The sequence below is a fragment of the Tasmannia lanceolata genome, unplaced genomic scaffold, assembly GCF_043159265.1.
Source record: "Tasmannia lanceolata isolate RefF3 unplaced genomic scaffold, GAP_Taslan_0.1 ptg000023l, whole genome shotgun sequence".
NCBI lineage: Eukaryota > Viridiplantae > Streptophyta > Magnoliopsida > Canellales > Winteraceae > Tasmannia > Tasmannia lanceolata.
The window spans coordinates 32,058,984-32,131,072 of NW_027518700.1; the positions used below are offsets into that span (position 1 = coordinate 32,058,984).

At 41.4% G+C, this 72,089-nt stretch overlaps 1 protein-coding gene across 1 annotated transcript; it reads left to right on the forward strand.

The window, feature by feature from the left end:
• The first annotated feature begins 27,125 nt into the window (after positions 1 to 27,125).
• Positions 27,126 to 55,626, forward strand: LOC143856356 (Nop53 protein). Its single transcript, XM_077366552.1, has 12 exons — positions 27,126 to 27,407; positions 27,514 to 27,686; positions 27,786 to 27,837; positions 27,927 to 27,952; positions 28,315 to 28,395; positions 28,480 to 28,590; positions 40,211 to 40,281; positions 53,770 to 53,889; positions 53,967 to 54,089; positions 54,183 to 54,249; positions 54,731 to 54,810; positions 55,393 to 55,626. Exons 1-12 carry the CDS (start codon positions 27,236 to 27,238, stop codon positions 55,397 to 55,399), a joined length of 1,083 nt encoding a protein of 360 aa, XP_077222667.1. The 5' UTR covers positions 27,126 to 27,235; the 3' UTR covers positions 55,400 to 55,626.
• The last annotated feature ends 16,463 nt before the right edge of the window (positions 55,627 to 72,089 follow it).

Genomic DNA, 72,089 nt, shown 5'->3' on the forward strand with positions numbered 1-72,089 from the left:
GCTGAGAAGGTGGAGGTGATAATGGAAATGGGTTCACGAGGCTAAGAATAATGGAAGCGAGGGGTTTGGGGTGAGGGAGAAGAAGAGAATGGAGGTGTAGATGGATAAATGGTGGTGGGGATGGGGAAGATGGGTTTGGATCTTAGGGATTTTTCCTTTTCTTCTTCTCTCTTTGTCTGCTTTCTCCCAACAACAAAAATGGAACCTCCTCCTCCGAACCCTAATTCGGTGGGTTTTATCCAAAGGGAAACGATAAATTTGACCTTGTTTCCAACGGGACAGCTCCCCTCCACGCATATTTATGACTACTCTTTACTCAGCAGGGGGGGGCCTCGGGCAATGGCGGAGGGGGAAAATTTCATGGAAAATATCTCCCTCCTCTTGATCCTAGCCCTTCAAATCAGCTTTTGTTTAAGGGCTGGGATCAAAGGAAGCCTAATCTACCTAGGATTCCCCTCGGGCTAATTCTAGTCCTAAGTCTCTCACTAACCTAGCTTAGGCCTTAATGGTGACTTGGAGGGGAAGAAAAGCATCTTCGCAAATTACGAAATTGCCCTGGTTCAGGATAATACACCCCCTAATTACGTTACACATTAATCCGTATACCCCTATATCTTCCTGGACAGCCCACCACAGCAAATTTGAACTGGCTTTTGAGGTTCTAACGCACCCCTATTTCTGGCTAAATCGCCACCCTTATTCCTACACTACACTACTCTACAAACGTTGTCCGTTTGCTAGGCAAACCGCGACGGATTCTGACGAAATTTTACGGGAACTTTAGTGGGATCCTAACCTAGCTTGGGAACAAATTTGGGACACTAAAACACTAGTTTGATAGGGTTTCATCCTACCGACGTTTGTTAGGGTTCGGTCAAAATGGGTTGTCTACAGTTAGGGCTGATTTACAAGTTGATTTAATAACATAGAAAAGGTTGTACTGTGGCCGGTGAAGCTAAAAATTCAAAGGACATTTATGACGGGGTTTTATTATTAGTGAAAAGATTGTGCACTAGCTTTGCAGCTAGTTTCAAATGCTTGTTTTCCACGAGAACACTGCTCTCTCATTGACTGCAGAAACTACATGTAAACTCAACTTCAAAACTATGGATGTACTTCTTGTCTCATTCTAAAGCCAATAAAAATAAAAAATCATGTCACTCTTGCATTAATTCGACTTCTTTGAAGAAATTTTACAAACAAAAATATAGGTGCAGTCTTTTGCCAACTAACACTCCAGCCAAATGAAGGTTCTGATTACTAAATCTTTAAAATGAAAGGAGGCTAATGAAGTCCAATTGGATAGAGATAGGTAGCACAAAACCAGTTATCATAGAAGCTACAAATTAAGAAGATCAATTTAGCTCAAAAATTTACAAGGACACTCAAACATTTATTTCAGTTAGAGAATCTTTCAGTTCATCTACAAGCTTAGAACATGGAGAATATCAAATCCTTCTTGTATACCGGAATTAAACTATGTTTGGTATACCAACTGCATCAAGAGCTGAATATCTATCCTCAACATATCACTACTTCGAGATCACCTCAATGAAAATTAAAGCTATCTACTTCTATATGAATTTTTGCATAATTTTTCTAAATTGACCTGATCTAGAGCACTATCAATTAGCGATTGCATATATCTTTGCCCAGAAGTAAATACCATTTAATCACAGTAGTCAAATTATAAAATCACTCATAGTGCTATCCTCAAAAGATAAATATCTCATTTACACATGGAAATTAAGCAAACCGATCAGATAAATAAACAAAATAAAACTAATTAATCACAAGAACAGAGTGCATTAGTAAGAATATCGAATAGTAAAAGAGAAGCTCACCTTATATGAGATGATAACGTTATTTTCTACCTCCGATCCTCTGCTCTATGCTCTATGCTCTATGCTCTTCTTCTTCTTCTTTTCTTGATTTGTATCAAATTCCTCACTTGTCTTTCAATTTCAAATAGCATATTTCTGACTGTAACGGCTTGATTGGAACAAAATGATGAAATCTAAAATTCTAAGGGTTTGTAAGGAGAAAATCAACAGATCTATGATTTTCGCAGAGGCTATGGTTAGATCGGAGGTCTTTAAAAGCTACCTTGAGGTTTGAAAACTAGAATCAAGGATTTGAAGCTTCTAATTTATAGATCGATGATTTAGGGCTTGGATCTAGGGTTTCAAAAAAAAATGATGAAACTAGAGGTTCTAGAAGAGGCTGTTCGAGCTCAAGGTGAAGAAATTGCCGGATCTCCAACTACAATGATCGAAGAAGATGATTTGGCCGGAGCCGATGAACGAGCTTGGTTAGGGTTCGAGAAGAAGAAGAAGTTGAAAGAAGATCTAAGCTATTGATGAACTTTAGGTTAGGGAAAACAAGATTTGAGGATACATGATGACCGAAGTTACAAGAATCTCCAGCGAAACCTCAGGAGAAGACGACCGGAGTCGGGGTTTCAAGGTAGATCTACCATAAAGGAAGGTTTTGACAAGGTAGACGAAGATAATGGCGATGATTGAAGTGTTTCTAGCATGGAGAGGCAAAGGCCGGCCGGAGTAGGACTGGATTCCGATCAAACGCCGGAGAAGAAGATCTCTCTCTCTCTCTCTCTCTCTCTGCTTTTACAGAAAATCCTCCCCTTTTCTTTCATTTTCATTTTTTTTATATACCAAAAAGGCAACTGATATTGGCACCCTTCTTTTTTGATAGGCGCACGGAAAATGATGGGCGCGCCAATCGGGCTCAAGCTCGAACGGGATTATGCAACCCTCTTTTTACCTTATATATATATATATATATATATATATATATATATATATATATATATATACAATGACATATTTTCCCCCCTTTTTTTCATGGACAACCTCCCTGATAACATATGTGGCCTCCTCTTTCCTTCCCTGGACAGCTACCCTTAAAGTGATCCACTCCCTTGCATTGCTTAGACAACCCCCCGCTTTGTAATTCTTAATAATGATTCTTGTATTTTTAGGGCACCCCCCCTGATTGGATCGATTCACTCTCCTTGTACCACACACTATATACACTCTGACACTCGTTTGCTTACACGGATTTAGACGAAATTTCATGGTGGCCTAGCTGAAACCCCGACCTACCGTAAGAACAAATTTGGGATCCTAGAACGCTAATTTAATAGGATTTTCTTTTACCAAATAACACTGTTAGGGGTACGGTCAAAATGGGATGTCTACAGGGTGTCTAAGGGTAACTGAAGGGGATAATGTTATGTTAATTTTTCACTTAAATTTTTTCCTCTAGACCACCCTTTTGCAACCAAAATCAAAGCAAAATGTTTGAAAGGGGTTGTCCTATAAACTAATGGGGGACAAAAATTAAGGAAAAATTCTATAAATAGAGCATTTGAGCTCTCATTTGGAAAAAAATTAGGGTTCTTAATCTAATTTTAGAGAGAGGGAGAGAAAGAAGATTCTAGAGAGAGAGAACTTTGTAGAGAGAGCTTTCTAGAGAGAGAGAATTCTAGAGTGAGAAAGAGTTTAAGAGATAGAAAGAAGGAGATCTAGAGAGAGAAAGAAGGATGAGGAGAAGCTTTCAAGGAGAGATCCAAGAGAAGAGTCCAAGAATTGCTAGAATTTGAACTTTCTCACACAAGGTTGGTGGATTTTGAGTTTATTTTAAGTTTTTTTTGAAAATCTAGCCTAACCTAAAATGGGAAATCTAAATGAAAATGCCTAAAAATGGTTAGATCTAGCAACCTAGGCCTAACATTTATCAAAATATGTTTAAAAACATGTCTTGTAGGAAGATCTAAAGCAATTCACCTAAGATTTTGAGTTCTAGTTGAATTTCGATGTAAAAATAGCAAAACTAGGTGTTGTCCAGCCTCGTTTTTACCATTTTTTATCTATTTTCGATTGAATTTATAATAATTTCTCACGAAAAGGTGTAGAGCTCGATGAGATCTTCAATTTGGCGTATAATTGCCTAAAATTAGCCTAGAAATGAAGAAGTTATGCCAATTTTAAGATTTCGGCTGAAAATTTAGGTTAAAATGGTGAATTCTTGGATGATTTTTGTGAAAAATCTTTAGATCTGATGTGTTAAGCTTTGAAATTCAAAAATATATGTGTTAATATGTGTGTGATGTGAATATCTAGTGAAATCTACGATAGATCTAGGATTTTGATGTGAAATGCTTTTATAAGATGTTGAAAACTTCAAAAATACATGCTGTCCATATTTGTATTTGTACTTTTTTGCTAAATTCTAGTTAGAATTCGCAAAATGTAATATACATAAAAGTTGTATACCTTTTCAATATCTTCAATTTGACATATCATGGCCCTAATTTGGCAAAGGAATGAAAAAGTTATGATAGTTTTAAGATTTCAGCCAAAAATACCCTATTTCCAGCTTGCGGCTTGACCGGAGATGGCTGTTTTTCGGCTACTTCCGGCCAGAGCCAGCCAAAGGTGTGAACTCGGAAAGTTTTCATCAATGAATTTTATAAAACGTTGGTGTTGAACACTTTTCCTAAAAAAGTGTTTTGGTTTCTTTGTTTTGCAGAACAAAATTGAAACGTTTCAAAATAAAACTGCATAAATGAAATCTAAAATCAGCTTAAAGATGACCGTTTTCCGGCCACTTCGTGAGAGAACCGACCAAAGTGTATAACTAATAAAATGTTTCCTTTTGTGTACCCTACAATGTTTAAGTGTATCACTTTTGCTAGTTTTGCCATTTAGATAGGGTTATTTTCAATACAAAGTTTCAGCTTCCATGTAGAATGCAAATGCATGCTTTTGATGCTTGATTCATGCTTAGCCTAGTTCGTCATGGATGAGATGAAATGCTTTGAATGTTTTGAGTTTAGCATCTGATTTTATACATGTTATAGGCTTTCACTCATGCTTAAGTTAATTATTTTGAGTCTAGCTATGTTTGGATGTCTTGAATTTCATACTTTGTGTAATGCTTTATGATGCAAAATGTTAAATGCATGCAAGTGGAAATTAAAACTGAAATGAAAGATGTGAAAATGATTAACTATCAGAAGTTAGGAGGCAAGCTTGGTTACATTAGAAAGTTACTCATAGGAGGCATGATTTGCCTCATTTATAAAACCCTCTCTAAGTTTTACCCCAACTTGTACCCCCTACTAGTTAAGGACCAACTTGGTCTGTTAGTTGCCCTACCCCCTATTTATCATTGCAAGGGCAATGAAGGAATCATCCCAAGCCCATCTTTTAGGGGACTTGCTCGGTCCAAGTAGTAATTTTTCCTTTTTCCCATCTTTTAGGGGACTTATATAGTCCCAGTAGCATTTTCCCTTATCTTTTCTTTAGAAGATTTTCTCAGTCTTTTCTATGTACAACATTAAACAATAGAATCCTTCCTCTCTCGTTGCAAGGGCGATGAAGGCGTTAGCCCAATCCCATCTCTTAGGAGACTTGCTCAGTCAAAGTAGCTTTCCCCTCTTTTCTTCTCTTTGCAGGGGGACTTGTGTAGTCCCTTAAAAAAATTTAGTTCTCTATCCTTATCATTACTAGAGCGATGAAGGCATTAGCCCAAGCCCATCTTTAGAGAGATTTACCTTGTCATGGTAGTACCCTCTATCTTCTTTTTTATGTCTTCCTCTTTAGGTAAAGACTTATTAGCCTATTAGATACCCTTAGACAGTAGTAGCCATTTCATTGCAAGGGCGATGAAGGCGTTAGCCCAAGCCCATCCTTAGATGGACATACCGGATCCTGGTAGTACCCCCTTCTTTCTTCTACTCTCTATAGGGACTAACCCAGTCTTTTAGACACCCTTAGATGGTAGTTTCCCCCATCGTTGCAAGGGCAATGAAAGAGCCATTTAGAGCCCGTACCTTTAGTAGACCACCTTGGTCTTTATAGGAAGTTCCCCTTTTAGAAGACAAGCCTTGTCTCAGTCGCAAAGCCCATCTTTAGGAGACAAGCCTTGTCTCACTAGAAAAGTCCCCTCTTTTAGAAGACTATCCAAGTCTCACAACAAGTTGTTCACCCTCTAAGTTAAAGACTAACTTAGTCTCTATAATTGCCTCAACCCTATTTATCATTGCAAGGACAATGATAAGGATACTTGGAGCCCACCTCTGTGTCTAGGAGACTTGCCAAGTCTCGTTAGCACCCATTTTTGTCTCCCTTTCTTCTAGGGGACTTGCTTTAGTGTAGTTAGTCCTCCTTAGGGTCATAGCTTTAGGAGTCAGTCCATTAGCATAGGAGCATGTCCTTAGTTAGAGAGTCGGTCTTTAGATAAGGAGTCTACCTTCTAGTTTAGGAGTCCGTCCTCTAGTTAGGAGTCAGTCTTTCAGGTGTCTGTCCTACCGTCATAAGGAGTTAGGATTCTGTCCAACCTTTGCAAATCTTAGGAGTCTGTCATGCCCTTATAGATGTTTAGGAGTATGTCCATTCCCTTTTAGGAGTCTGTCCTTTACATAGGAGTTCCCCTTTAGGCTTTAGGGATTCTGTCCTAAGTGTTGACACTCCGCTATGCTGTGGATCACGGGGTGCAGTTATATAAGTTCCCTTTAGCTGAAAGGGTGAAAACACTTTAAAAATTCAAAAAATATCAGAAATTCAAAACTCAAAAATATTGAAACATTTCAAAATTCAAAAACCTCAGAAGAACCTGAAAAACTTCAAAACATCTAAAAAGTCATGACTCATTAGGAAAGTAGTTAGGAGAGTACTTTGGCTTGATCCCCTCCCACGGGGTACGTAGGCAGCTTGTGATCCTTATCCCAAGTCCAGTCAAACCTTTCAAAATAAACATGCTTAAATCATTCAAAAATACAAAAAGCTTTTAAAGCTTCTCAATAAACCTGTTTTTGAAAAGCTCTTCCTCTAAAGTTAGGAGTCTGTCCTAGATGTGTTGTGTGTTTAGATGTGTTTATTTTAGAGTTAGGAGTATGTCCTAGCTAGGAGTCTGTTAAGCCTCTGTCCGGTCAGTTGGCGATTCACATCGCCGACTGATGACTAGATTATGATGCGTTAGATAACCCATTATTTTTCTTAGGACACAGCCTAGTGCACATAGGATATAGGAACCATTTACATTAGCTTAGGGCTAACTTCCATCTAGTTAGGACATATAGGGTGTCTTAAAACCTACAATCCATTTGAACCTAAATAATCGCACAAGAAGCTTTAAAAACTAGTCGAGTCCAGTTGATTGAGTCTAAGATAGCAATCCTAGATGTGTTAGGCATTGTAGTTTAGAATAGGTGCGAGAACTACGTGGCCTTGATTCTCGTAGAGGCAGGGATACGTAGGCGGCTTTGGATGAACATCAGACCATTTAGAGATTCGGGTCCGAAAAGCAATTAGAGTCTTAGGATTTGTTGTTAGTGTTTTAGGATTTGTGTTTGTGGTTATCATTGTTTCTTGTATAGGACCATAACTGTGTGTTTTCTTTCAGACAGATATTATTTCATTATTTGATTACTCACATGCTTAGCTGTAGCTATCACATATTTAGCTGTAGCATTTGCATGCTCATCTTATCTAGTTACAGTTCATTCACATGCTTAGCTGTAGCTCTTTACTTATTTCAGTTTATTATCTCCTGATCACATGTCTAGCTGTAGCTCTTTACCATTGCTGATTATTATTTTTACTATCATTTACTAATATTTGCTCATTGTGCAGGTTTGTCTCTTTAGCTATAGTCATGCATGTGTTTGTTTACCGTTTTTTTAGATGTGATGAGTTAGGATTAGATGGATGTATAGAGACCGGTAACAGGGTTATCTGTTATCAGATCGACACTAGTCTTCTACGCCTCCTTAGGAGACGGCGAATTCTAGTTGTTCATTCTAATGACAGATGATACTGGTACTAACTCTCTTTCGGTATGGATGTTAGATATGATATATGGAGATGGTAGCAGGATTATCTGATATTGGATTAGCTCTAGTTTTCTATGCCTCCCTGAGAGACGATGGATTCTAGTATTTATTTCAATGTCAGATAATTCTGATATCACTCCTCATTAGGACTAGGATGTTTTATTCTTTCTTTCGCCCATCCCCGTGTCATGATGTTTAGGTAGATGTATTCTTGGGGATATCTGTTCCCATTTCATATGATTTTCGCCCAAAACTCTTCAATGTTAATGAAAATGGCATAAGAGACCGAATGCTTGCACTCAGGCAAATGGGGGTGCTCTTCGGACCTTCCTCATTCGTCACCAGGCACGGACCCTATATATATCTCTGAATTTTATCCATTGCATAGAGCATTTGTTTTTTGTTCCATGGCCTATCCATGGATGAAAACTCTGAGTTATTTTAGTTACGTCTTGGTTTCGAGGCTTTTGTCTCCGGATCAAGAGGTATCTCATCATATATAGCCACTCGTGCTATGCTATGAGGGTGGCACTGTTTAGAGAGTTCCTTGGTAGAGCTCTCCTTCACATGTGGAGATCTGAGAGGCCGATGGGGGCTCGTCCCTCACCTTCCTCGGGATCGGGGTCCACAGCTACTCAAGATGTTATCAACATCCAATCACAAAAATATTTGTGGAACAACAAATGATATATTGATTTTATATGGTTCAATTCTGTTTCAATTGGTTGTACTTGTTTATAGTATCTACTGTTTTTTTTAATTTAGGCACGGAGATTGCAAGAAAACACAGCTCTTTCATGTCCATGACAATGATATTGAGAATCAACCACTTGGTTCTCCCTTAGAATGACTTAGTCTTAGTTGTCTTGAATATTTTTTAGATTTGTAATTTTAACTAGTGATTCAAATATTGTTGTCGGAATTAAGTTAGAACGGCACAAAAACACAACTCTTTCATGTCCATGACAGTGATATTGAGAATCAACCACTTGGTTCTCCCTTAGAATGACTTAGTCTTAGTTGTCTTGAATATTTTTTAGATTTGTAATTTTAACTAGTGATTCAAATATTGTTGTCGGAATTAAGTTAGAACGGCACAAATTTAAGATATGAATTTCTACTCCCAAAATCATGATTTAGACTTGGAGATTGCAAAGGCTCATACATGATTCTGGGTTGAGTTCCCCAGATTTGCAAAATTATGCATTTTTATTTTGGAATTGTGTAATTTTGTACATTTATAAAGCTGAAATACTCACTATGCAAGATGGTATTTAACACACTTAAAGATTAGCATTTCATCACTTTGTGGCTACTTTTTTTTTCTAAATGTATCTTCCGTGGTCATCTTTATCCAACAAGTCGTGATTTGTCCTTTTCGTAGTTAAGTTATGACGGTAGTCCCTGCTTCAAGGTCATAATACAAACATGTTTAGTCTTTAGACTTTAGAGCCCTCTTTTCTATCACACTTTTCACATTGGAGAATTCCATAGTTGACGCCTTAGCTATTTGTTATTGCTTTTCACCTATTTGCTATTGTAAATGATAAAGATGGAGTCCTTCCATTTTCACAGCGTATCTTATAAACTTAAGCATGGTTGGTTTTGTTTTATGATTCTAAAGAAACCATCATTGGGCTTAGGATTTGGCATATTATTGTCTTGGTTGATGTTGACTTTATACTATTATGGAAATTTTTGTAGGTTGTGGCTGAACATCTATCTATCGAGGATGCAGCAGGCATCACTGGGATATTCTTTTAGATACATTCAAGTATCATACACATGGGACAAAGTCTTCTGAAAGAAAAACTATGCAATATGGTTCACATATGAAAAGAAAAGCTTAGCAAATCTTGTTGTATAAGGAAAATTCTTGCTTCACTTGCATTTGCTGAGTTGTTTCTTTCCATCTTGCTTTGCTGGAGCTCATATTATTTGAAATTTGTTTGAAGGCTTAATTTTTCCATTCTTCTAGGAAAGGGTTCTCTTGACTTATGTGATTACCAAAGGAAAAATTCACATTACCAATATAGTGACTTTGCTTTGCTATTGTTTAGATCAATTGTTACTGTCACGCCCCAAACCCCACCTTGGGCCTAGGACATGACAACGCCGTACACTTGCAAGACGAATCTCACAAATGTACAAGGCCATAAAGCAATAACAGAAATAACCTAGCATTTCATAACTAAATTATATCAAAGTTCAATTGATGCGGACCCATCAAAGTCAAATCAAATCTCATGTCTTCCCAGAGTCAAAGCAAAATAAAATAGTAAAGTCTTTACATCTTATTCTAAGTACTCACTTCCTAATAAACTGAAATAACTAAACTAATCTCTGAGCCAAAGTCCCAGTCCAAGCTATGCGTCATGTTCCTCCTTAACCTCACGATGGTCAAGACCTAAAAAATGTTATATAACCACAGTCAGCTGAAAAGCTCAGTACATAATAAAGCACTACTCTAAGTACAGTCTAAGTATAACAGGGTTCAATAGGGTCAGATAACAAAGTCAAAACTGAATACTGAATTTCTCAATTGAACAGTAGGCACAAAGTAAATATAGTGTATGTCAAATAAGGTTCTGGATAATAGGTGCAATAAAGCAATTCAATGTCTAAGTTCTGATCAAAGTCAAAGGCTTTCAGAATTCATATACACTTCAGAGTCATCGGCATGGTCCAGAAGACATGTTATTGCTTATACACCGACAGTCCACGGTGTTGGAACTAGTTCCTCAGAGTTCAGATACAAGTCGTAAAGGCCAGCGTTTTATCCCACTGACGGGCCAGAATTTCTAGTATACTACCCCCACATTGGGTTTCAGAAATTTGCCAATTGTATTACCCCCATATGGTAGGGTTTCAGAAATATCTAAGCCTCCGCAGAAGTGTTCAAATGGTATCCAAGGTTCATATTCAAATAGTTCAAAGTATTCAAATGGTTCCAATAGCTCAAAGTTCAAAACGGTAGTTTTATAGGTTCAAAGTTCAGAACAAATACTCATAATAGTTATTTCAAAGGTTCAAACAGTAATGGTAGGTAACAAAATGGCATACTATACTCAAAGCTAATTCAGAAGTTCAAAGGTATCAATACAGGTTTCTAAAGTCAATAGTGATTCAAAGTGAAGAGGGTTTACAATTACTCAAAGTAATACGTTATTACGTGCCTGAAAGATGTTTGATTCCTTTCTTAATTCTGATTATGTATCAATATCCTGATCTGAACAGAACATAGGCAACAAATAAAGGTCCAAAAAGGTAACCCAAAAGCCAAATGGTCGAAATTCAAATTCAAAACAGATTCCCAATTTCAAGCGCTCCAGTTGACTGGTCCCACCAGTCGACTGCCCCGTAACTACTGTTTTAATCTTAAAATACAGTTTTGGCGTGACCCAGAACCAGTCGACTGCCCCTGGTAAAACTGGTTTTCTCCGAGTTTTTACCCGATTTTCACAACTTAAACACATCATATCTTTTTCGTTTGGACTCTAAATTGCGGGAGGTCGGATCCAATGGATTCGTATCGACGAGAGGAATCCACCAAACTCGATTTCACTCTTCGAATTCAAACGTACGATTTAAGAAAAATCGCTAAAGATTCTTATTCGAATCTCCAAAACTCAAATTTCTAAATTCAGATTCTTACCAATCGACTTTGAGTTTGTTGGAACCGTAAAACAATATTAGGTCCAAGAACTCAAGATCAATCCAAAGATTTCTTATTTATAATCCATATTAATCACAAGTCTTCTTTCTTTCTACTTAATAAACCCTTGTTTTAGGGTTTCTAATATTCCAAATCGTTCATAGTTCATAAATCTTACCTCGCGGCTTCGACGTCGAAATCGTGATCTCCTCGGTCTTCTTCTTCTCTTTCTCTGATTTCTTTCTCTAGGGCTGAACAAAACGTTTAGGGTTTGTTTTTGCCTCAAAACGATATATTTATAGGCTTTCTTAAGAAGCCCTAATTAAAGCCAAATTCCCAACTGACAAAAACACCCCTTTTTTAATATAGGGGGACGAAATTTTAATGGAGGTATTTTAGGTATTTACAGTTACCCTCACCACCCACTGTTTAATTTTCTTTTGTCATTCCATGAAACCAGTAAACAATAGCCACTACACCCGATTGCTTGAATGCATTTTTTATAAAAATATATTGCTCCCATTTTTTTATGACTCATTTACTTTTCTGTCTCTGCGAGCTAAACAAATGTATTTGAAACCTTTTCATTTGTTACCAAACTCAAATGAAGTCCTCGATTTGCGTGAGAGGGAGAGAGATACCGTAACTTTGATGGGAACATCAATGTTGATACGGTGCTGGTAATAAAGGTAGATGCATGCTGACATTGAGTCTATTCAAACTGGCCTCCAAGGCAGCCCCGACGTAAACCTGATCGCCGTGATTGACCGGGGTCTGCCCATCAGTCACCCAATTGATACCGCACTTAGTAGCCAAATCCACCTTCTCCCTTATCCCCTTGAGGGCTGCAAAAAGAAACAAATCAGGATTCTATTTTTGTAACATGAAATAAAAAATTTACAAAAACCCAAATGAGAGCAAAATGAAGGATTTGTATTTCAATTTAGAAGAGAGAGGAAACTTCAAATTTGAAGTGAGAATAGAAAGCCGAAAGCAAACATTTGAGATTTGAGTTTTTGACGGGATTTATGGGTTTTTTATTTATGAGTTTAATAATTTTTGTTTGATTTTCAGCGACCAACAATTTGAAATATTCGTTGTTGTAGCAAATACCGAGCCACTTGAAATCTTCTTCAGCTGCCCCTCCTAGCTAAAGATATGATAGCACTCATTTGTTTTTTTTTTGTTTCTTTATTTCCTTTGTTTATGTTGCTGTATTTGAATGTATGTGTTTAAGTATTTTATGTTTATCATTTCTTTTGAATATTCAGCATAGTTCGACATGCCTTACAATAGTAAGTTTGATGGTAAATGGTGTGTTCTGTATCCAACAATTAACAATAATAGTTGCCTCAGTTTTTGGTCATTTCATATTTTTGTAGCTTCCTCTAGCAAAATAATGCTCATCATATTTGTGTCAACAATCCACTCTTCAACTACCAGATTTGCCTCCCAATATTCAACTGTGTGAGTCTAGGGCTGTGCATTATTCGGTTCGGTTTTGTGGTCCAACGGTTCGGTTTCGGTTTTTGCACCATCAAGATTTCGGTTTTCGGTTTCGGTTTCGGTTTCGGTTTCCAACAAAAATTAAAACGGTTAACCGAAAAACCGAAGTAGTATTTTAGAGTAAAGAAAAATACACCCGTTTGTATAACTTTAGAAGGGAAATGATATATTCTTTTTGGGTTTTGCTAACGAGTGTAAGGAGCATTAAAAGGAGCATTAAAAGCTTTCTTTTTTCCTCGTTTTTAGATGCAGCCCCTCTTTCGTCAGGTTCATTAAATGCCTATCACGTTTGTCAACATCCTATTATTAGGCGGGTGGTAAAAAAGATTGAAACTTTAGAGGGGTGTCCATATCAAAAACAACTTTCTATTATTAGCATAGCTATATAGTAAGAATAGTTGTTTTGATATCGACACTCCTCAAAAGCCTCTTTTTTCTTACCTCCTACCTATTAAAGAGAGGAGTGCCCATATCAAAAAGGAGGAAAAAGGAGGAAAAAGGAGAGCTTTTAATGCTTCTTAACGAGGGCACTCGTTAGTAAAACCCTTTTTTTTAAAGATAAAAAGGGGTGTATTTATCAATAGATAAGGAGAATCATTATTGTACATACTTCTTTATAATTTTTTATTAGCTTTTTCTCTAACTTCGGTTTTGAAAAAGGGAAATCATATATACACCCCATTTTTTTACCGGGCGGACAGCTCCCACTAGAGTCCTTTCTTCTCTCTTCTAGTCTTCTCTTGTCTTTAATCTTTAGGGTTTTGGGTTTCTTCCGCCGCGCCCCCGCTTCCTCAACTACCGGCAACCACCACAAACCTGCATCCATCCTCCACTTCAGCCCCTTCTCCACCAAATCGAAAGCCACATAAAGAAGGGTTTGATCTATGAAGCCGATTACTATGAATCTGTGATTTTCTCCACCAATCGAAACGCACATAATAGCTTGTTTAGCTTTGCTCTCAGATTTTTCTCTCCCCCTCTATATTTGTATGTTATACCATTTTTCTGGTGGATTTAGAGAATGGCTCAGGTGGATTTATACCTTGTTCCCTTCATTTTTGCAGTAATGGAAAATCTGATTCACTTTCCTTTTCTCCTTTCATCTACTTTTTTCATTGTGGGGGCCTGGGGGCATGTTTGGCAACCATGAATAAATATTTCATGGAATATTAGTGCAACTCTTTTTTCACTGTTTGTTATTCGGTTCTAACCGAACTAACCGAACAACCGAAATCATTTTTCGGTTTCGGTTCGGTTCGGTTATCATAAAATTCGATTGCGGTTTCGGTTTTATTAATTAGGTAACCGAAATTTTTCGGTTCGGTTAATTTTGCTTAAATCGGTTCGATTAAAACCGAATGAACACCCCTAACTTTAATGGGAACATCAATGTTGATACGGTGCTGGTAATAAAGGTAGATGCATGCTGACATTGAGTCTGTTCAAACTGGCCTCCAAGGCAGCCCCGACGTAAACCTGATCGCCGCGATTGACCGGGGTCTGCCCATCAGTCACCCAATTGATACCGCACTTAGTAGCCAAATCCACCTTCTCCCTTATCCCCTTGAGGGCTGCAAAAAGAAACAAATCAGGATTCTATTTTTGTAACATGAAATAAAAAATTTACAAAAACTCAAATGAGAGCAAAATGAAGGAGCTGTATTTCAATTTAGAAGAGAGAGGAAACTTCAAATTTGAAGTGAGAATAGAAAGCCGAAAGCAAACATTTGAGATTTGAGTTTTTGACGGGATTTATGGGTTTTTTATTTATGAGTTTAATAATTTTTGTTTGATTTTCAGCGACCAGCAATTTGAAATATTTGTTGTTGTAGCAAATACCGAGCCACTTGAAATCTTCTTCAGCTGCCCCTCCTAGCTAAAGATATGATAGCACTCATTTGTTTTTTTTTATTTCTTTATTTCCTTTGTTTATGTTGCTGTATTTGAATGTATGTGTTTAAGTATTTTATGTTTATCATTTCTTTTGAATATTCAGCACAGTTCGACATGCCTTACAATAGTCAGTTTGATGGTAAATGGTGTGTTCTGTATCCAACAATTAACAATAATAGTTGCCTCAGTTTTTGGTCATTTCATATTTTTGTAGCTTCCTCTAGCAAAATAATGCTCATCATATTTGTGTCAACAATCCACTCTTCAACTACCAGATTTGCCTCCCAATATTCAACTGTGTGAGACCTCACTCAATATAACTGTTTATTCCAATCATGTCTTTTAAATTGGACCAATTTTATTTTTATTTTTTGAATTTTATGGACCGGTTTTAGGGTTTAAAATTTAAATTCCTTCATAAGTTGAGTTATTTATGATCTTTCTTTCCAGATGGATAGATATCTACATATATGATTTGATATCAACATTTTTATTTTCATACGGGAAATACAGATGTTTACAGTGGAAAAATTGTTTCCTTTTTTAATTTTTTTATGGTTTAGTCTATAAGGTATGTTAGACCGAAAATCGGTAACAGGTACGACAGTGACGTAAGAGCTGAGCTGGATGACCGGAGGAGCTGAGTCCTAGGGGACCGGAGTGAACAAGTAGTGAGGTGGCCAGAAGCGAGTCCTGTTATGAGGGCTGAGTCCTGCACAAGTCAAGCGAGGTCAGAAGACCAACCCGGGTTTTACTCCGGACAGGCCCTTTGACACTCAAGTCAGTATGAGCAGGAGTGAAGGGGAGAAGTCTAAGAGTTTGGGTGGAGAGGGTTTTTCGCATTACCCGTTGGTTTGAGCTTTGATCCCCTATTTATAGGGGAAAACCTGGTGAGGTGTCCAGGACAGGTGTCCTGGACAGGTGGCGGCCTGTGAGAGGCTGGAGTTCACCTACTCCAGGACAGGTGGCGGCCTGTGAGAGGCTGGAGTTCACCTACTCCTGGACAGGTGGCGGCCTGTGAGAGGTTGGGGTTCACCTACTCCAGGACAGGTGGCGGCCTGTGAGAGGCTAGAGTTCACCTACTCCAGGACAGGTGGTGGCCTGTGAGAGGCTGGGATTTTTACACCCCATCAGTTGCCCCCCAGTTTTCCAAGTCATTGAGGGACTTGGGAAAGTGTGATCAATTGTTTCTCTGAATGGGTAGGCATTGTCTGGGAGTGAATCAGGGAATTCCGTCTGGAGGTCCAGTCCGGAGTCCGGCTGGAATTGGTCTGGGAGTCCAATCCGGCGTCCTGAGTTCGGAGTCCGGAGTCCGGAGTTCGGAGTCCGGAGTTCGGAGTCCGGAGTACGGCTTCCACCGGACTGATTCTGACGTTTTGTAGGATGCGTCGTTTTCAGTCCGGAGTTCGGAGAAAGGAGTTCGGAGTCCGGAGTCCGGCGTTCGGAGTCCGGAGTACGGCTTTCACCGAACTGATTCTGATGTTTTGTAGGACGTGTCGTTTTCAGTCTGGAGTTCGGAGAAAGGAGTTCGTCTTGCGCCTAGTCCAGTTCGGACCGGACTGGTTTTTGTCGTTTTGCTAAAACGCGTTATATCCAGTCCGGCTGGGGCCGGACTGATTTTTGTCGTCTTGCGCCCAATCCGGTTCGGACCGGACTGCTTTTTGTTGTTTTGTTGAAACGCGTTATATCCAGTCCGGCTGGGGCCGGACTGATTTTTGTCGTCTTGCGTCCAGTCCGGTTCGGACCGGACTGCTTTTTGTCGTTTTGCTGAAACGCGTTATATCCAGTCCGGCTGGGGCCGGACTGATTTTTGTCGTCTTGCGCCCAGTCCGGTTCGGACCGGACTGCTTTTTGTCGTTTTGCTGAAACGCGTTATATCCAGTCCGGCTGGGGCCGAACTGATTTTTGTCGTCTTGCGTCCAGTCCGGTTCGGACCGGACTCCTTTTTGTCGTTTTGCTGAAACGCGTTATATCCAGTCCGGCTGGGGCCGGACTAATTTTTGTCGTCTTGCGTCCAGTCCGGTTCGGGCCGGACTGCTTTTTGTTGTTTTGCTGAAACGCGTTATATCCAGTCCGGCTGGGGAAAATCCAGTACGGAGTACGGAGCACAGAGCGCGGAGAGCGGAGCGCGGAGCACGAAGCATGGAGCATGAAAATTTCTGGAGATGCAAATTTTTACGCGCGCAGACACGCTCGTGTTTGACCGTATTCTTGAGTGGGAGAGTGTGCCCGTCATTAATAAGGGACACGTGGCGCTATTTGAGTGCTCTCGAGATGCGTGCATTGCATTTATTGCCCCACCGCCTCTGAAAAGTTATAGTTTTCCCCTTTCATTTTTTACTTTTCACTTTTTATCTTCTTTTCTCTTCTCTCTCTGTGAGATCGACTTCGCAGTTCGCAGTTCGTAGTTGGAGTGGCGCAAGGGTTCGACGAGCTCTACTCACCGGTATTCCTCTCAGCCCTTCTCTTTACACATGTCTGATAGTAGTTCCCGTTCTGAGTCCGGTACGGAGTCCTCCACTAGTAGTAGTTCAGAATTTAGGCCGCCTCAGGAGCCTGTAATGGCTGAGTTATCCTCTAGGATAGACCTCGTAGATAGCGACGACGGAGGGGTCAGGGACGAAGTGATATTAGACTTGAACACCACCCCACTCCCGACTGGTAGTCTCCCCCGAGCAGAAGGAAGTGTTGAAAGCGACGTTGGCGAGGCGTCCACAACATTCCTTCCTGGCCGGGCGGTGGAGGTGATCGCTAGAGCGCGAATGGAGGCCAACCCAAAGTACAATCTGCGAGCTTTGGTCGAGGAAAATTACCTCACAAGGTCCATGTTGGGGGATATTCGAGACAAGTACTGCGTGCCCCCAAGATTTGAACTGAGGGCAGCTATAGAGGGAGACAGAGCCTGTAACGAGAGCCGGGATCTCTGTATCTACGAGGAGTCGCTGAGGGCGGGACTCCGATTTCCTTTGCACCCATTTTTCGCAGCGGTGCTTCGATACTACGGACTGGCCCCAGCTCAAGTAGCTCCGAACTCGTGGAGACTACTGACTGGGTTCTTGTATCTCGTCCACGGCCGGTTAGAGAGGAGCGTGAGTTTGTCGCTATTCCGTGCTTGCGCACATCTGAAGAGGCATAAGGAAGGGGGCTGGATCTACATCAGCCAGCACCCTGAGCTAAAAATCATTACCGGCATCCCCTCGTCAATACATTCGTGGAAGAATAGGTTCTTCTACGTCGAGGATAAGGAGGCCAGTGAGCCCTGGCCTGTCCCTCTAGTGTGGGACACTCCGGACACTTCCAAATTAAGTCGAAAGCCGCTCCTCGAGGGTGAGGATAGAGAGACTTTCGCCTTGATGCGGAAGGAGATTGAGCAATCGGGCCTTATCCGCTGTGCAGAGTTCTCAGGAGAGGAGATGCTGGTTGGGCTGGGCGTGAGTGCCGCGACTCCAGAACGTATGTAGCTAGACCTGTCTTTAGAATTCGTTTATTTTTGTATACTTGCTTCTGACTGCTCGCTTCTTTGCAGAGATGAAGAAACAGTCAACAGTTGAGAAAATAAGACAGGGAGCCCAGCCGCGGGCACAGGAGGGTGCTACACAGGCACTACAGGAGCGCCAAAAGAGAAAGGCGGCTGAATTGGCAAGTCCGGCCCCATCACGAGGCACTCCTCCACCCCCAGCTCAGAGGGCCAAGACTACAGTGAAGCTAGTAGGCCCCTTTGCCCAGGGTGGTGGCTCTTCTAGGTCCGGTGGTGCTTCTACTGGAACCGGTTCTGGAGCCCGTCCTCCTACGGGACTGAGTGAGAACGTTTTTCGGCCCAATTGGGCCGTTCTGAAGGATGATACTGCCCTAGGCAAGAGCCGAGTAGCAGGGGAGATCATGAGCAAGTGTCTGTTGCGGAAGGACAAGCAACAGGTTCTTCGTGAGCCGCCAGCTACAGGGGAGGAGGCGGTGTTGTCCTCGCTTTACCAGGTAGGAAAAAGATATAGTTTGCTACCTTTCTGTCCATTTTTTCTTTTGTCTATACATCGCTGATGCTTGCTCCTTTCTGCAGATCTCACTATACTACAATGATCTCAAGGAGAAGAGTAAGAAGTTCTCCAACGCCATCACCACATCTGAAGAGGTGAACGGAAAGCTGGCCGCTGAGGTCCAAGAGCTTCAAACGAGCATCGGACGAGTACAGGAGGAGAAGAAGCTGTTGATAGAGGACCTGGCCACAGAGAAGAAGAAGCTGGTCAAGGCTGCCGAAGCCATGGAGGCCCAAAGAGGAAGAGCCAAAGAGAGGCAGGAGGCAGCAGTGAAGGAGGCCACAGAGGCGAAGGAGGCTGAACTTTTCAGCCTGTCGAGTGAGGCTTATAGTCTTGGATACTACGACTGCCTCCAGGAGCTCCAGGCCTGCAATCCAAACTTAGTGATGGAGAATATGACTCTTCCTGCCAGGCCGAAGATTACTGATGAGGAGCCAGATGCCCCTGCTGATGCTCCTGCTGACATCACCTCTCTTCTAGATGCTTAGTATTTTTCTGTTTTCATTTTGTAATGGTCCTTGAGACCTTGGAATTTTTGACAGCCTTTTGAGGTTAATTTTGTAATGGCCCTCGAGGCCCGACACTTTGATTAATGAAATCATACTTGTCCTATTCTGTTTTCTTTGTCTCTAATAAGCTTTAACTGTTAACTGAGTGACATGCTCGACTTGCCCTTTAGTTTTGATAACCTGGGACCAAGGCTGTTGATGGCCAAATTTTGACGAACTGGCTTTCCAGTGAGTACCCAAGTGCTGTGAACTGGGTTTCCAGTGAGTACCCAAGTTTAAGAACTGGGTTTCCAGTGAGTACCCAAGTTTTGTGAACTGGGTTTCCAGTGAGTACCCAAGTTTAAGAACTGGGTTTCCAGTGAGTACCCAAGTTTTGTGAACTGGGTTTCCAGTGAGTACCCAAGTTTTGTGAACTGGGTTTCCAGTGAGTACCCAAGTTTTGTGAACTGGGCTTCCAGTGAGTACCCAAGTTTAAGAACTGGGTTTCCAGTGAGTACCCAAGTTTAAGAACTGGGTTTCCAGTGAGTACCCAAGTATTGTGAACTGGGTTTCCAGTGAGTACCCAAGTATTGTGAACTGGGTTTCCAGTGAGTACCCAAGTTTACGAACTGGGTTTCCAATGAGTACCCAAGTTTAAGAACTGGGTTTCCAGTGAGTACCCAAGTTTAAGAACTGGGTTTCCAGTGAGTACCCAAGTATTGTGAACTGGGTTTCCAGTGAGTACCCAAGTTTACGAACTGGGTTTCCAGTGAGTAAGGGTGAAACTGAGTCTGCAAAAAACATTATTTATTCATAATAACAAATTTACAAATTTACAAAGTCACCTTTTTACGCAGGACATTTTGTCTATTGATAATATCTCCTGAGATTTTTGGAGTTCCATGCGTGGGGTAATAATTACTCCTCCAGTGTCTCTAGCTTGTAGCTTCCTGGGCGGATAACTTCTTTCACCCGATACGGCCCTTCCCAAGTCAGGGAGAGTTTTCCGACTTTCGTCGGTTGGGAGACCGCTGCCTTTCTCAAGACCAAATCCCCTGTCCTGAATTCTCTGGGACGAATCTTGGAGTTGTGATAATTGGATACCCTCTGCTTGTAAGTAGCGACCCGGATTCGAGATTCTTCCCAGATCTCTTCTAGCAAGTCGAGATTGGCGCGGAGCCCGTCCCTATTAAGCTGCTCATTGAAGCTGGTGATTCTGGGAGATGGAGCGCCTATATCAACCGGTATCACAGCCTCAGTACCAAAGGAGAGGTTGAACGGCGATTCACCAGTTGTCGTACGAGGAGTAGTGCGATATGCCCATAGAACGTGATAGAGCTCATCTGCCCATCGACCAGCTTTTTCATCCAGTCTCTTCTTTATCCCCTGAAGCAGGATTCTGTTAGTCACTTCCGTTTGCCCATTGGTCTGGGGGTGAGCCACCGAAGTGAACCTCTGTTCAATCTTTAGATCGGAGCAGAATTTCTTAAAGTTCCGACAGTCAAACTGTTTGCCGTTATCGGTTATCAAGGCACGGGGAATCCCAAATCGGCACACTACTGATTTCCAGAAGAAGTTCTGCACATTTTGCTCTGTGATCTGTGCTAGAGGTTCTGCCTCCACCCACTTAGTGAAATAGTCGATCGCCACTACCACGAACATGCGCTTTCCAGAGGCCGGTGGGAAAGGGCCCAGGATGTCCATCCCCCATACTGCGAAGGGGAGTGGACTAATAATTGGAGCCATTGCTACAGCGGGCTGGTGGATGGTGGGAGAGAACTTCTGACACCTCTCACACCTTTTAACCAGACTCAGTGCATCCTGCCTTATGGTAGGCCAATACAGTCCTCTGAGCAGAACTTTTATCGCCAGGGCTTTGCCCCCCAGATGTTCTCCGCAAATTCCTTCATGAGTCTCCTATAGCGCATACGCGGCGTCGCTCGGCCTCAGACACTTCAAATATGGGAGAGTATATGACCTTTTATACAGATTGTCGCCACTGAAGGAGAATCGGGCAGCTCTCTGTATCACCTTGCGGGCTTCCTTCTTATCCTCCGGGAGTCTAGCGTCGCGCAGATAACCCACGATCTCATCCATCCAGCACGGCTCATCTTCCAACTGCATGACTTCCATGGCTTTACTTTCGATGCTGGACCTTTGTAGGAACTCCATGTGTATGCTTCCGAGAGTAGTATATCCAGAGGCAGCCAGTTTTGACAGCACGTCGGCTTTGGCATTTTCTGTTCTTGGTACTCTGATGACCTCGAAACTTGCAAACCGGCTGGAAAGTTGGCGAACCTTGGCGAGGTACTTAATCATACGCTCGTCTCGAGCTTCGTAGACCCCTTGGATCTGGTTTGCTACCAGCTGCGAGTCGCAGTATGCTTTTAATTTTTGGGCGCCGGTCTGAATTGCTAGGCTCATTCTGACAAGGAGGGCTTCATATTCTGCCTCATTGTTGGATGCGCGGAATCCGAATCTCAGGGCGTAATCCGCAGTGAATTTATCAGGCCCAGTGAGGATGAGGCCGGCTCCACAGCCGTTTTTATTCGAAGATCCGTCGACGTATACTTCCCAAGTCGGTGCGCTGGTAATGGAGTCCTGCTCGGCTGACGGTGGCCTAATTTCTGTCTGAATTTCCTCTGCTATACATTCTTCAGGAGCTGCTCTCTCTACAACTGGGAGCTGTACTGCTTCAGGATCAACGAGCTGCTGGGGGATGGTGCATTCAGCCACGAAGTCTGCCAATACTTGGGCCTTGATGGCTGGCCTAGGTGCGTACTGGATATCGAACTCGCTTAGCTCCACGGCCCACTTCACAAGTCACCCGGAGATATCTGGTCGATGGAGCACTTGCCAGAGTGGCTGATCAGTCAAGACTTTTATGGTATGGGCTTGAAAGTAAGGCCTTAACTTTCTGGCCGCCATTACCAGCGCGTAAGCCAATTTCTCGACCCGCTGGTACCTCATTTCTGCGTCGTGAAGAACCTTGCTGACATAATAGATAGGTTTTTGCTGGCGGTGTTCTTCACGGACGAGAACAGCTGCCAGAGCCGTGGAGCTAATGGAGAGATACAGAAATAGCTCCTCGTCCGGCTCCGGCTTTGTTAGTAGTGGTGGGGAGGACAGGTACTTCTTCAATTCCTCGAATGCGGTCTGGCATTCCTCCGTCCAGGGCGCGGCCTTGAGTCCTTTAACCGCACTAAAGAAGGGCAGGCACCTTTCAGCTGATTTTGAGATGAAGCGTCCCAGTGCGGCTATCATTCCCGTGAGCCGCTGGACTTCTCTGATAGTTTTTGGAACAGTGAGCTCCATCACAGCTTTGATCTTCTCCGGGTTTGCTTCTATCCCTCGCTGGCTTACCATGAATCCTAAGAACTTTCCTGAACTGACACCAAAGGTGCACTTGGTGGGATTAAGTTTCATGCTGTGCTTTTTCAGGACCTGAAACGTTTCCCTGAGATCAGATACATGATCCTGCGCACTGCGACTCTTGACCAGCATATCGTCCACATAGACTTCCATGTTCCGGCCGATCTGGTGCTGAAAGAGTCGGTTCACTAGCCTTTGGTAAGTAGCTCCGGCGTTTTTGAGGCCAAAGGGCATAACTCGGTAGTAATAAGTCCCTTGATCTGTGACGAAGGAGGTCTTTGGTATATCTGACTCGTACATCTTGATCTGGTTGTATCCGGAGAAGGCGTCCATGAAGCTCAACAATTCGTGACCCGCCGTGGCGTCAATGAGCTGGGCGATCTTTGGGAGTGGATAGCTGTCCTTAGGACAAGCTTTATTCAGGTCGGTGAAGTCGACGCAGGTCCTCCATTTTCCATTTGCCTTCTTGACTAGGACTACATTTGCCAACCAGTCCGGATACCGAATCTCGCGAATGAAGTCAGCTTTCAAAAGCCTCTCCACTTCTTCTTTTATTGCCTGTCGCCTTTCAAAAGTGAAATGTCTCCTCTTCTGCTTGACCGGTCTACAGGTCGAATCGACGCCGAGTCGGTGGGTGCTGATCTCTGGGTCAATGCCTGGCATATCAGCAGGAACCCATGCAAAAACATCTGCATTCTCCTGGAGAAACTCAGCAAGCTGATGTTGAATGCTATTGCTGAGTGAAGAACCGATCAGAGCCACCTTCTCACTGTCTTTTGGGCATAGTGGGATGGAGATGAGATCTTCAACGGGTTGGTTCCCCCTGAGTTCGTCCCTTACATCAAGTAGTTCAATTGGCAGTGATTCCACTGCATTTTTGCCTTTGAGTGCCGTCACGTAGCACTCCCTGGATTGAGGCTGATCTCCTCGGACTTCGCCCACGCCATTGGGCGTTATGAACTTCATTTTCTGATGGTAAGCCGAGGCCACTGCACGGATCAGGTTCTGGCCAGGCCGTCCCAGGATAGCATTATAGACCGAGGCGGCCTTTACTACCAGGAAGTTGACCATGGCGAAGGCTTGACAAGGTGGGTCTCCGACAAGAACGGGGAGCTCAATCTGCCCTACCACCTTTACGACCTCTCCGGAGAAGCCAAATAGATCCGAGTTCGCCGGCTTCAGACGGTCGTCGCCTATCATCATTTTCTCGAAGGCATGGTAGTATAAAATGTCCGCTGAGCTCCCATTGTCCACGAGAATTTTCTTCACCTCCCAGTTGGCAACGAGCATGGTTAAAACCAGTGCATCGTCATGGGGTAGGATAAGGTTGTCCAGATCTGCATCTGAGAAGGAGATCTCATTCTCCGTTCTCGTCTTTTTGCTGGTTGTGTGCACGGCGTTAACTCATCGCGCATATGCTTTGCGGGCAGCAGAGGATGTGCCCCCGGCGGCTGGTCCACCCATTATTGTACCGATGACCCCCCTTGGCTGAGATCGAGGTGCCTCCTGCTGCGTACTGGGCGGCTGAGGAGTTTTGTTACGAGCAGGGGCGGCTGTGATCTTCGAGGACTGCGGCCTCGGGGGCTCTTCTCTCTTCGTTCTTGTTTGCGGCCATCAGTTTGAATGTACTTTTTCAAATAACCGCGGCCGATAAGCTGCTCAATTTCCTCTTTGAGCTGCCAACACTCATCCGTGTCGTGGCCGTGGTCCTTGTGGAAGCGACAGTATTTTGAGGGATCTCTTCTGTTCCCTTTGGAGATCATTCTCGCAGGCCACTTCACGAATTCTTCTTCGCTGATGGCAGCCAATATATGTTTTCTAGATGTGTTGAGGGGCGTGAAGTTCTCTCCTCTTCTTTGAGGAGGCGGAGACTTCTCTCTCCGGGGCGGTTTATCCTCCCTGCGTTGCTTGGTGGGATTTTTCTCTTCGGAGGTTATCCTCCGATTTGAATTAAGAGCTGCCAGTGTTTCTTCCACCGTTATGTACTCCTCTGCCCCGGCCATGAGATTTGCCAGTGAGTGCGGATTTTGTCGGGCTACGGCCCGACGGAAGTCATTAGATCTGGCACCCACGAGGAGCGCATTCATAGCTGCTGAGGGATCTAGATTGGGCACCTGAAGTGCCTCCCTGTTGAAGCGGCGGACGAACACTTTCAGAGGCTCATTGTCGTCCTGTCGCAAAGCCATCAGAGATGCTGTCGTTTTCTTCGGCCTGCGACTGCTCATGAAGTGGCGTACCAGATCCTCTCCGAAATCATCGAAATTACTGATGGAGTTCGGTTTGATCCTAGAGTACCAGTCTCTCGCCGCGCCAGTTAGCGTCGTTGGAAACGCTCTGCAAATGAGGCCGTCGGAGACGGTGTGAAGGAGCATCATTGTTCTGAATGTCTCCAAATGGTCGACGGGGTCAGTGGTCCCGTCATACTGCGGGACAACGGACATTTTAAAGCCTCTGGGTGCTGGAGCACCCAGGACATCATCAGTGAACGGCGTTCTGCTTGAGAACGCCCTTGAGGCGGGTCGGCTCTGATCCTTCGCCAGCTCTTCTATCCGGTGATCCATCTCCTCCATTCTCTGTAGGAGCGGATCCGTTCTGTGCTCCGCGGGCCTGATTCTTCCCATTGATCGGCTTACCGCGGAGCCGGACTGGCTCTCCGGACTCCTTCGACGAGACCGGGACTTCACTGGTGGAGCACGGTCTTCGTGAGCTCGGGGCCTTGGTGCGGAGCGGGACCGTGACCTCTGACGGCGGTAAGGTTCTGCTCGGGCATACCCCGCTGTGGGGTGATGGACTTGTCTGGTGGAGTGGTGAGTTCGATCCTCACCATGGCGCGACGACTCTCCCCTGTGGACGTCTGGCCTTCCTTGGACAGATCGCGGAGCCTCTGGGGGAGGTTGTGAAGGCGTCTGAAGCAGTTGTTGGTACTGCCCAACGAGAGCTGTCATCTGTTGAAATAGAGCTTGAACTTGCTCCGGAGTGGGCAGGGGGTTCAGGTGCTCTGAGCTAGCAGGGCTCTGCTCAGCTGTTGCAGAGGCCGCCACTACCAACGAGGCGATTCGCTCACTTCGGGTCCTGCGAGGCAGCACGGCTTGATCAGCCCGTGCAGCCGGTACACGCGCATTCTTACGCCCTGCCATTTTTTATGAGATGTTTGAGAACGACTTTTAGTTCTGCGGTCCCACGGATGGCGCCAATCTGTTAGACCGAAAATCGGTAACAGGTACGACAGTGACGTAAGAGCTGAGCTGGATGACCGGAGGAGCTGAGTCCTGGGGGACCGGAGTGAACAAGTAGTGAGGTGGCCAGAAGCGAGTCCTGTTATGAGGGCTGAGTCCTGCACAAGTCAAGCGAGGTCAGAAGACCAACCCGGGTTTTACTCCGGACAGGCCCTTCGACACTCAAGTCAGTATGAGCAGGAGTGAAGGGGAGAAGTCTAAGAGTTTGGGTGGAGAGGGTTTTTCGCATTACCCGTTGGTTTGAGCTTTGATCCCCTATTTATAGGGGAAAACCTGGTGAGGTGTCCAGGACAGGTGGCGGCCTGTGAGAGGCTGGAGTTCACCTACTCCAGGACAGGTGGCGGCCTGTGAGAGGCTGGAGTTCACCTACTCCTAGACATGTGGCGGCCTATGAGAGGTTGGGGTTCACCTACTCTAGGACAGGTGGCGGCCTGTGAGAGGCTAGAGTTCACCTACTCCAGGACAGGTGGCGGCCTGTGAGAGGCTGTGATTTTTACACCCCATCAAAGTATATTATTCTTTTTTTTTTTCTTTTTATTTACAACCAGCATTTTCAACTTGCATCTTTCTATGAATACATATTATTTTTAAATCGTATATATTTTTATTTGCCCCGTGCGATACTGAGAATTGGACTATAGGAGATCTAAATGCAAGTGAAATCAAACGAAAAGCTTGGATCAATCAAAGGTGGGACCCAATATAAATTAGTGGTCGAGCCCTAAAATGTAGGGAAATTTTATCAGCAATACTGTATTTTGATGAGGGCACTTCTCACTTTATCAAAAGTATGGTATGACCCCACCATAGGATGATCCACCGTCCATTAGATGGGCCACAACGTCAATAGGTTGTGCCCCAAAAATCATTTCCATAGGTTGATCCTAACCCTCCGATCTAACTTTCTAACATTCAGATCGGAGGGTTAGGATCAACCCATGGAAATGATTTTTGGGTTGTGGCCCATCTAATGGACGGTTTGGTTCATCCTATGGTGTGGGCCATACCGTACTTTTAATAAAGTGAGGAGTGCCCTCATCAAAATACAGTAGTGCTGATAACATTTCCAAAATGTATGTCTCGATTCTCATATGTACCGCCTTTTGCCCTAAACCAGGTGTAGAAATTCACAGGCCTCCTTTGCACAGCTGAAATTCACAGGGCGTCTCCCTCTCTCCCACTCTCTTAGAAAGATGGGAAAGGCGAAGAGTAAGAGCTCTCGAAAGGGGAAGAAGGCATGGCGTGCTAACATACGCACGGACGACATCGACGAATTCTTCGAGAAATCCACCAAAGATGCTCTCAGCGGCGGAAGCCTTGCCTCCCTCCCCAACGATTCTCTCTTCTTCCTCGACAAATCCAAAGGTTTTTGTTTTTTTTTAAAATCTCGGAACCCTAATCCCGTTTACTCCCTTGCTAGGGTTTTGGGTTTATGAAACTCAATCATTTTTCCATGTTTTCACCGTTTTAGATTTGTCAATCAAGCGAAAGATTGAAAAACATAGGGAGAAAGTCCTTCGTTGTGACAGCATCTTGCAGAAGAACGCCTTTGTTCAGCCCGTTCCATCTTCAATACTAAAGAAATCTAAGAAGAAGAAGAAAAAATTACCGAAAGAGAAAGCTGAAAACCTAGACGTTCCCAAGGTTTGAAAGTTTTCCTGGGCATTATTTTTGAAATCTTAAACCATACTCTTTTTTTTTTGTAATTTCATTTATGCGTCTGCTAATTTTGATATCTCTCAGGGTGAGAAGAATTCAACTTCTGGGCTGCTTGACATATGGGATGATGATAAAGGTTTTGTATGATTAATCAATGCATTCTACATTTTCATTGTTTTGTCTCACAAAATAACTTGTGTTTTAACTTAGCACATTCTCTTTCAGAGACAGGTGAAGTCAAGGCCAAAAAGGTAATCATTGCAACGCCTTTTAGTTTTCAATCGTAGTGCTGCAAAATTTGAATTTGAAGAATATTTTCATAGTTGAATTGATTGGCGCCGAGTTTTTCAATGTCATTTTTTACAATGCCGCGTGGTCCGATGAGCCATATCGTAGGTTCAAATGACTTCATATTAAGTGTCTGCTTGCATATATCATTGACACATGACATTAATGAGTTTGTCTATGTCGTGTTTAAGAGTAGCCAAATGGCATCGCCATGCCATCTCTTTAAACTTTTAATTAAATGGTGAGAATTTTGTGTGGTTTCTTGCATACCTAGGCTAATTGTTTTTTTTTTTTTTTATCATTGATGGATTTCAATTTTCAACAGACGTCCACACCTTCTCTTATTGCAGCAGTAGAAGTGGAACCACCTGGGTGTTCATTTAATCCATCATTTGATGCACATCAGGTATCATGTTACTTTCTTTTACCACCATATTTTGCTTCTTGCTAGGTCTTAATATGGCTGATTTTTCCTTTGCTGTCAATCCAGGATTCATTGGCTAGTGCTGTTGCAGTGGAAATGCAAAAAATCTACCGAAATGAGTTGGGGCCTAAGCCAGTTCCAATAACTGTTCCTGGTGACATCGTAGATGAAGAAGAAGTGAGTATTGCTTGTTCTAGTTGTTTTTTTTTTTTTTTTTTTTTTTTTGAGAAAATTCTAGTTAAGCTTCTAATAGTTCCGAGTTCTGACTAAATATTGTTATGTATTTCATCTTCCCTAGAAACTGAAGGGAATCCTGTTGTTGCATTTGATGCCGTATGTATTTTTAGCTTAAATTAACAAATGTAGTGCTATGTGGAAATTCATTGCACTTACAAGTGATGTGTTATGTGAGGAGTATTTTGCAATGTTTAATGCCTCACTAACTTCTTAGGCCCTGTTCGTTTCAGATTATGACAACTGATTGTCAGCCCTAAACCTATTATTGGACTCAAATTTAAGGCTCTGTTCGTTTCAGATTGTTGCAGCCGATTATGGACCCCAAACCGATTATTGGACTCCAAACTAAATGTAATTTGGAGTCCGATAATCAGTTTGGGGCCCACAACGGTTGCAATAATCTGAAACGAACATGGCTTAAATGTAATTTTGAACCCAATAATAGGTTTGGGGCTCTCAGTCGGTTGTCATAATTTCAAACGAACAGGGCCTTATTCTTTTGTTTAGACTTAAGTAATTGTTTGTGGATAACCTTTTAATGCTAGACTCATTTGATCTCCAATCTTGTTATCATCTTTGCATCTGGTATTTATTTGCTACTTCTTCCCTGTTAGAGAAGTAATTGCATTGAAACTGTCTTCATTGATGGTGTTATCTGATTAAGGAATCCTGTCTTTTGTTCTTGATGAGCTTTTCTCTTCATTGGTTTATTCTATCAAAGCTTGTTCACAAGTAGAGCTGATTTATTGGAAAAATCTCATGATAAATTATTTGATTTTTATAAAACGAAAAGAACATAAAATGATCACAATTTCTTCAACAATTGTGACATTTATGATTGTATTTGTCAGGAAATTTCCTTAAATAAGTTTTTTCAGTAATATTTTTAAATGGGAGAAGACAGGAAAGGTTAATGCTTTCATGAGTATTTTTTTTCCTGACATCAAGTAATGAGAGAGAGAGAGAGAGAGCATTGGCTCTATTTGTTGGTCATATGCAGCTGACCGAGAACGTTTTTCCGGCCCTGGGGGGTGGGGGGGGGGGGGGGGGGGTTCATTGTTCTACGTTTCTTTGCTGCATTGGCCCTATTCGTTGGCCATATGCAGCTGATCGAGAGAGCAGTTGTTTTTTTTTTTTTTAATGTCTTCACATGGAAGATTACATAAGAAATCCATTGCGTAATATCTACTTGTATGTAATTTGATGGAATTTAAGTTAATCTTTTCTTTACGCTATGTTATTTTTCTTTTGCAATATTTGTTTTCTCCCAGTATAAACCCAAGAAAAAAAAAATGGAAATAGGAATCTCCTGGGGTATAACCTTCCCAAGGAGGTTACAATAGAAATCTCCTGGGGTGTAACCTTCCCAAAATCTTTTGTGACAATGTATGTTTAAGAATGTCAGTGATGGTGTCATAAAAAAAAGTCAGTGATGTTGCAAACTCCCTTGTGTTCGAGTGCTAACGAGCATCCCTCATGTGAGGGGAGGTTAGGGGCTCTAGTTCCGGTATTATCTGGTTATAGTCTTCTTGAACATTTGGTTTTCGTTGTTTATCTACCAAGACGAAGGGAGGGGGATGCAAAATAAGGGGTTACTCGACTATGCAAGAAACGTTTGTGTGTGAGAGGATCACTCAGTTGTTGAGAGAGAGAATTGGAGATGTCTTCTGATAATGCATATTAAATCATTGATAGCACTCCATTGTAGTTTGTTTTTTGAATGGTGCTTCATTATAATACCATTTAAAAATAAAATAAAAATGGTGCTCCATTGTAATATATTTTTCTTGCGAAATATTTGATAACTCAAACTATGGGAGCTAAGATGTCTTCATTGTGATGGATTTAGCATAAATCGTTGATACTGAGATGTATTCCTAGGTCTGGAATGTCTATGAAAATAGAGATATATAGGAGTTCGATTTGATACATGCTGAAAATTATGCTGCAATTAACTATCCCAGAAACCTTGATGCTCGTGGGAAGATGACTCATTTGATGAGCAAGAACGTTGGAGAAGTTAGCTGATAATTCATGTTAAATCATTCATAGCACTCCATTGTAAGTATTGTTTTCCTCATGATTTGATAATGCAAACTATAGGAGGTAGGTGGTCTTTGTCGCAATCTAAGTTCCAAATATCATTGTCGAGGATTTCACGTCAAAGGAAAATCTCAGGATATATTGAATTTTTTTTCGGTTTTATATTAGGAAAAAACGATAAAAATAAAATTATTTAAAAATATAAATTAGGAAAAAATAAAAACATAACATAAAAATATCTTGTTGTTATTGCAATATTATTGCAGTAAATGAAAATATTGCTTTATTTTTATATTCTTGGGATTATTTCGGGATTTTGTCGTTTTATCAAAATGTCGTGATAAAATCGCTATATTATGGAAATCTCAGAGATATTTGTGACATAAGTCGCAATGGAGTTGGCAAAAGTCCTCAATCCTAAGATATGTTCCTAGGTCTCAAGAGTCTAGGACAATAGAGATCCACATCTAGGAGGAATTTGAATTGATGCATGCCTAAAATTATGCTGCAAGTGTGGCTGAATAATATTGGGACCTTTTCACGGCGACAACCTCTTCCATGCCTCTTGATGGTGATGTTCTAGTAGCATAGAGACCTTTATAATAATTTTTAGCAAATGGCTAGCTAGAGGGCTGCTGTTTTCTACACTCATTCATGTTGAAGAAGTATTCAGTGCTCAGAAATGGTAGGCCGTGGCACAGAAGTGATTGACATGTTGTACTCATCGCTAGGATACCTAATCCCATATCACACTATCCATTGTCGCTTGGTTCACAACAAACTTGTCCAATCATTCCTTCAGATGATTCAAGAATTCTTGAATATAGGATGATCCCTTCTCGCAAATCCGCTGCGCATAATGTGAGCTTTTGACTGTGCATAGGAACTGTGTGGACTCTTCCAAAGTTCACAAGCAAAAGACACAGTAACCTTAGCAAGGACGTCAGGTGAAAGAGTTGAATTGATCCATGGAATTAATAATTGATACTTCGTAGTCCATGTTTCCAATCAAGATTCTTCTCCCATTTAAGGATTTTATGTTCTTTGACTGTTGTTTACAGGTAATTTGTGTTAAGAGAGATGAGTCGTCAAGATGTCTAATGTCCATTGTCCATGTGTAATGGGAAGCATTGGCCCTGTCAAAGAAGAACTGGTTTATGAAGGAGAATGTGAAAGTAGATAGGGAAAATGTATGATGAAGCGGCCATAAAAAATAATGTAATACAATTAGAATAAGATTTGTGGCGTTTAATAGATATGTGTAAGATGGAAAAGAGAAATCAAAGACAAGTATTTTGTAGGAAAGAAGATCTTACCAGTTCAAATCTCAGTGGTTGTTTTCTACATGGTTTTAAATTTCGGCCGAAACGTTTCGTTTCAGCCGAAATATTTCGGTTTCGGTGGAAACCGAAACGAAATTCACTGTGAGTCGGAAAAGTACCAAATTTCGCCGAAACGTTTCGGAAATTTCGGCCGAAACGTTTCGTTTCGGTAAAATTTCGGAAATTTCGGTGAAGTTTCGGAAATTTCGGTGAAAAGTTTCGGAAATTTCGGTGAAACGTTTCGGTGAAGTACAAAATTTCGGTGAAATTTCGGTGAAACGTTTCGGAAATTTCCAAAATTTCACCGAAATTTCGGTGAAATTTTTACAAGATTTCGTCCGAAATTTCGTTCCGAAACCGAAACCGAAACCGAGATTTAAAACCTTGGTTTTCTAAGTTCATAAAAAGGAAAGGCCTTACCAACAAAATTTAAAAGGGAAATCACAATTTGAAAGTTAGAGGAAAAAGGGGGGGGGGGGGGGGGGGGGGGGGGCGCTCTTAAGAAATTTGTTTTCTGTGTTAGAAATTGAGTTATGGTGCCAAAACAAGCCAATTCTAAGTGATGAAAATTCTAACATGCACCTGTTGTAAGTGGGAAGAATTAAGAATGAATTTTTTTTTTTTTTTGGGTACGAAAAGTTTAGTTATGGTGCTAAAACAAGCCTATTTAAACTTTCAATTAGAGAAAATGCTAACATGCACCTGTTATAAGTGGGAAGAGTTATTATGCTATCTTGCACCTAATTCTAAGTAATGTAAATTTTGAAGATCCAACAATCGGATCTTCTCCGATTCTTGAGCCAGTTAATGATTTTAGCTTGTTTATCCAATTCCAATAACTCCTTTGTCCCTTTATAACTCATAATTTGGAGTCTATTTATTTCATTTCTAGAAACCTTATTTAGCTGTTCTGACACCCATCTAGCGCTTCGACCTTCTATAGTACATCCTTCATCATTGATACTAATAAGATGAAAAAAAAAGTGTTCAACATTTTATTATGCCATATAATATTTTATGTCTTATTCATCAGGGCAAGTCGTCTGACAAGCTAGAACTTAGGCCAATATGAATATTTGATCGAGTTGGAGGCTCAAATTGAACCTGAGGTTTGATTATTGCAACCCAAAGTGATCTAAAATCAGGTTTTGTCTTTTAGGTCAAGTTGAACCTTGGCATTGTTGTCATCTGGGCGTGGTTTTAAATTTCCACTGAAATAGACATGAAATGGCCAAAATGTTTCAGTTTCCATCCCCATCGAAACACATTGAAATCGAAACCCATACCGTAACCAAAACCGTATTTGTTTTTGTGGTATATTATATCAGCATGTGTTGCATAAATATATTTATATGAATTGGTTGTGAAATGTGGTGCATGTATTATGTATAAAACTTTATATGAATTGCATATGAACTGTGCTGCATGTGTTATGTGTAAAACTTTCTATGAATCACATATGAAATGTGGTATGTACTGAATTATCATACATGGCGACTTCACATGTCACTCGTGTTTGATGTTGGTAAACCATTATGGATGACTGTTTTGCATATGTGATGGTTTCTAAGTATGTATTTGTGGCTATTCTAATATTTTCTGAAGTTTCATCTTAAAATTCTATCATTTCCATATGCTTCCATGCATTTTTTTGTGATTTTATAGGATTCTACCAAAATTTACAATCAAAACCGAAATAGAAACATTTCCTTTTTCGTGGTGACTGAAACCAAAACTGAAATTTAAAAACCTTGAATATGGGCAGTATGGGACGAGTCCTATGGAAGATGATCCCTTTTGCTATTTGGTGGGGATTGTCGAACGAGAGAAAGCAAATATTGAAAAACAGAATTGTGTGGAAGGTGAACTGTCTATAATTAGTTAGGTGACTAGCCAGGAGTGGTTTACAGGCTATCCTTTTGAGACTATTCTAAGGAAATGGTACGAGATCTTGGTAGGAAGAAGAATCATAAAAGCGAAGCTACATGAGTGTCTTTCCCCTGAAAACATGTTCAGCCTGAACTTTTGTAGTTACTCCCATGTCAACCCCGATGCCGCTGGAATGGGTGGCGAGATGCTAACGGTGTGGTGTTATTGTCATAGTCGTACTCGGGTCTGGTTGGACAAATGGATGCATGGGTACTCTCCCGAGGCACACGCACCCGTATCGGGTGCGGGTGCTCTTGGGTGCGCACTCGATACATACCTAAGCCCTTACTTACACACACGGTTCAAATTAAATCCAAAATTACAGATTTACAATAGCGGGGCTGCCCAATTAACAAAAGAGGGGCGGGGGTGAATATATCAAAATATCTATAATATATATCCCGTAATTAAAAACCTAACAACTTAGAAATAATATTAGATTTTGGTGAAGTAATATTAGATTTTGGTGATGTTATTGCTATTTGATTGTTCTCCAATTAAATTGTTTGAATTCTTTAACAAAATATTTCATTTTTATTTTTTTACAAATATATAATAAAATATAAAAATATATTATATTCAACGTACCCCTAACGTACCTGTATACTATTTTTAAAAAAAAATCACGTATCCACGTACCCGTATCATGTCGTACCCGCGCCGCCCGTACCCGTGTCCGTGCTTCATTGGACGTAATGTTAGGGAAAATACAAGCATTACTCATTGGCTCAAGATTGTTTAGGACTGAACGTACCCCGTGTCCGTGACAATAGAAGGGGACTCATCTAACGTCCTAGATTAGACAAGAAGTGAAAAGTTGGGTCCATGGAGACTAGGATAGCAGCTGAGCGAGATTGCTGGATCATGTTGAGGCCAAGTTGAGGAGTGCAAAGTGTCCTAGAAGTGCAAACGTGTTGGCCTACAAATTATATAAATCGGGGGTTAACAAGAGCTGAATTTTATTTTGGGCAAATTTTACCCGGTGATGTAGAAATGTAATGGCCTTTTTAATCGATAAAATTGTTATCCTTTCCAAAAAATATAAAAAGTCAAAAAATATAAAAAGTAATGTTCCACCCTACCTAAATTGCACATATTCAGAATAGGTGCACTTTTCCACTACAAACCTATAAAGAAATTTAGACCCTAGTTATCTTGCATCCTTTTGAAAATATCTAGAACGCAGGTTTCAAGCCCATTTTCTCAAATAGGTGGCCTCAAAATAGCTTTTTAGAATGCGATCAACTCAAAATTAGAATGATTACAGTTTGAGTATATTTATTCTAGTTTAGCGCCTAAAATGGGACCCCTCATTATCATCATCATGGAAATCAATGCATTATGAACCAAGATGGTCATACCTCTTTATTCCTTACACACACACACACACAGAGAGAGAGAGAGAGAGAGAGAGAGAGAGAGAGAGAGAGAGGCGTTTCTACTCCACGGAGTAGATAACTTATCTGCTATGTGGGCTTAAAATACAGTGGGAGCCACATTGTTTGGGTGATCCAAACCATTCATTTGATGGGCCCTCACATAGATAGGCCGTGTGCCAAAAATCAGCTCCATAGGATCACCCCAACCCTTCTATTTGTGGAGGAAAAAACTGGACAGATTTGTGAAAGTTTATACCCGTCCATTTTTGTCCCCACAAATCGAAGGGTTGGGATGATCCTATGGAGATGATTTTTTGGGCACACCCTATCTACATGAGGACCCATCAAATGAATGGTTTGGATCACCCAAACAATGTGGCCCCCACTGTATTTTAAGCCCACGGAGTAGATAACTTATCTACTCCGTGGAGTAGGAACTCTTTTCTCTCATATATATATATATATATATATATATATATATGTGAAAAGTGTAGCTACACATACGTGGAGTTAAAAATGGACGTGTATAAACCATCATTCATTTGATAGGCCCTCATATAGATAGGGTGTGCCCAAAAAATCATCTCCAGAGGATCATCCCAACCCTACGATTTGTGGAGTTAAAAATGGACGTGTATAAACCTTCACAAATTTGCCCATTTTTCATCTCCACACTTCGAAGGCTTGGGATGATCCTATGGAGCTGATTTTTTGGGCACACCCATCTATGTCAGGGCCTATCAAATGAATGGTTTGGATCACGCAAAAAATGTGGGCCCACCATGTTTCTAGCCGTCACCTTATATAAGCTTATATGAGGGGCCGCTCATACTCACTTTCCCTATATATATATATATATATATATATATATAGAGAGAGAGAGAGAGAGAGAGAGAGAGAGAGAGAGAGAGAGAGAGAGAGAGAGAAGGGTTCCTGCGCTTGAGCGCAGATAGCTTATCTGCGCTCGAATGCAGGAAACAAGGGTAGGGCCACATTGTTGGGGTGATCCTAAGCATTCATTTGAAAGGCCCCATCATGGTTGGGGTGTGTACAAAAAACCAGCTTCACTGGATCATTATAGAGTGTCCATTTGTGGGGGTGAAAATGGACAGATACTGTTTGTCCACTAATCTGCCCATTTTTTCATCCCACAAATGGACACCCTAAGATGATCCAATGGAGCTGATTTTTGGTGGACACCCTATCCATGAAAGGGCCTTCCAATGCTTTGGATCCCCCCAACAATGTGCCTCCCCCTGCCCCCCCTGCTTTTGCACTCGAGAGCAGAAACCCTTTACTATATATATATATGAGGAAAGTGTTTCTAGTCGGTTTGCTAGAGAACCTTCTCTAGTCCATCGTCCAAAAAACACAGTGGGCCCACATTATTTGGATAATCCAAAACATTCATTTGATAGGCCCTGGCATAGATAGGGTGTGCCCAAAAAATCAGCTGCATAGGATCATCCTAACCTTTTGATTTGCCAGGGCCCATAGAATGAATGCTTTGGATCATCCAAACAACATGGGCCCACTGTGTTTTTGGTTGGCGGATTAGAGAAGGTTCTCTAGCCGACCGACTAGAAATACTTTCCTCATATATATATATATATACATTGAGAGAGAGAGAGAGAGAGAGAGAGAGAGAGAGAACTGTTGAGCCCACCATTTTTTTGGTGCGCTTAAGTTGTTACAACGCCTCCCATTCGTTTAAATGTTTGGGTCCCGCTGGGTCCCGCTAAAGCGCACCAATGGGAGGCGTTATAACAACTTAAGCGTACCAAAAAAATGGTGAGCTGGAGCACACCAAGCTTATGGTGCGCTCGAGTGCCCAATCACATGTGGGCCCACTTTGTTAGGATGATCCAAAGGATTCATTTGAAAGGCCCTTACATAGATGGGGTGTGTACCAAAAATCAGCTCCGTAGGATCATCCTAACCCATCCATTTGTAGAGGTCAAAATGGACAGACACTGTTTGTCCACAAATCTGCCCATATTTGCCCTCCACTTTTGGAGGGGTTAGGATGATTCAATGGACCTGATTTTTGGTACACACACTATCTATGATAGGGCCTTGCAAATGAATGGTTTGGATCACCACAAAAAATGTGAGACCCATGTGATTGGGCACTCGAGCGCACCAACAGTTTCCTGTCTCTCTCTCTCTCTCTCTCTACACACACACACACATACACACACACAACCCGTGCGATGCATGGGGTGACATCAAAGAGAAAGCAGAAATATGAGAATTTTGAAATAGAACTCAACACAAGGGTCCTCAATATGTTGAGAATTTTAAACTGGTCATGATATGCGGTCCACTATTCACAAACTACATTCAAGTGCCATACACCAAAGAGAGAGCAGAAAATTGACTAAAATAAGGAACCCTGTTGCAATTCTATAAAAAATGGAAATGAATTACGATATGCTGATTTTGTGGGGGTTTAAAAACAGTTCCAAAAGCAGTTGAACTGATCGTGGTTTGTGTTTAACCTTTACTGTTTATAGGATCTTAGTGATGGATTTGATTTAAGCAAGCCTGTCGATCAGTTTGTGGTTAAGTTTGGCGTAGATTAGAAAGTATCTTTTGTATCTTAATAAGTATATTTGAGGCTCTACAAATCTGAGATAAAAAAGCATGCACATTCAAAATCTATAAACCAAAGTTTAACCCACTTGAGGGTCTACAAATCTAAATCTGAGTTAAAAAAGCATTGACATTCAAAATCTAGAAACCAAAGTTTCCAACTCAATTCATTAATGTTTCAAATAAAACGGCACAGAACTTGCTTTTACATATTCCTGAAAGAAACAAAACATCGCTTCTTATTTGAACATTAGGTGGTTACATTGAACTTTTTTTTTCCCCATTTATAAAGAAGCAGAGATGAACAGATTATTAGAGATCAACATTCGGGAATGTCAATGACACCATATAATTTCTCCTCCTCAAAACCCACAAAAGAAAAACAAACAAAAAATCCACTATGAATCACTTGAATAAAACTACACTTTTTTCAAAAACCATTCCCGAATTTGTCATTTCCGAATATTTGCCTCATCAGTTGATTCCTTAATCTGAAATTAGTAACCATGGCATATTGAAAGCTAGGGTTTTCAAAATGAGAAGAATGTCATGAAAAAATAAACATATAAAAACGTCCAAAAAAGGCTAAATCGATTAGGAAATCACCTATCCCCGATGCAGGCATCAGCGTGGGAGGATCCTCTTGCCAGCCATGAATATTTGGCCTCTTCCAGAGAGAGAGAGAGAGAGAGAGAGAGAGAGAGAGAGAGGCTAGAAAAAGGGTTTTCGACTGAAGAGAATGGTTTTCCGCAGAGAAAGCAAGGAGGACATCTTCTGAAAAATAGGTGGGGAGCATGGCCAGAGAGACAGGAGAAATGCGACGGTGGCAATGGAGAAAGAGCTCTGTTCTAGTGTGTGTGTGTGAGAGAGAGAGAGAGAGAGAGAGAGAGAGAGAGAGAGAGAGAGAGAGAGAGAGGGCTCGTAAAAAGGTAGGGATAACCTTGGAAGTTTGCTAATTATGGGTAAAGATCAACGCGTCAATAGAAGGGGCAGAGAGGGTGTGATAAAATCGATAGAAGAGGATGGTGTTGGAATATTTGGGCATATGAGAGAGAAGAAGATGACATGAGCAGAGAGAGATGTCGTGGGAATTTAAGGGCATAGGAGGTATTTTACACTTAGATGTGTTGGAATTTTAGGGCATAAGAGGTATTTATCTGTTTGGGGGTGATGTGTTAAATCCACAGAATTTTCAGAAAAATGGTAAAAATCATTCCTTTTCTCTTCTGCTATATAGATATAGAATACACACACACACACACACACACACACACGAGTAAAAAACCCCGTGCGATGCATGGGCCAACAAAGAACTGTACGGACCACATCATAGGTTGATCCAAACCGTCCATGTGATGGAACACAACATCGATAGGTTGTGCCCGTAAAATCATTTCCATAGGCTGATCCTAGCCCTCTAATCTATAGAGGTTTCCATAATTAAAAAAGCATAAAGGAGGGGGGTAGGATTGAAATTATGTGGCTTTAATGGGTGCCATTGTTAAAAAGCATAAATGAGGGCGTAGGATTGAAAAAGTGATGTGTAATTCTCATAGAATTTTGGGAGAAATTCAAATAATTCTCTCATTTTCTCTTCTGCTATATATATATATATATATGAGAAAACGGTTCCTACACATATGTGTAGATAAGTTATCTACACACTAGCTTAAAATACAGTGGGGGCCACATTATTTGGGTGATCCAAACCATTCATTTTTAAGGCCCTCACATAGATAGGGTGTCCACAAAAAATCAGATCCATAGGATCATCGTAACCATTCGAACTGTGGAGGCAAAAAATGGACTAATTTGTGAAGGTTTAAAGACATCCATTTTACCTCCACAAATCGTAGGGTTGGGATGATCCTATGGATCTGATTTTTTGTAGACACCCTATCTATGTGAGGGCCTTTAAAATGGATGGCTTGGATCACCCAAACAATGTGGGCCTCCACTGTATTTTAAGCTAGTGTGTAGAGAACTCTCTACACATGTGTAGGAACCGTTTTCTTTCTCTCTCTCTCTCTCTCTATATATATATATATATATATATATATATTACTATACTTCTGCTATACTTCTGTTACTTATGGAATAGAAACATTTGATTCTTGTTACTATGGATGCACATATATTTTCTTGTTTAGAGATGGTTTGCAATTTTGATTCTAGTAAATCGTCTTTATATTCTGCTGTCTTTTTGTCTGGCATTTGTTCTAGGAATTAGTTTTTTTACCAACTGGAAATTCTTGCATTTCTATATTGGTATACTCATATCTTTTCCTCCAGATGTATTTTCTTGATGCAGATGATAATCTGGATGAAGAGGATTTGGCTGAAAATGATGATAATGTGGAAAGGTTTGATTTTCTTTTCTTTCTTTTTCTTTTTGCTCATCCTTTACCATGTTCGTATGATTTCTCTTTGAATATATTATATACAGAAGGGACACCTATAGTGTATGTTAATTAGAAAAGCCATCTTTTGTGGGTATGCAATGCATCTTTATTAATTAGTTTCGTAAATAATTGCCAGGATAATCCTTTTTTTTTCATAAAATTTGCTTCCTTTAAAATCCTACCTTGGACTGGAAAGTGCAAACATGTTACCTAAGAGATAAATCAAGATACACAATTTGCTGAGTCAGCGAGCCTGTTTTCTATTTTGCAAGAATGCAATTCCTCGAAATACTACATATATTTTTCTGAAGCTGATATTGGTGGTCCCACTTTCTTACAATAACTCTCTCCCTTTGCAAGTGACCCTACCCCAATTCTTCTTTTGGCTTGCACCATAAATCAAGGGAAGAAGTGGGAGAAAAACCAGAAAGAATAGGAGGAAAGCAGAAGTTGAGAGGAGAGAGAAAAGAGGAAAAATGAAAATGATCGTAAATTTTTGCGGGTAACAGAGAATGAGAATGGCCTCTTTCTCTAGATCTTTTTGGCCTGATCCCCATTCAAGGGACTCCCTTAACTGCCTCCACCCCTCTGTGTTTTGATATTTGACACATTTAGATCGTCTAGTATTTTTGTAGGAATAGGGAATTTCATCATTTTATTTCTGTTTAGGATGATGCCTTCAGTGAATTAGTTTTTGCATTTTTGGCAATCAGAACTGATGAGACTTCAAAATTTCGGTTTCAACTTTCAATTGTTTTTAACCTAATCAACTTTCTTTACTGGACACAGCTCTTGGTCTGAAACTGGAAAGCAGTTGCTATTTTTGATTATTCTTTATACATTTTTCTTGATGTCTCTAGTTTTAGTCTGCTGTTTCAAAACCATATCTGAGGATAGTGAAATTTTCGTGACTCAAGATAATTTCTATTTGTAATTTGAGGAATAAGTGATATGATGATTTCTATAAGTGTTTCAAAACCAATCTCGAGGCAATAAGTACTCATGTTGCCATGAGGTGTAGAGTTCAAGACTGGTACAGAGAGAAACAAAGCCCTTTAAATTTTTTTTTGAGGAATTTATAATATTTTTTGTCCTATTCTCTTCTTTCTTCTCTGCTTATCTTCCTCCCTTTTCATCCCATGCTTTTCAATATTCTCTGCTATTATTAACTCAATTTTCTTCTAGTGGAAGGAATAGTTTAGTACTTTTAGCCATTTTAATAAAAAAATCTTTTATTTGTATGAGGAGTGTCTTTCTATAAAAAATGGAGGGGTGCATATATTTATGGCTCTTTTATATACATGCATACATATATTTGTATGAGGAGTGTCTTTCCATAAAAAATAATTGTGGGGTGCATACATTTATGGCTCTTTTATATACATACATACGTACGTACGTACGTATGTACATACATACATCATCATTCAAAACAAAATACATACATACATATATTATCATTCAAAAAGAAAAATGCATACATACATACATGATGTTATACGATCTATATTATGGCTTTTACAATGTATGTTCTTTCTATTCCATGATGCTACATGTTTTCTATTTCTTTATTTTTCTAAATTGTACTAGTGGAAATTGTAGAACTCCTATAATGTTCTGTAACTTCTATTTTTGCTGTAAAATTTAATGACATGTCATAACTTGAATCTTGACCGACATCTTCTACATTGATATGATGAATTGAGTAAATCTAAATTTGCGAAAAGGAAGGGATGGACAGAATATGAATTTGTAACCTTTTTAGGGTTGGGGTTTCCAAATTCTATTAAAATTGAAAAATTTACAATAGACCAATTGATGGAGACTAAAAATAAAATTACAAGGCCAAACATCTGGCCCAAATACAAACATGAACCTAAATGAGCCAAAACATTAGCACGTCCTAACAGAACATTCCACAATTCCTACAAGGCAAACCAAGATTCTTATTTAGTAATGGTTATATCTTCTGTTTGACCAGCATTAGCCTACCAAAATCACAACCAGTTCATGTGTTATAGCTATCTTATGGTTGAGTTTCCATGCATTTTCACCTTCGTGTTTGTAGACAAAATGCTATCATTCCCGGTGTATGAACATTCTATCTTATGGGTGATGCCGATAGTTGGTTATGTTCCTGCTAGTATCTGGAACAATATTCATGGTGAAAATGTCACTCGTTAATGTGAAGGAGTGATATTTAATGTAGAAACTCAATTCAAAATCAATTGAGGCAGTGAGTCAATTTGAAACTTGTCTGAGTACTGTAGTCATTTGGGGTTTTCTAAAATTACCTTCATGAAATTGCACTTGTTCGAAACAGACGGAAAAAATAAAATTTAAGAAATGATAAACTAATGCTTCACTAAGCTTCAAAACAAGTTGGAGGGGATCCATTGCTGGTTTCACATTCAAGTTGCAAAACCTTGATAAGCTTTAAAATGTAACGATATGGACCTAAAGAAAGCGAAAGGTGAGAATGATGATGACTCGGGAGATGTGCTGTGTCTGGGTAATGAAGTTGAAGAGGATGATGTCTGTGACTGTGGGTATAAGATTGGCAGACTAAGAGGTATTTACTTAGATTTGAGATATGGGGGATATACATATAAGGAAGCTTTGGAATCTCTGGAAATCTGCAGAGGATGTTGTATGAGAAGTATTTCTCGGCCTGAGATGGGGGATAAATGTGAAAGGAAAACTGAGACACCCGTACAGGAGGTAGGCGAGAGCTGAAGAAGGCGAGTTCCAACACAAATGGGGGAAGGGATGATGGAATCGAGTTTCTCCCTGGGGACTGGATATGTAGAAGATGTAGATATCATAACTTCAAGAGAAGATATGTATGTAGAAAATGGGGGGGGGAACACCGTCAAGACCGGCGGATAATGTCGATTGCTCTAACAAGGAAGCTGAATCTGTAAAATCGACACTGAAGGATGTCAAAATAAGGACTGTGGATGAAGGACATCTGGTCACGGTTGATATTTCCGGCCACGAGGTTCTGCACCGAATGAAGTTGGTTCAAAGTTGTCTTATTTGGCGTGTTAAAAAACCAAATTGGGAGCTTGCAACTCTATGGGAATGGGCGAAATGGTTCTGGGGCATACCACAATTATCAGAACCTCAAATCATCAGCAAAAATGAAGTCCAATGGGCGAAATGGTTCTGGGGAATACCACAATTACCAGAACCTCAGATCATCATCACCAAATTGGACTTATGCTACTATTAATGCGTTGGGCGGACTCTTCGGCACTGTCATGGAAATCAGATTACATGGTGGAAATCCCCAAAGTCTTGAATATGCAAGAGCCAAGGTGTTCACGTGTGAGTGGGCGTTCCTCCGATTGGTGATTAAGTTGAAGGTCGAGAATAGACTTTTCTCGATTGGTGTAGCTGGGGAGCTCGGGGATGACTCGAAGATTGCCGCAGAGGAGTTCACCGGGTTAAGAGAGACGTATCTGTTTAATAGAGGTGTGGAAGCTACTGAATCTGGCATTAAAATGGCGAGCGGCGTGATGCAGAAAAATCCGGGTCTCGGAGGCAAAAACTAAGTCGGAGAAGATGGGGACAAAAAGGTCTTTTCCGGACGATAAGCTGATGGGCATGGCGGATGCTCATTGGATTGCTGAAAAAGCACGCAAGGGTAAGGGGGTGATCAATGGTGCGATGGGATCTGAATTTGCTGAAATCGGGACCATTCATTCAAATGCGATTAATGGGCGGGAAGGTGTACGTGTCAAAAGAGGAGCAGATGTGGGAAGGCTGGACTGCAAGCTGGATGACCTTGACCAGGTGGAGCATACCCATGATGCCACGGACCTGAAGGTTAACCGGACTGTAACCACAGTTCGCGGGGGGGATGGATAAGAAGCACAGGTGGCCCAATTCTATCATGCAAAGGAGGACAGATGGCTTCATCTCGGATCGAGAGGTCAGGGCTAGAAGACAGATCTCTGCTGTTGATAAGACCACCAAGGGACAGATGGCAGAATCAAAATTGAAATTTAAAGGAGCTTCGTTGGGCTACAGCTGTAGGGAGTGGGAAAAAGGTGAGCCGATCATGGCTGGGCCTAGCCATGGCGCGTATCACATCCTTAAAAAGACTGCCACATGGAAAAAGTAAGGCCGAACGTGGTGAACCTGCCTGCCATGCAAAGAGACACGTCTCGAAAATTTTATGGCAGATGGCTAAAAACTGACTCCAAATTGAATGTTGCTAACTTGAAGAAATTTTTCAATCTTTACCGGAGAGCTGTTCGCTTCTGAAATCCGGCTAGAAGAGGACAAATTGTTTCGGAGGGAGTCAACCCGGGATTAGTCCGACATCTAAAGCTGGAGATAAATCGTCTGGTTGCAAGGGCGATGTCTGATGCCTCAACTAAAGGACCCATGGGTAAAAAGATGGTGCGGCTGGATGATAATTTCGATTTTGATACAGCGGGAGTACCTCGGGTTGAAGTGGAAAAAATTTTGCCCCAATCTACTGATTGATGAGAACGCAGCCATAAATCCAGGGATTGAATCGTGGGAATCAGAGACATCAAATTGGATGAATTCGATGGAGACGGAACAAATGGAGAGGGGGACGGAAGGGGCTACGGGGATCTTGGGAGACTGTGAGGCTGTGGTGGAGAACACGCCGTCCTTGACGGGACATCATGAGAAAGAAGATGTAGGGACTGCTCTGGAGATAGAGAACAATCACAACGATGGGGAGAAGCATGGTAATACCACCATCCTTGAGGCTGATGATACCGGATGTGAAGATGAAAGGAATACACATGAGATTGAAACCAGCCATAAACCTGGGGCAAAGGATAGCATACCTCTGTCCTTATTGGTGGAAGACTCTCTCGAAAGGGACCTACAGGAAAACATAAATGCTAGTATGAAAAGAGGCATGTCTAGTAGATTAGTTCTGATGACAATCTGTTGGTGATGGATGAAAATAAATGTGAACCCAACAGGGAAGAGGAAGTTATCATCATGGAGAAGATGGGGAAGGATTTGGGGGCAGACTATGAGGAAGATGCACCCAGAGTTAAAAATTTGGTCGAGGAGATCGTCGAGAGGGGAATCCGCAATTCCAGCTCTCGAAAAGGGATGGGCAAAGGGAGGCGGGAGCTGATGCGGCTGCTTTGAGCAGGAGCTATCAGGGGGTAAACCATCAAAAGGTTACCAATGAAGATAATCTTCTGGAATATTAGGGGGTTGGGGTCTGAACGGAAACGCTGGCGTTAAAAGATCTTGGTTGGACTAGGAAACCGGATGTAATGATGGTTGTGGAATCCAAAATAATGAGGGTATCTGAGGCACTCATCAATGGTGTATGGGGAAGATCTAACAGGCAATGGGTGGCGAAAGATGCGCGGGGTACGTCGGGCGGCATCATCATTATTTGGAGAGAAAGCTTATTCGAATTGGTGGCGGGGTACGTCGGGCGGCATCATCATTATTTGGAGAGAGAGCTTATTCGAATTGGTGGAGACCATCATGGGGGAGCATACTGTATCTGTGTTTTTAATTCATAGACCGACGAACTCTGCTGGGATGCTGACGGTGGTGTATGGGCCAGCTCGAGCAAGAGAAAGAAGATCTCTATGGCCGGAACTCCGGGGGATCCATGATCGCTGGAACAGACCATGAATTGTGGGCGGAGATTTCAATACTATTTGATATCCAGAGGAGAAGAACCCACCTGGGAGCAATGAGTATGCGTAATCTCTAACTTTATTTTGCAAAATGAACTCATTGATCTTCCACTTGAAGGTGCAAGATTCACTTGGACCAACAACCAAGACCGATTGGTAATGAGTAGACTGGATTGGGTTTTAATCTCAAGGGAATGGGACGAAATATTTCCTTCGATCTCACAGCGAGCCTTGCCGAGACCGATGTCGGATCACAATCCGATTATGCTACAATTATCGGATTTCTCCGGTGGACCAAAACCATTTCGATTCGACATGTCATATTGCGAAGATCCTACCTTAAACTCTAACATTGCTTCATGGTGGAATGGAAACTATATTTCTGGCTGGAAGGGATTTATTCTCAGTAACAAACTAAAACTGCTGAAAGAAAGAATATGTGAATGGTGTAGAATGGATCGAGATAATAAGGCGCGTAAAAGGGGGGAGATTCTATCTTTGCTAGGTGAATTGGAAAGAAGGGAAGAGGGGCATGTGCTGAATGAGGAGGATCACCAGAAAAGGGTTGAGTTGAAAACAGAACTAGAGGAAATAGTTTGAAGAGAGGAGATCAGCTGGAGACTGAAGTCTCGGGCACTGTGGCTCAAAGAGGGGGACAACAACACCAAATTCTTCCATAGGATGGCAAGTGCAGGGAGGAGAATTAATCAGATAAATTGCCTTCAGGTGGAGGGTGAATTGGTGGAGGATTCGAATCGCATCAAGGAGGTTATTGTGGAATACTATCAGAGTCTTTACACGAAATCGCAAAATTGGAGGCCTAAAATCAACGGTCTACATTTCAAAGCCTTAGCTGCGGATAAAAGGGACTAGATGGAACGTGCAATATCAATTGATGAAATTGAAGATGCCCCTGAAGTCTCTTAAAAAGGGGAAAGCACCGGGGCCGGATGGATTTCCAATTGCGTTCTACTGTCAGCATTGGGAATTGATTAAACCTGACGTGGTGACTTTCATAAATAAATTCCATGAAAGAGGGATCATCAATAAGGAAGCAAATACCACATTCATCACCTTAATTCCGAAGACTGATGGGGCGGTTGAAATGAAGGACTTTAGACCAATCAGTCTAATTCACGGTATGTACAAATTGCTGGCTAAAGTATTGGCAAGGAGTTATCCACTGTCATGGGGGTTCTTGTATCCAAGTTTCAAGGGGCGTTCGTTAATAACCGACAGATCCTTGATGGGGTACTCATTACTAATGAAGTATTGGACTCTATTAAAAGGGCGGGTAAAAGGTGTGTTATTGTTCGGGTGGACTTGGAGAAGGCATATGATCATGTCGACTGGGACTTCCTTGATTACATTCTATTTCGGATGGGTTTTGGGGATCGTTGGCGTAGATGGATGAGAGGATGTGTATCCTCGGCGACATTTTCTATTCTTAGTAATGGTTCCCCTGCGGGCTTCTTCCGGAGTTCCCGCGTTCTGAGACAGGGGGATCCCCTTATCTCTTTATCTTGGTTGCTGAGGCTTTAAGCCTCCTCATATCTAGAGCTGAGCGGAAAGGCTACATCAAGGGATTGAAACCGTGTCGTGATGCTGATTCAATTTCACACCTTCAATTCGCGGATGATATCATATTACTTTTGGAGGACAGTCCTGAATAGATCCTTAATTGCAGGCGCATATTCTGGTGGTTTGAATTGATATCCGGATTGAAGATAAACTTTTCCAAAAGTGTGTTGGCCGGCATTAATTGCGATGATAGCCGCGTATCGGGGCATGCGAGGGTCATGGGATGCATGAATGTGCGATTACCAATCAAATATTTGGGTTTGCCGCTGGGGTTTGGAGTACCCAAGGCTTCGATGTGGGACTCTTTGGTTGAACGGATTGAGAGGAAATTGGGCTATTGGAAAAAACAATACCTATCATTTGGCGTAGGATAACTCTCATAAAGGCGTCCCTTAGTAATATGATGGTCTACTTCATGTCCCTGTTTAAAATTCCTGTGAAAGTCACAAAGCGAATCGAAAAAATTCAGCAGGACTTCTTGTGGGAACTTAAGGAACAAGGTAAGAGAATAAAACATCTGTTGAAATGGGAAAAAGTTTGCAAAGCTCGGAGGTTGGGGGTTTTGGGTATTGGCAAAATCCGTTTGAGGAATCGCGCACTGTTGGGCAAATGGTTATGGCGTTTCGGTGTGGAAAAGCAAGCCTTATGGCAACAACTAATAAAGGCCAAATACGGTTGCAATTGGGGGATTGGAATTGCAACGGCCCGTCGGCGGGAAAGGGCTCCGGAATCTGGAGATCGGTTTGGTCTGCGAAGGATAGCTTTCTTCAATTTCTCAGATTTAAGGTGGGAATTGGCAATAAGGTAAGATTCTGGAAAGATTTATGGTGTGGTGATCGGACGCTCGTGGAAGAATACCCTGACTGATTAAGGGTTGCATTGAATCCCGAGGCGTCAATTGCGGAATATGCTGCTCGTGGGAATGGCCTTGCAAATTTGATATGGGACATTAGGATGCAGAGGGACTAAAGATGAGGAAATCATCTCATTCAGTAGATTGATGGCCACACTCTCAAATTTATATTTATCTGCTAACCATGAGGGCGAATGGATCTGGACTCCCGACGTGGAAGGGGGCTTTACAGTCCATCCATTTTTCAAGAGGATGAATGAAGGTAACAGTCCTTCCTCTGGAAGGGCGTGGTTATGGATTTCCGTCGCTCCGGCTTCATCTGGACGGTCTCCTTGAGCGGTATAAATACTTGCGACAAGCTTAAGCGGGAGAGGATTTCATCTTGCAAGTTGGTGCGTTTTGTGTCACACGGCGGAGGAAACCATTGATCATCTGTTTATCCACTGTCCTTATGCATATTATATCTGGATGTCATTAATCAGAGCATTCGGCATGTCTTGGGTATTTCAGGGTAGGATATCCAACATCATTTTGGATTGGAGTGGGGGGTTCTCGGGGTGTCTGGGACAATCTCTATGGGCAGCAATCCCATACGCGGTGGTTTGGAAAATTTGGACCGAGTGCAAAAACCGAATCTTTAAAAATCACTCGAGATCGTGGCAGCACATTGCGCTGGAGGTTAAAACTCTCTTAATTACATGGACTCAGGCAAAAAAAGGGCCTTCCGTATTCCATGGGCACCATTTTGCGCAACTGGAATCTTGTTATGTCGGAGCGCATTGCGAAAACTGTATTCTCTCCTTGTTGGAATCCTCCCCCTTTCGGATGGCTAAAATTGAATTTTGATGGTTCTTCTTTTGGAAACCCCTGCACTGCGGGATTTGGAGGGGTAATCCGTGACTCTGAGGGTCGAACTATTATGTCATTTGCGGGTCCCGCAGGCATTTGCGATGCGAACGAGGCAGAAGCTAAGGGTTTACTCTTCGGGTTGAGATGGTACGTGCCGAACAACATGGGTCCTCTGATGGTTGAGGGTGACTCATCCAACGTGATTGCATGGGCGACAAATCGGAGTGGTGGACCTTGGCGCCTATATCAAACGATTGACGAGATCATCCTAACCCTTCAAACCGTGGAGGCAAAATATGGACAAATTTGTGAAGGTTTATACACATCCATTTTTAACTCCACAAATCGTAGGGTTGGGATGATCCTATGGAGCTGATTTTTTGGGCACACCCTATTAGCCACAATCTACCCAACTGGATGTGTCACATCCTTTGGATCAACATCAGATGAAGCTTCTAACTTGAAATGATCAATGAATGGAAACTGAATTTGGCCTCAAGATATATATATATCTTGAGATGGGGTTGATTTTCCTAGTCGGCCGACTAGAGAAGTTTTCTAGTCCGTCCGCCAAAAAATCAGTGCGGGCCCACAGTTTTTGTGTGATCCGAAGCATTCATTTAATAGGCCCTGACATGGATAGGGTGTGCCCAAAAACTCAGCTCCATAGGATCATCCCAACCCTACGATTTGTGGAGGTTAAAATGGATGGGTATAAAACTTCACTAATTTGTCCAATTTTTAGCTCCACAAATCTAAGGGTTAAGATGATCCCATGGAACTGATTTTTTGGGCACACCCTATCTATGTCAGGGCCTATCAAATGAATGCTTTGGATCATCCAAACATTGTGGGCCCACTGTGTTTTGGGTCGGCGGACTAGAGAAGGTTCTCTAGTCAGCCGACTAGAGAAACTTTTCTCATATATATATATATATATATATATATATATATATATATATATATATATATATATATATATTGAATGGAGCCTAGAGAATTTATTGTTCACTTTTTTCCATTAGATTACCATGGAAATTGGTAAGGATGATGATGACACTCCCACTAACAATCACAAGTGAACACACCGTTCACCACATACAATCAGCGTAAGGAAGATTTTATACCTCCTCCGATCTTTATCTTCAACCTGCCATGCCACTGCATTTTCCTCCCTGTCTACTTTAGCATCTTCTTTTTCTTTGTTGCCACTTTCCAGCTGAGTTATCACGCCTTTGCGGATATGGACACTCATATTCCCAGGTATTATATGCCTCCACACCTGAAGCATTTAAGAGCATTGCCTTTCTTACACAAATGATCACGATTGAACAAACGCTAGACTTTCCATTAGATGTGTGCTTCAAATTGAAACTTTTGAATGGCAGTCCTAGTGAATTTCTCAACTTGTATATCATTATCAATTTTTATGAGTCGCCGCCTCATTTCGTAGTCAAATAGCAGCTTTGTTGCCAAAGTCCAGTCCAATATAGCGCAGTCAAACACCTAAAGTACCAATCCCAAATCAATTTATGGTATCTTTTCCTCAAAAAAAGTGCCAATCCCAAATGCCAGTTCAGATTGCGAACTTGAAGAACTTGTGGGTATACTAATCAATCAACGCATCCTTTTCTTGCAGCAAAGCGATTCGAGAAGTTTTAGTGTGCGCTTGAAACTTCTGTCTCGGCTTCTTGTTCATCTTTTCCCATGCCATGCGATGATATTTCTCATTCCCGATCTGACATTTACTTCTTGCAAAGATTATAGCAAATTGTGGAAGGTTCCTTCAATTTGGCTGTCACAAATAGCACCTATCATGCATTTGACTAGTCATTCTATTACAACGTGCTATAAACATTGGCCACCCAATCAAGAAACGACTTGGGGTTTATCTTATCGTCGTAGTCTTGAACCTTAAGTTGCACATTCTAATCAAAGCAATCACATGCATGACACACGAATGAGATGATCTAGACAATCCCTTTGATCTCCCCTTGGTTTAATGATGATCAACTCCCATTATTAATCCCTACACTTTCTAATCAAGCCCATACATTTGACTATCACATCCATGTACCTAGTTGTACCTCATAAAGTCTTTGTGCACCTGATTGGAAAACCCTTGCGTTCATCGTTTCCAAATGTGTCATTGTCCTTGATGCCCAATTGACTGTGGCTCGGGGATTTATATTGTCATTCAATCTAATTCTGAGCTAGTCTTTCTCCAATATTTGCTAATTTTCTTCTCACATCTGCCCTATTTTCATGTCCATCCATTATTTGATCAATCTTTCGTTCACGTTCAAATAATGTTAGCATTTTTTGCAACATTTGTTTGGCCCTAAATTTAGTCACATTCTCCATCATTGTTGTTGATGTTATATTGGATAGGCCCACTAACTCGTACAATTTGTTCAAGTTATTTAAGTGACTTAATGTATTTTTTATAGACCCAATCATAGTTTGGCATTTGTAATTATGATTGAGCATATTATAAATAACATGTACTCCTGGGGCTGGGAGCTAACCAACAAGAATTTTCTATTCTTCTCTCTTCTTTAATTATTTTTTTCTTGAAAAAAGGTAACTTTATTGATTATGAGCAGACATATAAACGGATGAAGGGGACAAGGTGCCCCCCTATCGCTAGATGAGGTACACTTTTAAGACTGAAGATTATACAACCCCTCCCAAAACCGCCACCTTGGGTGCCTGAGCAAAATTGAATTGAATCTCTTCCACATGGTGATAATCCACTCCTGCTTTCTCTAGCTCATTGGTCTTTTCATTAGCTGACCTGTAAGTGTGCAAAAGCATTGTTGAATGACCTTGCAACAGCCCCAATTTTCGGAAATGATATTTGAGAGTTTCCAAGGGCCTAGGGCTGCTCCACTCGCCCAAGCTATAACGTTGGAATGAGTCTCCCTCCACTATCAAGGGGCCGGGTTGATGAGCAACGAACCATTTAAGACCATGCAATAAGGCTCTAGCTTCTGCCTCATTGTACCAGATACCATTACTACCTGCTTATTGCCAACGTCCTTGATTGTAGCCGAACCGGTCGGTAGCCATTGTTTGGGAGGGGCGCCTTCTATGTATCCTTGGAGCGTCTCGCACTGTTTCCCTCCCTTCTTCTTAGTACTGCACCGTCTACCCCCCACCATCTCCTAAAGTTATGGTAACCATAGTTCTCACAAGTCCAGTTTCCAGGTTTCCTAGGGATTCTCGGTTGGTCTTTCTTCCTCTTCAAATCTTCTGGTCCCAACCTGCTTCTTCCTCCATAACCTCCGTCTAAATCCCCATAACAGATGAGGAAGAGCACAATTGGATTATGGTTTTGAGGGATTTCTATACGGAAAAAATTGAAACATGTACTCTATCACAAGGTTGCCAGGGCAGGAATCGAAAGCGAGATTCGATTTGGGATTCGAAAGCGGAATCGAAGACTCCAGGGATGGTTGGGAGTGGGAATCGTGGGTTTGCCGGAGTCTCCGGGAGTCGCTGGGGAGTTGGGAATCGCCAGGGATTCGTCGAGGATTCGCATGGGAATCGCCTGGGAATCACCGTTCACAAAATTGGGAATCAGGGTTTTCATAAAGTGGGAATTGGGGTTTTCATAAAGTGGGAATTGGGGTTCCCATAAATTGGGAATCGGGGTTATCAAAATTAGGAATCGGGTTCTGACGAATCTGAACCGCGATTCCTAATTTGCAGGGATTCGATTCCCGAATCCGATCCGTGTTCCGGGGAATCGGGATTCCTCAGTCGAGGGAACGAATCCTGCTTCCTTGCTCTAGCAGCATTATGTTCTTGACGTACTCCAATGTCTTCTGATGAGGAAAAATAAGGAACATTGTGTCAAAGAGTAATTGCCCGTGAAGAGTCGGAAGCAAGCAATAATACTTTAACTTTTCTTTCAAGAACGGAATGGAGTCAACTCATTTAGATTAGCAATACAAGCATTTCCCATCGTTCATTCTTTTACTTCTCTTACATGTAGAAGATCAGGGTATTTTTTTTTTTTTGAAATGGTGTAGAAGATCGTGGTGATTTATCTCCATCTTAACATGATATTGGCGCATATTGATATTGGATTCAGAGACGACTATAAGATTTAACCTTTTTTATCCTTCTTTATTTCTGTTCTTTCTCTTGCCTTATCCGCTATCAAAGTTTTGTGATAAAGGATCTTACTTTCTCCTTCTTCAAAAACGGATCTTACTTTCTCTGCTTACTAAGTAGTTGAGACCTAACCCTAATTTATGAAAGAAAACCCCCATCTCTATACCTTCCTACTCAAAAACCTTAATCCTAACCCTCATCCACCAAAAATAACCGTAAACCCAAATCCTGCCAAACACTACCTTCCCATCAAAACCTAAATCCCCATCCGTTTTAACATATCCAATTTATGTGGTGCCTTCCCATATGCAATAGAAGGCTATCAATTGCTTTGTTATTACTTAATCAGTAAGATTGAATTTTATTACTCTGTGGATCTTGATGCAGGCCGTCTAAAAAAAAGAGAGTGACTCGGGTAGAGTTAAACCGAAGAGCTAGACGCAAGGAACTTCTTAAGGTGGAAGCAGAAGCAAAGAAGATTGAAAATATCTCAAAAGAGATTGATAGGTATTTTGTTTATGCTCGTCTATTTTTAACCATTACCAGTTTCCGTGCAAGTAATAACTGAGATATCACGATCACAGTTTACCAGATATACTCAAAGAAATAGCTAAAGAAGATGATGAAAAGCACAGAAGACATGTCAGACGTGTTGTAGCTAAAAAAGATAGACTTAAATCTGGTCCGCCACGCTTGGGAAAGCACAAGTAATTTCACTATCACCCATCTCATAATTCACGGCCTTTCTCGAGAACAATTTACTGATGATCCCAATTACCTGGTTTTTCTTTCTGTTTCAGATTTGAACCTGCTCCTATACAGGTCCTACTATCCGAAGAAATCTCTGGTTCACTTAGAAAGCTGAAGGTCTGCTGTCCTCTTAACCCACATGACTATCTTAGTTGCAGCGCCATTCAAAAGAGGGAAAAAAAAACTTTCTTAGTTGCAGAGATTTTATATGGTGTAAGCCAGTATTGTGCGGCTTACTCCATAGGATGATCCAAACCGTCCGTTTGATGGGCCACGATGTAAATCAGTTGTGCCCCAAAAATCATTTCAATATGATGATCCCAACCATCCGATCTATGAAATTTTCCACAATATACATTTCTTATATAGATTGGAGGGATAGGATCATCCTATGGTAACGATTTTTTGGGTACAACCTATTTACGTTGTGGCCCATCAAATGGACGGTTTGGATCATCCTATGGTGTAAACCGCACAGTACTTTTTGGAAAATAGTGGACTTTACAGGCTTACACCATATAAAATATCCCTATTTGCATCAGGGATCTAGGGCTACATAAGTGAACTTACATTTTCAGTTCTATTTGATTTTATAAAGGGGTGTTGCACTCTTGCGAGGGATCGATACAAGAGCCTGGAGAAAAGGGGTTTACTTGCCCCAAGAGCTAAGCACCACAGGTTTGTTAATTGCCCTTTTTTTTGCTCTTCTGGTAGACCTATTATTCATCTTTGGTTAGTGAAAAAAATAATACTGAAATTATCAATATTCAGAAGATCAAAGAAGAAGCCTTTATCTAGAAGTTCAGTATATAAACCATCTGCACCATCCAGTCAGTGCACGTGCTCATTGAGCTGTACACAAAATTTTGGTTAGTATCAAGGCCTGATGTTGCTGATACCTTAGACACTGGCCAAGACAGAAATACGAGATGGTTCTGAGTTATTGGCCGATAACTATTTCTTTTTGAATATTTGGAAATCTTTAAAGTTTTTCAGTGAAAAATATGGGCTAGTAAATCCGATAAATTGACTGATAAATAGTAATATCGTCTGATAAAATTGCCGCTGGTCATTTATTGAGTGAGAGTTTTTCTTTCTTGGGTTTTTGTCTCTTATTAGATCTATACGAGATTTCAAAATACAGAAAATTAAAACTTTTTCTTAGTGTATAAAATTTTTTTGTACTCACATAATTTCTTCTTTTAATTTCTTCAGCTCTTTTCCTGTATCTAATAAATTGTTACCGGTCTACTTGCACAGAAATTAGATGAGAACCAAATACAAGACGAGACAGGCTCTAGTGGTGGCAGCTGCTGGTTTTGTAGAATTTGGTACACATGTCTACTTATGGAATTGTTAATCTATGGTCGTTTGTTTGTCCCTCCCTTTTGTACCCCAATTTTTATTGAAAATGGTGGTCAGTTCAGTAGAACAATATGTTCTATGCCGATATTTTGTTGTGATGGTTTTGGATTTTTATTCACTTCATTCTCATCTCTCGTGTCAATTTCGGCCAAAGTGGTAAACTAAATTGGGAGGTTTTAAGCATATTGGTAGCATTTTGCTCTGTAGGTTTTTGTGTGCTTTTTTTCACTAAAATAGTGGCGGTGTAACAAATCTAGTTGTGTTATTGGCTGTTTGGAAAGAGTGATTTGGCGGAGATCTTTCCACTTTAAAGAGGCCCGAAAGGTTAATAATTTCTCACAGTAATTTCACTCCAACTGTTGGATATTACCGTTATTACTCTTCTCATGCAACAACTGTTCACTCAGAAGAATGAAAGATGAAATCATCACTTGTACCATATTTTCACTGAGCAAGCTTGAAAGGATGAAGTCATCACTGAGCCTTCGTGCTGAAGAAAAATGAAACTAGGAGAGTTTGAGAGCAGTGCAAAATGGTTGGGCCCAATATTGATTCAGTATTCCCTTCTCATTTTTCTCTATTGCAAGAACTTGGGGAAGACTGGATTGAACTAAGGCTGGCCTGACTTCAAATCATTTAAAGTCCCCCAAATTCTAGTGGCTTAGGTAAGGAAACTCAGAACCCGGAGAGTCTTCGTTCTGCCAAGATAGCAATAAGAACCATGGAAGAAGGTAAGATCCCATCTTTGCAACAAGTGTGAATGCCAAAGGGATCGAAACTGCAGGCGATTTGCTGTTAGGAATCTGCTGCATTTCCCATAATCAGGAAGATGCGGTAAGTTCTGCAACTCCACATCATAAATTACTGGAGTGAAGAGAGCTTGCTACTAAATTAGCAAATTGAGATTATCAAACCTAAATTCTACATCATAAAAATTAAAAAGGCAATATTGAGCAGGGATTACACATGGATGGGAAGCAGATTGTGCAGAGCTGTTATAGTTTTGTGATTTTAAAATTTTAATGATATTTTAATTCTGACCTTTCCTAGCATTTAGGGTTTGTTCAATGGCCAATAAGATCTCAGAAAAGAAAAGAAAAGAAATTATGTGGAAACGAAAAGATACCCTTTACTTCCCTTCTCGTTTCTTCCAACAATCAGGGAGATCGGAAAGGGTGCGGCAAGCCCGCATGTGTGTTTGTGAGAGAGAGAGAGAGAGAGAGAGAGAGAGAGAGAGAGACGGTTCGTTTCAGGGGAAGGGGGGAGCATGCTGTGTGACAGGGAGTTTCCTTTTGGAGAACTGCATCACTAGAATGCTACTGACAATTTCGCTGGTTTTTCGCCATCCTATTCGCTGGCCTATTGACATGAGTGCTGCAATGCTATGGAGGATACGAGGAGTAGAGGATGAGAGGTTAATGGGGAGAGAAAGAGGCCCTTTTTCGATTTCGATGAGGGGACGAATGTCTTTCAATGAGAGAAAATTCAAATATATCTGCTCCTGAGCAATGGAAAATGTATCGCTAGAGAACTCGAGAAAGGACAACCCCGCCCCCCCCCCCCCCCCTCCGCACACTCGACACACACACACACTTCAGATATTGTAATTTCCACGTGAGAAATAAAAACTAAAAAAAAGTTTTTGAGGAAAGCAAGAGAACATGCAATCAATGCAGTTTGACTGAAAAAATGGTGTTTGTGCAGAAAAGAAAAATCAAGTTAACGGACCCTTCTCTAGCGCTACTTGCCCGAGAAAGGAAAAGAAAATGAAATGACAAATGGAAAGGAAAAGCGGTGGTATGAGTGTTATGTTTCTGGAAACGATGAGGAAAATAAACAAAAAATATAAAATGATATGTTTTGTTGGATAGAAAGCATGCTTACTAACTTCAACATAGATATTATATTAAACCAATGTTTATAATCTATGCATCTAATATGAGCCCACACATGAGACTGTAAAGTTTCAAAAAGTGGACCCACTAACTATATCACAGTCAATTAAATAGTCTAAAGAGGAAAAAATACAAATAAAAAAATAAGTCAGATGATAACGATAGCAACTCATGGAGGCAGTGAACTTGTAGGTTTAGCTTCTTCAAACACTTCTGAAATCCCAAAGGGCAACTCAAGACGGGGGGTGAATTGGGTAATTAAAATTTTCAATCAAACTGATTTAAGATTTTAAAAACATTACAAGTTTAAATCTAACCCTTGTTCAATTAAGCATAAACATAAATAAAGGTTAGATATTACCAAAACACCCAAAGGAGGCAAGAAGGAGAGCAAGGAGACCACAAAAAGATTTAGAGTAGTTCAGTCACAAACGGATCTACTCACTACCAAAGTACTTGGTCTTTCCTTAGGATTTTCCTTCACTAAAATAACACTCCACATGCTGAGTCACAAGCTTTACAAAGTACACCACCTCCAAAGGAACAAACCTTCTTCGCAAACCGCTTCCAAGAAGATCAGCCCTCTTTGCACACTGCCTCAAAGGGAATCACTTCTCTTCGCGAACCGCCTCAAAGGAGATTAACCTTCTTCGCAAACCGCCTCCAAGGGAATCACTCCTCTTTACGCCGGATTCACCTTTGTTGTTGGGCCGAATCGTAGACCCCGATTACAATGAAAAATGAAGAAGATGGAAGCTCACTCAATGACTCTTGATAGGCAAATATTACAATGAAAATGCTCACAATCTCTCCAAAAGATTACATCAATAAAGCGCTATGGAGATCCTCTTGGTGAATGTAAAATACACAAATCAAAGCATTGAAGAGGATAAACCTAAAACCTTAGATTTGAAAGTGTAAGCTCAAAAATATGTGAAATGATCTTGCAAAAGGTTGTTTAGAAGGTCAAGGATGAGGTATAAATAGCCTAAGTAGTAATATGACCGTTTGGGGGCAAAACCGTAATTAACTGATCAAGAAAGAACAAGTCGTTCGAGCCCCAATGACTAGTTTTTCTGGCGGGCGCGGTCGACCGAGGTGTCGCGGTTGCCCGCCCTTTGCGCGCATACTTATTTTTATTTTGAATTTCAATCTTCCGCGGTCGACCGGGGTAGCGCGGTCGCCCACCTTGACCTTTCTGGACATTTTTATTTTTACCCAGGAACCCATCTGCGGTCGCCTGACCTTGTGGCGGTCGATCGCCGTGACCTTTCTGGAAGCACATCCGCGGTCGACCAGGGTTGCCCCGGTCGACCGGCCCTGTTTTGGAAACTTATTTTTACTTGTTTGGACTCTAGGGGTTTGGGTTATCGTCTTTGGGCTTTTGTCCAAGGTTTTCAAACACATTTTTGGGTGTGTGGATTGTTTTCAAAGATGTCAAGTTTGTTTTGAAACTATTTGAAAACCATTTGAAAGTGCAAATACATTTTGACAAGAGGACTCAAATATAATCTATAAAATATAGAACCTTGAGTCTTCTTGGATTGTCTTGGCTCCTTAGCACTTTCTTGGACATCTTCAACTTGTGAGTGAAGTCTTCAACATGCTTTGGGCCTTGTGACATCCTCCATTCTTTGAACATCTTCAATTGTACATGAGGTGGTCACCAATGCTAGTTCATCTCCAAGCTTATTTTGGCACTTTGCAAGGCATGCTTGTGGGATCTTTAATTTGAGCTCTTGACTTGAACATCTTCCAAGGATGATGTCTCCAATGTATGTACAAGCTCGTTTGGTTCATTGTGCATGTTGATCCGCAAGCCACGTGTTGAGTTGTATTGTGCTAGATGTCCTAACTTTGGTTTGACATTTGAGTTTCCTGTCTAAGGCACGATACAACAAGGCAACACATTAGTCCATGAAGACTAATCAATTTGGGTTTGCTAGCATCAAAACAATAAGGTAAATGTGATTAGTTGGACCCATGGGGAACCTTGGGTTAACAACTTCTCTTTGAAGTGGTGCTACAATGCTATCACCCACGTATGTGATCAACTGTTCTTCAACCTCCACCATATTCCTATACGAGCAGTATAAGTCTCCATTGTAGTCATTAATAGTTTCTAATGTGAGAGGGCCCATCTTTGGCTTGTTTCCAATTTTTCCCTCTTGCTTTCTTTCTTTCTTGTTTTCAAATTAGATTTGATTCCAATTTTAATTTCTTGTCAAACAAGACATGCTATTCCCATTCCACATTGCTTCTTTGAAAAACCCCTTTTAAGCAACCATTCCTCTTTTCCTTCTTTTCTTTTTATTCTTTTTAAAACAAAATATGATGTCACCACCTTATCCATTGGGTTGGGCGCCCAACTCATGTGGGTCAGCCATGTGGGGCGCCCACCATGGTGGTCGACCCACATGGGTGAACCCACATGAGCTCCATCTTTGCGGGCTTTAGTCGAATGGGCCATTTCACACGAGTTTCAGGTTTTTTCGTAAAAATTTAATTAAATTTTTCTAAATTCAACATTCTATATATGGACCCAACCCATTTGAAATTTATGGTGCATCCCTAACACATGATCGAACCATCATTTTTTTTTTTGAAAAACAACTTTTCGGACCAAAATACCCCTATTTGACCGTTAGACATCCAAATGCGACCAAAATATCCTCAAATTGGTTCACCCCTAAAGGGAAAAATAAAAAAATGAAAAATCTTTGTGTTCAAACTTAAAAAATAAAAACTTTTAAAGTTGGGTCCTTCCGGTGAGCAATATCAAACAGGATTGTTTGGTATGCCCTGAAAATACCCAAAATGCCCTTAATACTCAGAATTTCCCAAATTAAGCGAAACGCCTGAGAGATTCTAAATTTAGCAGGTTTTTCAAAATTCAGAAAATCATTGATAATCTCTCAGACACATTTCGGGGATCAAAAGAATTACACAGGAAAAGACCAAATTACCCCGAGGTGCAAGAATTTGGTGAGACTAAGGAAAATCCTGAGAAATTCCAAAAATAGCAGATTTCTGAAAATTTATGAACGGACTCAAGATTTCTTAGACACAACCTAGGGACCAAATATGACATATTGGAAATGTCTAAAATACCCCCGAAGTGCAAGACTAAGAGAAAACCTTGAGAGATCTAAATTTAGGAGGTTTTCCAAATCTTACGAAATTACTCTTAATTCATCAGCCGTACCCTTAAGATGATTTTGGATACATGAGAAATGATTGAAATATTCATAAGATGATGAAAATATGGAAGCCCCATGAGTTTCTAAAAATAGCAGGTTCCCTAAAACGCTTGAAATTTTTGAGGATTCTTCAGTCATACTTTAGAGATAGTCTCAGGCACACTAGAAATGACCAACACAACCCCTAATATACCCAAACTGAGGAAAAACCCAAAGAGTTTCTGAAAATAGCAGCCTTTTCAAAATTCGTAAAATCACTCAAGATTTCTCAAATATAACTCGGGGGTCAAACGGGACACATCGAGATTGACCAAAATACCCATGTAGCGTAAAAATGGGCAAAAATGAGGAAAACCTGAAAATTCTAAAAATAGCAGGTTTTTTCACTTGCTGGAAAACTTGAACTTTCATCTTCCAGATACCATTGGAACACCCTAGAAACCTTTAGGATTGGGAATCAACTTCAGAATTTCTTTAACGAGGCGAAATCTACCCTAAAATGCACAAATGCCTAATCCTCGGTGGAATACGGACTCGAAACTTGACAAACTACCGAATCTTTTACTTTTTAAAGTGTACCAAAATGGGGTGTCTACAGATGCCCCTATTTGGTATAGATGACGTAGTCATCAAATGCCAAAGCAAAATTGACAGAACCATTTTGCGTAGCTTTAATCAACAAAATATTCACTAGTCGCAATGCAACCTAAATGCTTCCTAATGCAAGACCCTAGATGAAGTCCTAGAATTAAAAAGTTAAAAGAATCATTTACTTTGAACACCCTGAGTTTGGTGGTTCAGAATAATGGGAAAAGTGGATTCAATCTGACAGCCAAAATTTCGCCAGTCAGAAAGGGACGCAATGCCGTTTTCGAATGGCATTGAGAAAATGAGAGATTATTTTTGAATGGACCGAGAAAGGATGAGATACCGTATTTGTACAGTTTCCAAAGAAAATGAGATACCATATTTGCATGGATCCCAAAAGAATAAGAGACCTATTTTTTAATGGACTCAGAAAGGATGAGATACCGTATTCGTATGGTTCCCAAAGAAAAATGAGACACCATAGTTGTATGGATCCCAAAGAAATGAGACATCATATTGATATGATGCTCGAAGAGAAAAGACCATTTTTAAATGGACTCAGAGAGAATGAAATACCATATTTATATGGATTCCAATGAAATGAGACATCATATTGATATGATGCTCAGAGATCATTTTCAAATGGGCTTGGAAAGAACGAGATGCTGTATTCATGTAGGTTCAAAAGGGATGAGAGACCATAGTCGTATGGCCTCGACGAGAACAAGAGACCATTTTCGAATGGACTGAGAGAGAATGAAATACCGTATTTTTATGGATTCCAATGAAATGAGACATCATATTTGTATGATGCTCAAAGAGAATAAGAGATCATTTTTGAATGGACTCAGAGAAAATGAAACACCGTATTTATACGGATTTCAAGAAAATGAGACATCATATTTGTATGATGCTCACAGAGAATAGGAGACCATTTTCGAATGGACTCAGGGAAAATGAAACACCGTATTTATACGGAGTCCAAGGAGATGAGACATCATATTGTATGATGCTCAAAGAGAATAAGAGACCATCTTTGAATGGACTCAGGGAAAATGAAACACCGTATTTATACGGATTCAAAGGAAATGAGACATCATATTTGTATGATGCTCAAAGAGAATAAGAGACCATCTTCGAATGAACTTAAAGAAAATGAAACACCGTATTTCTACGGATTCCAAGAAAATGAGACATCATATTTGTATGATGCTCAAAGAGAATAAGAGACCATTTTCGAATGGACTCAGAGAAAATGAAACACCGTATTTACACGGATTCCAAGGAAATGAGACATCATATTTGTATGATGCTCAAAGAGAATAAGAGATACGATAATTTGAGTTTTGACAGAGATTATTAGAAAAAGGAAATCGAAATCTCCATTTAATAACTTTGGGAGCAAAGGATTTAGTAACACCATATAATAAAGAACTTTCAAGGCCCGAATTTGAGACGCCACTTCATTAGCAACCTGCCCCTACTTGAGGCATTCTGACCTTCTTCTATTCTTTTATCAGATGTCATTCTTCAAAGATCTTTCGCCATTTATGATAGTCCTACTTTTTTCAAGTTTCTCAGAACCAGTTGATGAACCTGCTTTCAGAGTGATTGCACCCTACAACAATCCTTAAAATAGAATTTGTAAATTTTTTCTAAAAAATATAACCACAGATATGATAAAATAAGAAAGATTACTCAAGTAATCCCATGATGCTTCTGACTTATCAATATTTTTTTTTGGGTTAGGCTAGCCTCTTTTAAAGAATGTTTCTCCATTGATAAATGTGGACCCTGATCCCGAGAGGACGCTGAGCGATGGACGCGAGATCCCCCCAGTCAATCCTCCGAGACCTCCACAATGTGAAGGAGAGCTCTACCAAGGAACTCTCGAAACATGATGCCACTCACAGCATGGGTGGCGAATGGATATGTATGAGATACCTCTTGATTCGGAGACAAAAGCCTCGAAACCAAGACGCACCTAAAATAACTCAGAGTCGCCATCCAAGGAAATGGGCCCTAGATCCCATGAAATACTCTGTTGCAACGGATAACTAGAGATACAAAAGGTCCGTGCCGGGTGACGAATGAGGAAGATCCGAAGAGCACCCCCAATTCGCCCAAGTGCAAGCACATGGTCTCTTATGCCAGTTCTAATTAACTCTGAAGAGTCTTGGGCGAAAATCATATGAAATGGGAACAATCATCCCCGAGAAAATGTCTATCTAAACATGCATGACCCGGGGATGAGCAAAGAAAGCAAAAAAATCCTAACTCATCAGATCTAAGAAAGCAGTAAACAACCACATGCAGAGCTATAACTAAGCAGACAATGATAGATATAATGAGATAAGGAAAGCAGTAAAGATCTATATCTGGACAGATAATCAAGATAAGATAAATGAATAAACGCTATAGCTAAGCAACCAAGTAGTAAAATAAACACACTAACATGCGAGCCTACGCAAGAGATAAGACTGAGAAAATGGCAATCAATCACATGCTAGAACAGTAAACAAACCAAAAAAATAATTCATAATAAACCAAAGACAAACCCACAGTGAGCTAACAAGATGTAAGAAAATAAATGAATCAAGAAAATCAACGGCATGTGAGAACCAAAAATGCCAAGGGAAAGAAGATGGAACACACGATAGGCTCAGAGGGCGATTCAAAAAAAAGAATCAAGCCCAGCGATCCTAATCTGCTGAAGATCGGACAAGTCTCGCGATCGTCATGACCTATCGTTGGGCTCAGCGAGGACAATCCCTGTGAAGGGACCACGCTACGTCATCGCCAGTCCCAAAATTCGATAAAACGTTGGAAAACCGATGAAAACCGAAAAACCACGATCAAAATCGGAAATGGCATGAAAAGGGGACTCCGAGTGACCTGGCAATCATCATCCTTGCCCATTTTTGTTTTTGTTTTGAACTGTTTGAAAATATTTATTAAAAAGGTTTGACTGAACTTGGGTGGACCCAAGCTACCTACGTACCCTGTGGGAAGGGATCAAGCCAACGTAGTTCGAAACAACTTCTTCGAATAATATTTCTGGAGTTTTTGATGTTTTTATGTTTTTAGATTTTTGTTGTTTTTGGATTTTTACTATTCGATTTTTATGTATTTTTTTTATCCCTTTTGATTGAAAAAGGGGGGTTTGGCTCAAGAGGTTGCCGTCCGTCATAGCCTAAACCTGAGAGAAGTGTTTCCATGATCGATAGGATCCCGAAATACGAAAAGAATCCTGAAGAACATGTAAAGAACAGTCCCGAAAGAAATCAAGGTAGAATCCCTAGATCCTATAAGAAATGATGACCTCAGAAAGAAGGGAAACCCCTACGCCCTGTAAGAATCCCAAGAAGGGAAGAGAATGTGAAGGGCAAAGGGTTGGCTCAAGAAACATTCCGTCATCGCCTTAACCAATTGAAAACTCTTGAAAATCGATGGTCAATTCTCGAGGGACAGATAGAAACCTCAAAACCGATAAGAAGCATGAACCAAAATCAAAGAATATCCTGCAAGTTTGGGGTAAAAAATATTAACTGAGAATGCGAGCAAAAGGACAAACAAATAAAATAAAGCTGCTAACACCTGCACCAGGATATTATGGTAATGACAGACACTCAATCTATCCCCTCCTTTTGGTTAGCAAATGAAAACCCTTTGAAGGGATGGTTATTCTCGGTAGCAAATTGCGTGGGAAAGATTGCACCCCACCAACAGAATCTCTCTTGGCAGCAAATTACATGGCAAAAATTGAACTTCACCAACAGAGTCCCCTGGGGTAATAGTTCACTTCCCATGGGCAACTTATCAAAACTCTACATAGAAGTTGCTCCAACTGAGATGGGTATAGTCGTAACCATCTTGTGGTGACAAAGAAATTATGGTTAAAAGGTTTGGAAGAGAACGTAAGCTGAATTGATTTTGGATGAAATCTCAGTTTGGGCTTAGGTAGGTCAGGTACATTAATGGAAATTGGAGCTCTCTGACTTCACCATATCAAGTTGGTTTCTCAACTCCAATGAGTGGCATTTATATCATATGGCAAGGGATCATTGAGTATAAAATCTGTTAAGGCGGATAACCATCAAGAAGAAATTAATGGCGTATTGTTACCAAAACATGATAGTGCAGATGTCAAGAGCTTATAGCCTCCTTTACTACCAAACCAAAACAGATTGCTATAACTGACCTTGTGCAATTAACAGAACTATTTATGCCGTTTGTTGAAACTAGACAATATTGGGTTCAAAAGAATAAAGAGCACTACAGACATAAGCACCACCATCTTCAGTAGCCACACAAAACTCAGCTTGTCATCCTTAGCACAAGCCATTCCTAGCAAAGGCCATTTTAGCAAAGGAGTCTGTACGAAGCTATTGTTGTATTAAGGATTACTCTGAATAAGAGAGCAATGTCACTATAGTAGAAAAGGCAAGCTGATTTTTATGCCGTTACTATATATAAATGGCATATTTCCATTGAGAACCCCAATTGACGAAAAATTTGTTTTCAGCAAAACAAAAATAATCTAGTTGGTATCAAAACTTCATACAATTCAAGTTTAAAAAAAAACTTTCTGCAAAAGACCAAATGGTTAATGTGGCTTACCGGAGATGATGAGAAGGTGTTCTCCGCTTTGCTCTACTCTTCTCTTCTCTGCTCCCTCTCCCTCTTTTTTTTTTCGTTCACCCTCCTCGCTCTCTGCAAAAATGACCGAACCCCCTACTCTTCCAGCTCCTCTCTCTCTCCTTCTCTCAAACCCTCTCTGTATTGTAAACAAGGACATGGAGAGATCCCTCCTTGTTTCTCTCTACAACTCCAAAAAAGAAAATCAAATGGGTTTTTGGGCCAAGAAATGAGATGGGTTTATGAGTGTGGCTGAGAAGAGGATGGGTTTGGAGTGTGGCTGATGGGGATGTCGATGGTAAAAGAAGGGGTTTGGGGTGAAGAAATAGGAGGAAATGAAATGGGTTTGGGTGGCCGGATTTGCCGGATTCCGGTGATGGCCACCGAAGGAGATGAAGAAATGGTGGTGGTAGCAGGTGGGAGAGATGGTTCGAATTTGAAGATGTGGTTGTTGGTGGAAGAAGAAATGTAGAGGTGAGGGTGAAATGGGTTTAATGATGGTGGAGAGAAGAGGGTGAAGAAGATGAAGTGGGTTTGGAAGTGCAGAAAATGGGTTTAATGGTAGCAATGGCTGAGATGGAGGTGAAGAAATGTGAAGATAGGTTTAATGTCCGACCGAAAGGGGATGAGCTCGCCGGATTCCAATGATGGTCACCGGAGAGGATACAAAAAAATGGTGGTGAAGATGGGTCGAATAGGAGGTGGCTGAGGGTGGTGGTGTATAGAAGAAGAGGATGATTGTGGTAATCGATGGTAGCTTCGCCGGATTCTGACGAGGTGCGGTCGGAGGAGAGGAAATAAAATAGGGTTTGCAGAGGAGATGGGTTTTGGAGGAGGAGATGATGTGGGTTTGGTCGAGCGGTGGCTGGCCTTAGTTAGGGCTAGGTTGCTGTGGTGGTGGAGAAGGAAAAACAGGAAGTGGGTTTGGATGGGTTAGATCGTTGGCTGAGGGTGGTGGAGAGGGTTTGGATTAGAGAGGGATGAATATGGGTGGGGAGGAGTTGGTCGGAAGTGATGGGGCTTACCGGATTCCGACGAGGATCGTCGGGGAAGATGAAGATGGTGGTTCGGCCGGCGGTAACAAGGTGGTCGGAGGTGGTGATTCGGTCTCCACCTCTCTCCCTCTCTCTTTGCAGAAAATCCTCTCCCTCTTTCTCTTTTCCAACGAGCCCTCATTTATATGCAAGACTAGGGTTTTTTCTTTTTGCAAGTCAATCCTCACCCTCCATATCTCATACTCCTTTTCTCCACCATTGATCTTTTTTTTTGTTAGCCCTAATACTCTTTAACAAACCTTAGAAATCTAGAATGTTCCTCTTAATCTTAGCCTTACACCTCAGCTGTTTTGATCCAATAACCCATGTTCATTGCTTGCAAAGGAAGCAAGTCTTATTTTACTAAAACGCCCCTAAGATAAGGTGATTTTACCCTCCTACCCTTATGCTCTATTTGCCTTTTCTTCTCACCCATGGGCACCCTTGCTTTGCTAGGTCACCCTACATCTACAAACAAAATATACTTGCCTCCCCTTTCTTCCTCGGACAGCCTACCTTAGCATATTTGCTGCGCTACAGGGGGTGGTCTAAGGAAGGGAGGGAAAAGGGCAAATTATTTGCCCCGAGTTGTTTTTCCAGGTAAATGATATTGACACATCCATACTTTGATAATTACACTCTCCTGGCTTGTTTTTTTTGTTTTTCACTTGTGGAGTATTTTGGAAAAAAAGATGTAAAAAGCATTTGGTAATCTTTTGAATCCGAAAACAAGCCGGGTTAGTGAAAATATCAGCATATGACTGTGCCGATATACATCGGAGCCCAGGGGTTTAAATAGAGGAGTGCCAATACCAAAATTCTGGGGCATGCTGTAGGTTGCCTAATTTTTGCAGAAATAAAAGGGAAGGTCGGGGCAATTGAACGGAGGATACCGATGGGGCTTCGGGGTCACTCAAGCTTTCAGAATATTTCCAGAAATGATTTTCAAGCGGGCATTTTCGGCTTTTTCAGGCTCTTCTGCCATTGGACCTCAAATTTTAGAAACTTCGGGAATCGGGGTTCGATTTCAGGAACATTTCGGGGCATTTTGGGAATCGGTTTCAGGAACTTGAAAGTTTGATTTTGGGGACTCGGGGTTCTATTTCAGGACTCAGGCTTCGGGAATTTTACCTGATTCCAGAAATTTATTCGACTTTGGGAAATTGGGGAAAATTGGGGGTCAGGTCAAAATGGGGTGTCTACAGATGCCCCTCTTTGGCAGAGGGTGCTTGTCGCACGAATGCCAAAGCCAAAAAGACAATGCATTTTGACTTGCCCCGAAAATTGGTTAAAGAAGGAAAGCATTAAAGAAAATGATTTTGTGAAGATTGAATTCTTGAAAGAAGGAAAGCATTAAAGAAAATGATTTTGTGAAGATTGAATTCTTGAAAGAAGGAAAGCATTAAAGAAAATGCCTCAAGGGTCTTGCTCAGATCGGATGCCGCAGGGGACTTTGGAAAGGATGCCGCAGGGGACCTTGGTAAGGATGCCACAGGGGACTTTGGAAAGAATGCCTTGGGAAGGCGGTTGAATACAGCCTGCCTGTGAAATAGACCTGTCTGCAAAATTGACTTGTCTGCGAATGAGACGCGGCCAGCGAGACTGAGGGTCAGCGAGACGGGTGCTAAACAAAATTTGATTTGTTCTGCGAAATTGACCTGTCTGCGAAATTGACTTGTCTGCGAATGAGACGCGGCCAGCGGGACTGAGGGTCAGCGAAACAGAAATCAATAAGGATCGGCCTTGATGGCCTGATGAAAAGAGCTTGTCTGCGAAATTGACCTGTCCGCGAAATTGACCTGTCTGTCTGTGAATGAAACAAGGCCAGCGGGACTGGAGGTCAGTGAGACGGGAGCTAAAGAAAATTTGATTTGTCTGCGAAATGGACCTGTCTACAAAATTGACCTGTCTGCAAAATTGACCTGTCTGCGAATGAGACACGGCCAGCGGCACTGAGGGTCAGCGAGACAGGAATCGATAAAGACTGGCCTTGATGGCCGGACGAAAATAGCCTGTCTGCGAAATTGACCTGTCCGCGAATGAGACGCGGCCATCGAGACTGAGGGTCAGCGAGATGGGAACTAAGGAAAAAAATGATTTGTCTGCGAGATTGACCTGTCCGCGAAGTTGACCTGTCTGCAAATGAGACACGGCCAGCGGGACTGGAGGTCAGGGAGACGGGAATCAAAGAAGATATGATTTGTGTAGATTCGAATTGAGAATAGGATTTTGACTGATTCCATTGGGGATTGATTGATCATCTCTTGCCAAGAGAAATTAGGAGTGCGTGTTCTCTGCTGAGGATAATACTTGAATGACTTGTTGGGAAATTGATTTTGATGGAGAGTTCACTGTATTTGAGAGTGGACTCAGCTGGAGATACTGATTTTGCCAAGGAGTAGATTTTGTTAGAGAGCGGACTCAGCTGGGAGTTGACTCGGTTGGGGATTTGGAGGCTTGTTTTGAGATGTGCTCATGCCTCTCTCATCTCAACTTCCTGGAGATGTTGACACTGATTATCTTTGTGTGCCGACATCTTTTATGACGCAAGTCATAAAAGATGCCCCTAGTGTACTCGTGCTTCCATGACAAGAGTATAACAAGGCAATGTAAAGTTGATATTTCATTTCACGAACACTGGGATTACATGAGTTTTTTTTTTTTTTTTTTTGCTTCTTCTCTTCTTTTCCTTTTTCTTTTTTTTTTACAAGAGGGAAAGAAACAAACACATTGCTGATGTAGCCTGAGAGTTTTCCTTCTGGTTCTTGCTTGTTTATGATACTGAGATATCTGACAGACTTGGGCAAGGTAATCATCAACACTTTTGGATCATGCTCTGACTTGTTCTGGTCTTTGAAGATGCCGGCCTTTCTTTGCATGTCACCCCAACTTCGGGAAGGGACCAACGAAACTAGACTTTAACGACTTACAATCGACCCGACACACAAAAGACCGATATTTCAAAGAGAAACTTGGTTTGCTTCTGGACCTGATGAAACCAATGAATATTTTTAGCATTTTAAATGGTAATGGTCGCCCACTCTTAGAATATTTCAAATACCATGTTTAAAGGCATTACCTTCCTCTCTCGGTATAGAGGAGTCAAAGAAGATCTTGCTGGCGCTATTCAGACTCTGATGGTGCCAACTCTAATGCTAAAGGTTGCGCCCATTTTCTGATGCTCTGCTTCTTGCGGGAAGTCACTGCCATTCGACCAGATCGCCCAAGCGGGTTTTTGATCTATCGGACCGCTCTGCCTTGATTTTTGCCTGGATCACATTTTTCAAGTTTTTGGTCCAGCAGGCTAACACCCTAATTTTTGCCTAAGTCGCCCTTTCAGGTTTTCGACTTAGCGGGTGAATGACCCTAACTTTTGCCTAGACCGCCCTTTCGGGTTTTCGGCCTAGCGGGTCTTCAGACTCCATCTCTTTTTTCTTTTTTTCTTTTTTTCTTTTTTTTTTTTTTCATGCCACAAACCTTTGCCTATTGCACCAAAAGGACTTTTTAGGTGGGTTATGGGTTCAAAGGATAAGATTTTGCTTTGGTTTTCAAGGTTTGAAGGTGATTGATTTTTGTTTGGAAGAGCGACCGAACCTGGATAAACCAGGTTGCCTACGTACCCTGGAAGAATAGGGATCAGGTCGGGCGTAGTTCAAGGCAAAAAAAAAATGCCCCTTGTTTGAGGTTTTGGAAGACTTTTGACTTCGTTAAGGCTCAAAAGGGCTGCGAAAGATTGTTGTATTGGTTTTTCGAGTTTTTTTTTTTTGAAGGTTCTGGCTGGCCAAAGGAGGCCTTCTGGTGCTCCAAGCATAATATTTCTTGAGTTGGTCTAGGTTTGTTGGCTCTGTTAATTTTTCACCATTTTGATCGAGGAGTCTGACGGCTTTTCCTGGCAGGACTTCGTCCACAATATAGGGGCCAGTCCAATTGGGCTTAAACTTTCCCCTGGGATCATAGACCGGTGCCCGAAAAGTTTTCAACACGAGTTCTCCTTTCTGCAAGTCTCTGATGCGAACTTTCTTGTTAAAAGCTTTCTCGATACGGCGCTGATATCCCTGGACATGATATAGAGCTTTCAACCGCTTCTCATAAATCATATGAAGCTCCTGGTATCTAGCTTGTGCCCATTCTGATTCTGGCAAGTCAGCCTCCATCATCGCTCTCAAAGAAGGAATTCGCAGTTCTACAGGCAGGACAACTTCCATATCGTACACCAGTGAATACGACGTTGCACCTGTGGAGGCCCTGATTGACGTCCTGTAGGCCCATAGAGCATATGGGAGCTTGTTTGACCAATCTTTGTAGGTTTCAGTCATTTTACTGATGATAACTTTGACATTCTTATTAGCCGCCTCGATAGCTCCATTGGTTTGGGGCCTATAGGGCGAAGACTTGTGATGTTTAATTTTGAACTCTTCACATAAGCGCGCCACCTCCTTCTTAAAGTGAGACCCGTTATATGAAATCGGCTCATGTGGTACTCCATATCTGCAAATGATGTTTGATCTGATAAACCTTGCAACCGAAGCAGAGGGTAATGAGGCATAGGAAGCTGCTTCTACCCACTTGGTGAAGTAGTCAATGGCAACCAGAATGTACTCATGTCCGCTCAAGGACTTCGGCGATATCTTCCCAACAATGTCTATTCCCCATACTGAGAAAGGCCAGGGCGATGTAAGAGAATGCAACTGAGATGGCGGCACGTGGATGAGATTAGCATAAACTTGGTATTTGTGACACTTCTTTACAAAAGCATGACAATATGCTTCCATCGTCGGCCAGTAATACTCAAGTCTTGTGATCTTTCTTGATAGCATTTTTCCATTCATGTGCGGTCCACAGACACCTTCATGAATTTGTTCTATGATTTCAGCGGCTCGATCTTCATCTATACACAAGAGCTGGATCCCGTCGAACGATCTCCTGTATAATTCTCCACCACATATGATAAAATTAGAGGCCAACCTCTGAAGTGTTCTTTTCCCGAGGCTTCGGTTGGATGCTCCTTGTCCGAAACGAGATCTTTTATATCTGTGTACCATGGCTTGCCGTCTGGACACCTTGCTGCTATTTCTATTGCATTAACATGTGCCGGGGCCCATTGCAATCGTACTGCCAAAGGCTGAACCTCCATTGTCGCAGATAGTTCCAACATCGAAGCTAAAGTAGCAAGGGCGTCAGCAAAATGATTCTTCACTCGAGACAGATGAGTAAATGAGGTGTTTCAGAATTTGCTG

What these genes read in the sequence shown, in the direction of transcription:
- LOC143856356 (XM_077366552.1), top strand. Translation starts at nt 27,236, where the DNA reads ATGGGAAAGGCGAAGAGTAAGAGCTCTCGAAAGGGGAAGAAGGCATGG. An exon ending in CATATGGGATGATGATAAAG is followed by an intron (nt 27,838 to 27,926) that starts GTTTTGTATGAT and finishes ATTCTCTTTCAG; the next exon opens with AGACAGGTGAAGTCAAGGCC. An exon ending in GTTCACTTAGAAAGCTGAAG is followed by an intron (nt 54,250 to 54,730) that starts GTCTGCTGTCCT and finishes GATTTTATAAAG; the next exon opens with GGGTGTTGCACTCTTGCGAG.